This window comes from Erythrolamprus reginae, unplaced genomic scaffold (assembly GCF_031021105.1).
Source record: "Erythrolamprus reginae isolate rEryReg1 unplaced genomic scaffold, rEryReg1.hap1 scaffold_159, whole genome shotgun sequence".
NCBI lineage: Eukaryota > Metazoa > Chordata > Lepidosauria > Squamata > Dipsadidae > Erythrolamprus > Erythrolamprus reginae.
In genome coordinates this window covers 1-70,971 of record NW_027248556.1, presented here as the reverse complement: position 1 = coordinate 70,971, position 70,971 = coordinate 1, and the positions used below count along the sequence as shown (strand labels likewise).

The following is a 70,971-nucleotide window of genomic DNA, read 5'->3' as shown; positions in this document are numbered from 1 at the left end:
AAAAATGAATAGGAGGGAAGAAAGGGGGAGGGAGGGATGAAAGAAGGAAGGAAGGAAGGAAAAGAGAACATATTTTTAAAAGACACATGAAATGTCACTTTTTAGGAATAGTTTTACAACTTATATTGCTGGGGTGGGCAGCTTTTTATAATTGCTTTCCTATCGCTATTGCTATTGCACTGTAGGCCACCCAAAGTCTCTTCGGATGGAGAGTTGGAGAGTTTAGAAACAAAACCAAAGCAAAAAAAAAAAAAAGCTGAAGAAATAATAAAATAAAACACAAAATGAAACAAAATAAAAAATGGCATAGAATAGAAAATAGAAAAATATACTGAAATGAATTAAGTAATAATAAAACAGAGTAGAATAAAATAAAAGAGTAGAATGGAATAAAATATAATAAAGCAAAGAGTAGAGCAGAATAAAATAAAATAAATAGAATAATGTAGAATAAAATAAAATAAATACAATAGAATAGAATAAAATAAAAGAGTAGAATAAAAAAAATAAAATGAATACAGTAAAGAAGAGTAGAGTAGTAGAATAAAAAAGAATAAAATAAGTAGAGTGGAATAAAAAAATAATAATAATAAAATAAACAGAGTAGAATAGATTAGAGTAGAATAAAATAAAATAGATATAAGAGATATAAAATAAAATAAAGTAAATAGGGCATAGTCTGCCAAGACCTTTCCCCATTTTCTGTGTGTGCCAAGGGGGAAAAAAATCCGAAGAGGAACCAGCACAAGGCAGCCACCACTGATGCCACGCAAACGAGCCACGTGGAAGCTGCATCGCCATCTAAGCCGATCCTCCAGGGGGCGCCAAGCAGGAAAGGTGGGGTTTTACCCAGAGGTCCCATCCTGTCCGTGGCTCGGCTGCTTCCACCAGAGATCAACTTACAGCCACTCACTTAGCGGCCATCTGAAGTTACAATGGCGTTGGAAAAAAGTGACCGAGGACCCCTTTGTTTCACACTTGTGACCGTCGTAGTCTCCTTGCGACCACCTGATCAAAATTCGGATGCCTGGCACCCGGCGTACGCTTAACGACGTTCACAGGAGGGGTCAAGTGACCCACTTTCGCGACTGCCTGACACTCCTGGTCTGTGGGGAAGCAGAGCTCCCTTAGCGACCTTGTGTTAAGAGCGGCAGCGATTCACTTAACAACGGTGGTGAGACAAGTCATTAATAAACGTGTTGTGGTTGGCTCTGGGCCAGCTCCTGCAACGGGGAATTTGGATGTTGGCTTAGGAGAGTCCTCAGGTTCCCAGGGACTTGTCTTACTGCCATCAGCTTCTGACAGCGAAGAGTCATTGCCTAGGTCATATGTTTGGGGAGAAGAAGGATCAGATAGAGAGATGGATGCAGACAGCCCATTAGTTAATGACCCCATTAGTGGGTCATTGGACTTGGACTCGGAGGATCGGTGGATGTTATTATTATTATTTAATATTTATTAGATTTGTATGCCGCCCTTCTCTGCAGACTTGGAAAGGTTAGATGCCCGTATGCGCAGGCTCATGGTTAGAAGGGACCAACTGCACAGGTATCGTTGGAGATAAGGGAGAACACCTGTGGCTGAGGCAATTAGGCTAATGGGGCTGCTGATAAATTACCGGCGTTGCAGAGAGTGCGTGTGGGAGTTTATCCATTTGTAAAAGGATACGTCGTGCCTGCTTTGTTTCACAGACTTTTTTGGGATATTTCACAGCTAAGTAAATCTTGCAGACTCACTTGAAGAGGTTTGGCTGTGACGCTCTCACAGCTGCTCTTCTCTGCTCTGTTTGTTTTGGTCTCTCACAGCTTTCAAGGACGGTTATCTGTGTGTGAGCTAATTTGCTCAGTTTAAAGTGCGTGTGGACAGCTTTATTTTGGATAAACTGCGTTTTTGTTTACTTTACAATAGCCTGTGTGATTGAATTTACATTTCTGATTTAATTGGGGCTCGTAACGTGAAGCCCGGCATAACAAAACGGGGCCAAAGTCCAGGGTCCCGCTTAGTGACCAAAATGTGGTGCACGCTTATGGTAAGTTGAGGACTGCCTGAAATTGGATCTGGTCTGACAGGGAAAGGACAATTCGGGGTTTTCCTTCCTTACCGACATCGGCCTCATCGGTCAGCTGCTTCACTCTCACTTCCAGCTGCTTCAGTTTCGTCTCCACGTCGCTCTCTGCAAAACACAGGCGGGAGGGATGAAGATCAGCCCTGCGAGGTAGTCCAGATGGGCCGCACAAGCAGGACTCTCCGAAGGGAGCTCAGAAATCGGGATCGGAGTTGGAAGGGACCTTAGAGGTCTCCTAGTCCAGCCTCGTGCTCAAACGGGAGACCCCAGACCACATCAATCAATCAATCAGAACAGAACTGGAAGGGACCATTGAAGGTCTTCTAGTCCGGCCACCTGCTGAAGCGGGAGATCCTAGACCACATCAATCAATCAATCAATCAATCAATCAGAATAAAGCAAGAAAGGACCCTAGAGATCTTCATCCATCAATCCATCCATCCATCCACCCATAGATAGATAGATAGATAGATAGATAGATAGATAGATAGATAGATAGATAGATAGATAGATAGATAGAAAGAGCTAGAAGGGACCTTTGAGGTCTTCTAGTCAAGCCGCCTGCTGGAGCAGGAGACCTAGACCATATAATCCATCCGTCAATCAATCACTCAATCAATCAATACAAATAGACCTAGAAGGGACCTTAAAGGTCTTCTAGTCCAGCCCTCTACTCAAGTGGGAGACCTGAGACCACATCAATCAATCAATCAATCAATCAATCAGTCAGTCAGAATAGAGTTGGAAGGGACCATTGAAGGTCTTCTTGTCTAGCCCTGTGTTCAAGCAGGAGACCCTAGACCACATCAATCAAACAATCACTCAATCAAAAATCAATCAATCAATCAATCAATCAATCAAAAGAGAGCTGGAAGAGACCTTAGAGGTCTTCTATTCTAGCCCCTCTACTCAAGCAGGAGAAGCTTTACAGTCTCCGATGAGTGACAGTCCCGCCTCTTCTTCTAATCTAATGAAAAGGAGGAGTTGGGGTCTTCCAATATTTGAGGGGCCGCCCCAGAGAAGTGGGGAGAGTCCACCTGTTCCCCAAAGCCCTTGAAGGCAGGACAAGGAGCAACGGATGGAAACTAATCAAGAGAGAAGCAACCTGGAATTGAGGAAAAAATCCCTGACAGGGAGGACAATTCACCAGCGGAACTGCTTGCCACCAGAAGTTGTGGGTTTCTCCATTACTGGAGGGTTTTAAACAAAAGAGACTGGAAGCCACTTGTCTGACATGGTATGGGATCTTCTGCTCTTGGGTGGAAGGGAGGGTTGGACTAGATGATCTACCAGGTCCCTCACAACTCTGTTGACCTGGGAGTCACCTGGGGCAGGTTTACCTTTATCCTGGAGTTTGGCGAACTGCTGCCCAACCGTTTGATTGAGGCTGTTGACACTGTCCTGAGTCTCCTTCAACTCGGAGTTATAGAAGTGTCCTGATAAGAGGAAAAGGGGGCGGGAAATGGAAAAAGAAAATGAATTTAATTTTAATTATAATTAATTTAAAAGTCAATTTAATTTTGTTTAATTTAATTTAAAAGTTAATTTAATTTAAAAGTTAATTTAATTTAAAAGTTAATTTAATTTAAATGTTAATTTAATTTAATTTAAAAGTTAATTTAATTTAATTTAAAAGTTAATTTAATTTAAAAGTTAATTTAATTTAATATAAAAGTTAATTTAATGTAATTTAAAATGTAATTTAATTTAAAATGTAATTTAATTTAATTTAAAATGTAATTTAATTTAATTTAAAATGTAATTTAATTTAATTTAAAATGTAATTTAATTTAATTTAATTTAAAATTCAATTCAATTCTATTTGTAAACTGCTCAACTCCTTTCGGACTAAGGAAGAGAAATGTCTTGATTGGACCCATCGGTGATCACCTGGTGGTGCCCGCTCCCCTGGAACTTTTTGCCATCCCTCCACCTGTCGAACATCCTTTTTTCAGGCGATTAGCGACTCGCTCACCTTTGATGCCAAAAACCAGCACCGAGATGGTAAGGATGAAACTCAAAACCAGCAGGATTAGAACCAGGCGCCGGCTGGGGAAAGTCCGTCGGGCCCACGTGTGGCTTTGGGGCAGCTTCGGAGGAGCTGAGAAAAAGAAGAATGCAAACCCTGATTTCTTTTTCCAAAGTTTAAATAAGGAGGCTGGTTTGTTTTGCTGGACATTGGAAGGAATATCGGAAGGAAAATGGGTAAAAAAGAGGAGTAAAAGAATGGAGGGAAGTGAGGAAGGAAGGAAGAAAGGAGGGAGGGAAGGAGAAAGAAAAAAGAGGAAAAGAAGGGGGAGGGAGGGAGGAGAGAAAGAAAAGGTATGGAGAAAGAAAGGGAGGAGAAAAAAGAAAGTAAAGAAGAAAAAAGAAAGAAAAAGAAAGAAAAACGTAAGTAAGAAAATAGAAAGAAAAAATGAAAGAAGAGGAGGAAGGGAGGAAGGAAGGGAGGGAGGAAGGAAGGAAGCCAAACAGAAGTAGAGCAGGTCAGAGGAAAAACCGGAATGACAGGAGGAGGAGAGAAATAGGAATTAGGGCACCATGTGTGGAGTAATAAGAAAGAGGACAGCACCTGACCTTGTATTAAACTAGTAATTCCAAATGTAGCCTATATAATTATATGTATATATTAACCTATATTGTTGGATAACCATTTGTCTGAAGTGGTGTAGGATTTCCTGCCTAATTAGGGGTTGGACTAGAAGACCTCCAGGGGCCCTTCCAACTCTGTTATTCTATTATATTCTGCTCTCTTCCCTTCCTCCCTCCCTTCCTCCCTCCCTTCCTTCCCTCTTTCCTTCCCTCCTTCCTATTTATTTTTCTTCCTTTCCCTCCTTCCTTCTTTCCATCCTTCTCTGTCTGTCTTTCTTTAAGTTTTCAAAGATGAGACAGGACAGCCAGCTGTCCAGAATGGCACATGGTCCTTTGTGGTAGCCGGGGGTTGGACTAGAAGACCTCCAAGGTCCCTTCCCAACCCTGTTATTATTATCATCACGATAACCTTTTGCTCACTGACTCCTTCGAAGTGACCGAGGCCCTGAAAAAAAAACAAGGCCCAACAACCATTATTTCAGACTTATGACCAGCATCCCCGTCACGTGGTCCAGATTCGGGGATTCGGCAACCAACTCGGATTTATGGTGGTCGTAGCACGCCGGGGGGGGGGGGGGGCTTTTGTGACCCAAATGGCCACGTTGCTCGCTTAACAATGGTGGGGGTTCACTTTAAGCCCTCGTGGCCAAGAAAGATGAAGTGGACGCAGAGCAGAGTTCAATTCATGACGGTCTAGCTCGGCTGGCAGATGTTTGCGGGCTCGGTTGCGGTCATAAGTCGAGGACGGCCCGAAACGGATTCACCTGAGTGACCTAAAGCCGCTACAGAGAATGACAATTTTCTGCGAGAAGGCTTTTTGTAAACGGTTGGGGCAACACCACCAAACCCACAAACCGTGCTATTTCACAACACAGTGGTTGTCGAGTCGCTAGCTGGGGCTGCCCCTCTTTCCTTCCCCTCCCTTGCCTTTCTGAGAATTGGGGAAAGAGGGGGCGAAGAGGGGGATGGAAGAGCCACGTGGGAGTGTGGTCTGGGGGCTTCGTGGGAAAGCCCTGGGCGGGAATCTGGCCACTCTGTCTCCGAAGAAAAGCCCACCTTTGAACTGGGGGGTGTCCTCGTTTTCAGGGTCAAACGTCATGGTCAGGTCCTGGTAGTCTCGGATCATCTTGAGACCCTTCCCAAAACGCCTGGAAGCACAACACAAACGTCACAAAATGACACAAACACATACACACACAGAGTTCCTGGACTATTTCCCCTGCTTTCATCATTCTTCAGGAACTGCTTTCGAGGTAGCACTGATGAGGTTACCTGGATGGGTGATGAAACGTCTTCAAGAAGATAACCAAGCTCAGAGAGCATCAAGGACCCCACAGTTCTTTTCCTCCCCCTCCTCCTCCTCTCCCTCCCCCTCTCCTCCTCCTCCCCCCCCCCCCTTCTAGCACTGATAACATTCCCTAGTTAAGGAGAATCAGAACTGCAGAAAAAACCATGGCTGCCAACCTGTCTTTCATTGAGGACCTGTATCCTGCACGAGTCAAAAAGAGGTCGGGAAAATATTGACTGACCCCTCGCATCCTGGACACAAACTGTTTCAACTCCTACCCTCAAAATGTCGTTACAGAGCCCTGCACACCAAGACAACTAGACACAAGAACAGTTTTTTCCCAAATGCCATCACTCTGCTAAACAAATAATTCCCTCAACAGTCAGACTTTTTAGTAAATCTGCACTTCTTTTTCTACTAGTTTTTCTCATCATTCCTATCATACTTTTCCTCCCACTTAGGACTGTATGACTGTCACTTGTTGCTTGTATCCTACGATTTTTATTAATATTGATTGTTTCTTCATTGCTTATTTGATCCCTATGACAATCATTAAGTTTTGGACCACATGATTCTTGACAAATGCATCTTTTCTTTTATGTCCGCTGAGAGCATATGCACCAAAGACAAATTCCTTGTGTGTCCAATCACACTTAGCCAATAAAATTCTATTCTATTCTATTCTATTCTATTTATTTATTTATTTATTCATTTGTCCAATACACAAATACATAGGAAGAAATATAGACATGTAGTAATATATATAAGGGTAAAGTGAACTTAGAGGAGAGGATATATGAAAGAAAGAAAATATATATGATAAGTGAGAGAAAGGAAAGACAATTGGACAGGGGACGAAAGGCACACCAGTGCACTTATGTACGCCCCTATTCTATTCTATTCTAGTTGGATCATGAAATGTCTGCAGAAATACCACCAAACTCAGAGAAAGGCATGGACCCCACATTCGTTTTCCTCCTCCTCTTCTTCCTCCTCCCTCCAACACTGATGGTGTTCCCTACTAGGGTCATGAAACGTTTGCAAGTCCATCATTTCAACCCCCAGCTCCAAATATTCCCCTTTATTGCTTCTCAACCAGAGGTGGGCTACAGCCCAGATGTGTGGGGGGGGGGGACACACAGTGAGGTAGTGAAAACGGAGCTCCACCCCCGAGCCCCCAATTTGCACTGAAAGATGTTGAAAGAAAATGCATAAACCACGGGCCACAGTGCGTTAGTAAAAACATTGGTAGCCCTTCACTGGTCTCAACCCATGTGGCTCTTCTCTAGGGCTTCCTGAGCTTCCCAAAGTCTTCTCCTGGCCTTTGGGTCAAGGGAGGATGCCAGGATACCGTCTGCAGCCCTTCCTGACAGTAGGAAAAAACCCCTCCCGGTCCCAAAAGGGAGACTTTGAAGAGGAGAATCCGACTATATCCCTGTCTGTCCCGAGGACGTTAACTAAAACTCTAAGTTTTGAGAGGAGATTTTTGCCTTCCACTCCGGTCTTCTCCTTGTCAATTCTCCTTCTCTGTCTCCACCTGACGCTCAGATTTGAAGACACCGTGCCTTGTTGTGCCGAAGGGGAAACCGAGGCAGCTTGTTGGTGCTGGCCAAAACACCAAAAAAAAAAAAGAGAGAGAGAGAGGCCAAGATGGCTTCTTTCCCGGAAGAAAATCGCAGAGGTGACTCTGAAACATTTCACCTTGTTTTGTTTGCCCATTGGTGACATACAGGCGCCGTCCGTTCTACCTGGGTGTTCCCCCCCCCTGCTGCCCGTCCCCTTTGCCCCTCAAACCCCCCACCCCCGAATTCGCTTGCAACCTAAAAACAATCCTCTTGTACATGCTTATCATCCTCTTATCTTGGGGGGTCCTTCTGGGGGGGCTTTCTTTGGTCTTGGGGGTTTTCTTGTTTCATGACACAAACTGTGTAATGTCATCAGTGCGAGGAAGCCCACCCCCCCAAGCTCAGAGAACCACCGAGGCCCCCCACAGTCCTTTTCTTCCTCCCACCCTTCCTCCTCCTCCTCCTCCTCCTCTTTTCAAATCCCTTCCAGCACTGATGGTATTGCATACTTTGGTCATGAAAAGTCTGCAAGAAAAGCCCCAAGCACAAAGACCACCAAGGACCCCACAGTCCTTTTATAGCTCCTCGTCCTCCTCTTCCTCACTTCCTTTTGAACATTAATGATATTCCATAGTTGGGTTATGAAACGCCTGCAGGAAAACCAATTGAGCTCAGAGAGCAAACCATGTTTTAAAAAAAATAATAATAATAAAAAAATCCCATCATCTTTCCTGACTTTGAAGCCGCTGCCTTCTTCTCGCTCGGTCCTGTCGTCTTTCTCTTCTTTCTTTGTTTGTTTCTTTCTTTCTTCCTTCCTTCCTTCCTTCCTTCCTTCCTTTCTTTCTATCTATCTTTCTTTCTTTCTCTCTCTCTCTTTCTTTTTTCTTTCTTTCTCCCCATTTTCAGCTGGAAGACTCCTGACTCAGCTAGTCCAAGACCAAGCCCCCCCCCCCCCAAAAAAAAAAAAACCAAACACCAACCCAGAGATAAATGAATTCAACCTGCAGTGAAAATGAAGCTAGTCCTGGTTGAAGTTGGAAGCAACACAGGCCTTTCCCTTTTCTTTCTTTCTTTCTTAATTTCTTTCTTCCTTCCTTCTTCTTTCTCTCTTTCCCTCTTTCTCCCTTTCTTTCTTTCTCCCCATTTTCAGGGGAAAAACTCCTGACTCAGCTAGTCCAAGACCAACCCCCCCCAATACGCCCCAACCCCCACAAAAAACCACCAACCCAGAGAGAAATGAATCCAACCTGCAGCAGGGATGAAGCTAGTCCTGGTTGAGGTTAGAAGCAACCCAGGCCTCTTTCTTTTTCTTTCTTTCTTTCTTTCTTTCTTTCTCTTTCTCTCTCTTTCACTTTCTTTTTCTTTCTTTCTCCCCATTTCTATGGGGAAGATTCGTGGCCCCCACCCCCCCCAAAACACCAACCCAGAGAGAAATGAATCCAACCTACAGCGAGAATGAATCTAGTCCTGTTTGAAGTTAGAAGCGACCCAGGCCTTTTTCTTTCTTTCTTTCTTTCTTTCTTTCTTTCTTTCTTTCTTTCTTTCTCTTCCTTCCTTCCTCTCTCTCTCTTTCTCTCTTTCTTCCTTTCTTTCTTCCTTCCTTCTTCTTTCTCTCTTTCTCTCTTTCTCCCTTCCTTCCTTCCTTCCTTCCTTCTTCTTTCTCTCTTTCCCTCTTTCTCCCTTTCTTTCTTTCTCCCCATTTTCAGGGGGAAAACTCCTGACTCAGCTAGTCCAAGACCCCCCCCCAATACGCCCCAACCCCCACAAAAAACCACCAACCCAGAGAGAAATGAATCCAACCTGCAGCAGGGATGAAGCTAGTCCTGGTTGAGGTTAGAAGCGACCCAGGCCCCTTTCTTTCTTTCTCTCTCTCTCTCTTTCTTTCTTTCTTTTCTTTCTCTCTCTCGCTCTCTCTCTTTCACTTTCTTTTTTCTTTCTTTTTTTCTTTTTTTCTTCCCATTTTTAGGACTAGCTCAACTAGTCCAAGACCAAGGCCCCCCCCCTGCAAAAAGAAGCCAACCTAGAGAGAAATGAATCCAACCTGCAGCAGGGATGAAGCTAGTCCTGGTTGAGGTTGGAAGCGAACCAGGCCTTTCTCTTTCTTTCTTTCTTTCTTTCTTTCTTTCTTTCTTTCTTTCTTTCTTTTGTTCTTTCTAGCCAACCTTTCACTTTTCCCTCTGTTGATCTTTGCCCTGTCAATATGTTCTCCCTTCCTGTGGGACGTTTCAAAGTTTGTCCGAGTTGGCTAACAGAGAAACAGCACCCAGCTCAGCCTGCGCCTGCCCCCCCTTATATGGGGCTCCACGCTCGGCCCCTCCCTCCCTCGGCTCTGGCGACCTGCTTGCTTTCAAAAAAAGCATTTCCCACAAACAGAGGAACCGAAAATCCTCAACATGTGGCGCAATGGAGACGGAACAGAAAATAATAGAACAGCAGAGTTGGAAGGGACCTTGAAGGTCTTCTAGTCCAACCCCCTGCTTAGCACTTCGAATAGAATAGAATAGAATTTTATTGGCCAAGTGTGACTGGACACACAAGGAATTTGTCTTGGTGCAGATGCTCTCAGCGTACATAAAATAAAATATACATTTGTCAAGAATCATGTGGTACAACACTTAATGATTGTCATATGGGTCAAATAAGCAATGAAGAAGCAATATTAATAAAAATCTTAGGATATAAGCAACAAGTTACAGTCATACAGTCAACATGGGAGTAAATGGGTGATAGGAATGATGGGAAAAACTACTAGAAATAGAAGTGCAGATTTAGTAGAAAGTCTGACAGTGTTGAGGGAATTATTTGTTTAGTAGAGTGATGGCGTTTGGGAAAAGACTGTTCTTGTGTCTAGTTGTCTTGGTGTGCAGTGCTCTGTAGCGACGCTTTGAGGGTAGGAGTTGAAACAGTTTGTGTCCAGGATACGAGGGGTCAGTCAATATTTTCCAAGCCCTCTTTTTGACTCGTGCAGTATACCGGTCCTCAATGAAAGACAGGTTGGCAACAATTGTTTTTTCGGCAGTTCTGATTCTCCTCTGAAGTCTGTGTTAGTCCTGTTGAGTTGCAGCAAGAAACCAGGCAGTAATAGAGGTGCAGATGACAGACTCAGTGATTCCTCTGTAGAACTGGATGAGCAGCTCCTTGGGCAGCTTGAGCTTCCTGAGCTGGCGCAGAAAGAACATTCTTTGTTGTGCTTTTTAAATTATGTTTTTGATGTTAGGTGACCATTTTAGGTCTTGAGATATGATAGAACCTAGAAATTTGAAGGTCTCTACTGTTGATACTACTCTACCGTGTTGTCTAGTATTGTGAGAGGTGGAAGGGTGGAAGGGTTTCTCCTAAAGTCTACCACCATTTCTACGGCTTTGCGTGTGTTCAGTTCTAGATTGTTCTGGTCACATTACAAGGATAGTTGCTCAACTTCTCGTCTGTCCATTATCTTCTTTAAAATTTGCAGTGTTGGAGCATTCACAACTTCTGGTGGCAAGTTGTTCCATGGATTAATTGTTCTAACTGTCAAGAAATTTCTCCTTAGTTCTAAGTTGCTTCTCTCCTTGTTTAGTTTCCACCCATTGCTTCTTGTTCTACCCTCAGGTGCTTTGGAAAATAGCCTGACTCCTTCTTCTTTGTGGCAACCCCTGAGATACTGGAAAGCTGCTATCCTGTCTCCCCTGGTCCTTCTTTTCATTAAACTAGCCATGTCCAGTTCCTGCAACCGTTCTTCATATGTTTTAGCCTCCAGACGCCTAATCCTCTTTGTCGCTCTTCTCTGGACTCTTTCTAGAGTCTCAATGTCCTTTTTGCATAGTGGTGACCAAAACTGAATGCAGGATTCTTACCAAGGCCTTATAAAGTGATATTAACCCTTCACGTGATCTTGATTCTCTCCCTCTGTTAATGCGGCCTAGAACTGTGTTGGCTTTTTTGGCAGCTGCTGCACACGGCTGGCTCCTATTTAAATGGACGTCCACTAGGACTCCAAGACCCCTCTCACAGTTACTACTATTGAGCAAGGTACCACCTATACTCTATCTGGGTGTTTTGTTTTTCTTGCCTAAATGTAGAACCTGACTTTTTTCACCATTGAATTTCATTTTGTTTCATAGCACCCAATGTTCAAGTCTGTCCAGATACTTCTGTATCTTGAGCCTCTATTCTGGAGTGCTGGCTATTCCTGCCAAATTGGTGCAATCTGCAAATTTGATGAGTTCCCCATCTATCCCCTCGTCCAAGTCATTGATGAAGATTGAAGAGTCCTGGGCCTAAAGCAGAGCCTTGGGGGATTCCACTGCGTACATCCCTCCACGTAGATGCAGTTTTGTTGAGCATTACACATTGAGTGTGGTTCATCAGCCAGTTTCAAATCCATCTTGTGGTGTTGCTGTCTAGCCCACATTTTTCTACTTTACCTAGTAGATGTTGTGGTTAGCTCTTGCCCAGCTCCTGCCCCAAGGACTGTGGATGTGGGGGAGACATCCACATGCTGCAGGCCTGCTTTGCCCCCGGTGGAATCTGCTGATGAAGGCTCCTCTGACCAAGAAGACATGAGTGACAGGGAAGAGGAGAGTGGGGCAGACAGCTCAGAAGGAGATCAATTCTCTAGCTCCTCCTTGGATTCAGAACAAGAGTTAATGATACAGCCACGCATGCGGAGAGCGATGCATAGGCAGCAACAACTGAGAGATTATTATCAAAGAAAATGAGGCCACCTGTGGTTGGGTGGGGCTGTGGTCATTAGTGAGGCTGCTATAAAGAGCAGCCTGTGGGTTTGGCCATTGTGGAGGATTATCTGATCGTTGTGTTTCGTGACTGCTTTACTGACTTTGTCCTTTTGTGTGCTGATTTTTCCCCGCTTTGAAACTAAACCAGAGCAAAGTGTGTTTCACTTGGTGAAAGAAGAAGGACTGTGAATTGCCTCACAGCTGCAAGCTAAGTATCACAGAACTGATAAGGGACTTGTACAAATTACCAGTTTGTTTGGAGATCAGTGCTCTTTGCTATACAAAAAGAGGGCTTAGGTTAAGTGAATTTTCCTTAGAGAGAACATTGTTTTGAATTTTCAAATGTGTGTGTGTCTGAAATTGTATCTGTGCATTTTTGGGAGGATTCTACCAGAGAGCTCGACAGAACAGTAGAAGGTTATGGTCTACTTTGTCAAATGCCTTACTGAAGTCCAAGAAGATTAAATCGACAACATTCCTCTGGTCCACCAACTTTGTCAAAGAATGCAATAAGATTATGGCAGGTTTATTCTGTTTTTGGCAAACCCATGTTGGCTTATGGCTGTTACTTTGTTTGCTTCTAGGTGTTCGCCGATTTGTTTCTGGATGATCTTTTCCAGAATCTTCCCTGGTATTGAGGTCAGGCTGATAGGTCTGTAGTTTCCTGGATCTGTTTTTTTCCCCCCTTTCTTGAAGATGGGAACATCAGCTCTTTTCCAGTCCTCTGGCAGTTCCCCAGTGCTCCAGGATCTTTGAAAGATATAGTTTAATGGTTATGTGACTTGGGTCATGTAACGTTTGCAAGAAAACCACCAAGCTCAGAGAGCACCAAGAATCCCATAGTCCTCTTCCTCCCCCTCCTCCCCCTCCCCCTCCTTCTCCTCCTCTTCCTCCTCCTCTCTAGCACTGATGACATTCCCTACTTGGGTCATGAGACATCGGCAACAAACCAACAGCTCAGAAAGGACCAAGTCCTCTTCTTCTTCTTCTTCTTCTTCTTCTTCTTCTTCTTCTTCTTCTTCTTCATCATCATCTTCTTCTTCTTCTCCTTCTCTTCTTCTTCTTCTCCTTCTCTTCTTCTCCTTCTTCTCCTTCTTCTTCGAAACATAGAAACATAGAAGACTGGCAGCAGAAAAAGACCTTATGGTCCATCTAGTCTTCCCTTATACTATTTTCTGTATTTTATCTTAGGATGGATATATGTTTATCCCAGGCATGTTTAAATTCAGTTACTGTGGATTTACCAACCACGTCTGCTGGAAGTTTGTTCCAAGGATCTACTACTCTTTCAGTAAAATAATATTTTCTCATGTTGCTTCTGATCTTTCCCCCAACTGACCTCAGATTGTGCTCCCTTGTTCTTGTGTTCACTTTCCTATTAAACACACTTCCCTCCCGAACCTTATTTAACCCTTTGACATATTTAAATGTTTCGATCATGTTTCCCCTTTCCCTTCTGTCCTCCAGACTTTGTTTGAGTGAGTATGTGTGTATGTTAATAGGCTTTTTAGTTTTTAAAATGTAATTCTTAATTTTAATTTTAATTATTTATATCTCGATATATGCTATAAGTCGCCCTGAGTCCTCGGAGAGGGGCGGCATATAGATTTAATAAATAATAATAACAAATATTTCACTTGGCAACAGATATTTTGGGCTCAATTGTCATAATCCAAGGACTACTCTTTTGTGTAGAATTCTTCTTCTTCTTCTTCTTCTTCTTCTTCTTCTTCTTCTTCTTCTTCTTCTTCTTCTCCTTCTCCTTCTTCTCCTTCTTCTTCTTCCTCCTCCTCTTCTTCTTTTTCCTCCTCCTTCTTCTCTTCTTCTTCTTCCTCCTCCTCCTTCTTCTCTTCTTCTTCCTCCTCCTCCTCCTCCTCCTCCTCCTCTTCTTCCTCCTCCTCCTCTCTTCAAACCCCTCTCCTTTGTAGCACTGATGAAATCACCTAATTGGGTCATGAAACATCTGCAAAACCCCCCACCAAGTTCAGAGACCCCCAAGGACCTGGGGGGGAAAAGAATCTACAGCAGCATTTTTCAGTCTTGGTTAATTTAAGATGGGTGGGTTCCATTTTAGGAGCTCAAGCGACCCCCCCCCCTCCTCCTGAAGCGGGTGCGTGCTTACTTCATGACAAAACGTTTCCGCCTTGTGTGTGGATCCCCTCCAAATTTAGAGAGAATCTTTCCTTCCTGAAACCGAACGCCCTTTGGCCTTTCCTCCAAGTGCTGGAGTCGGAACCATATGACTTGTAACGGGGACGACCATATTTTGCAAAATTTGCTGATGGAAAAAAAAAATAGAGGCTTTCCTGGAACTTGGTCAGCAGATATTGAGTTCAACATCAGAACAATATGTGCCAAGGAACTCCCTCGTGGGTCGATAGAAAGTTCTGAAGGAGAACTTCCCATCTGTGTGGAGATGTCGTGGGTCGAGGGTCCAGGTAGCGTCCGAACTAGATCAGAGTCCGAGTCAAAGTACTCCATCAAAGTTCCAATTTATTTCTGGAGCCCTTCTGGCACCTACACTGGGAAGCTTGAATCTCAGTTGATCAAGTATGATCAAGGAAATGGAGCCCCTTTCCTTATGAAACCAGGTTGCAACGCCTTGGTCTCTTCAGCCTTGAAAGACGGCGTTGAAGGGGGGACTTGATGGAAGGGTATAAAATCCTGCACGGGATAGAAAAGGTGGAGAGAGAAAAATCCTTTTCTCCATCACACAATATTAGGACGAGGGGCCCCTCCCTAAAGCTCATAGGTAAGAAAGTGAGGACAAATCAAGGGAAATATGTCTTCACCCAGACCTTTGAGGACCTCCAAAGTAGACTTCTGAAATTCCCCAGCCAACATGCAACCATTATGCCTTGGTGCGACCCCTCACAGAAACGTTGAATAGAATAGAATAAGAGAGTTGGAAGGGACCTAGGAGGTCTTCTAGTCCAACCCCATGCTTAGGCAGGTGACCCTACACTACTTTAGACAAATGGTTATCCAAAATCTTCTTAAAATCTTTCAATCAACTTCTGGAGGCAACTTTGGTTCCACTGATTAACTGTTCTCACTGTCAGGAAATTTCTCCTTAGTTCTAAGTTACTTGTTTAGTTTCCACCCATTGCTTCTTGTCCTAGCCTCAGGGGCTTTGGAGAATAAGTTGACTCCCTCTTCTTTGTGGCAACCCCTGAGTTATTGGAAGGCTGCTCTCATGTCTCCCCTGGTCCTTCTTTTCATTCAACTAGCCATGCCCAGTTCTGGCAACCGTTCTTCATATGTTTTAGCCTCCAGTCCCCTCATCATCTTTGTTGCTCACATAGATGTAATACCGTTAGACACTACTCGTTGAGTACGGTTTGTCAGCCCATTGCAAATGCCATCTGGCAGCGATGTTTTTATTTTTTATTTATTCATTTGTCCAATACACAAATACATAGGAAGAAAAATAGACATGTGGTAATATATATAAGGGTAAAAGTGAAGTTAGAGGAGAGGATATATGAAAGGAAGCGAATATATATGATAAGTGAAAGAAAGGAAAGACAATTGGACAGGGGACAAAAGGCACACCAGTGCACTTATGTATGCCCCTTACTGGCCTCTTAGGAACCTGGAGAGGTCAATCGTGGATAGTCTAAGGGAGAAATGTTGGGTGTTAGGGGTTGCACTACTGAGTCCGGCAATGAGTTCCATGCTTCGACAACTCCATTGCTAAAGTCATATTTTTTACAGTCAAGTTTGGAGCGGTTAATATTAAGTTTTAATCTGTTGCGTGCTCTTGTGTTGTTGCGGTTGAAGCTGAAGTAGTCATTGACAGGTAGGACGTTGCAGCATAGGATCTTGTGGGCAATACTTAGATCGTGTTTTAGGCGCCGTAGTTCTAGGCTTTCCAGGCCCAGGATTGTTAGTCTATTTTCGTAGGATATTCTGTTTCGAGTGGAGGAGTGAAGGGCTCTTCTGGTGAAATATCCTTGGACATTTTCAAGGGTGTTGATGTCCGAGATGTGGTATGGGTTCCAGACAGATGAGCAGTAGTCTAGGATGGGTCTGGCAAAAGTTTTGTAGGCTCTTGTGAGTAGTGTGAGATTGCCTGAGCAGAAGCTGCGTAGGATCAGGTTAACAACTCTAGAAGCTTTTTTGGCAATATTGTTGCAGTGGGCTTTAGCACTTAGGTCATTCAATATTAGTATTCTAAGGTCTTTTACTGAGTGTGGGTTAGCAGTGAGAGATTATTTATTCAGTTCGTATATGAGGTTTGGATTCTTTTTGCTGATGTGGAGGGTAGAGCATTTGTTGGTTGATATTTGAAGTTGCCAGGTGTTAGACCAGTCTGAGACAAAGTCCAGGTCTTTTTGGAGAGTGAGTGTGTTATCAATGGTGTTGAAAAGTTTCACATCGTCAGCAAAAAGAACACAGTTGCTTTCGCTATGGTCACAGAGGTCATTGATGTAGAGAATGAAGAGAGTAGGACCTAGTACGCTTCCCTGGGGAACGCTGCTTATGACAGGGATGGGGGTGGAGATGGCACTACCAATTTTGACAATTTGTTGCCTGTTTGACAGGAATGCAGTAATCCAGTTGTGGAGGAGTCCTGAGATGCCATAGGATTTGAGTTTTAGGAGTAGTTTGTCGTGGACCACTGAGTCGAAGGCTTTGCAAAAGTCTATATAAATTGCATCAATGGAGTTTCCTTTGTTGGTCCTAGGTTTTTTCTTGCATTCCAAGAAGTAGGTTGTGGTCTACTCTGTCAAACGCCTTACAGATGTCCAAGCAAATTCTGTCCACCACATTTCGCTAGCTCTATATGCCCAAAATGAACCTATAACATTTAAGATTCATTTAATGGCACTGTTCATTGAAAAAGGGCCTGAAAATGGTGACTTGTGACCATTCCTCACAGTAATGACTCTTTGCAGTGTGCCTGCCTGGTCACGTGATCAAAACTTGGACACTCGCGATCCCTTTCTGACATGGAAAAAGCCAGTCTCCCTTAACAACTCACTGACCAACCACAGGGATTCACTTCACGACAGTGGCCAGACATGTTGCAAAATGGGGCAAACTTCCTTTCACAACTGTCTTGCTTAGCAACCAATATTTCGGGCTCAGTTTGTGGTCGCAATTCGAGGACCACCCATATTGGAGTCCCACACTCACAACTCTGAAGACGAGGTGGCGGCTGATAAGAACTTCCATTCCACGAAAACACCACCCATTTTCGAAACAATTCTTATAAATATACATTTATTTATATTTCTAATAATGCTCCTGCTGGAGGTTTCACTTCCTCCTAACCTTCCTGAAATTTTTGCTCTGCAGGGTTCTCCTCTGAACATTTTTCTCTGGGACTCTTTTTTAAAAAAAAAATATTATTATTTTTTGCTTGTGTATAACTTTCGTCTTAACAACAGTATGTTTTTGGAGCAAGTTCACCGCGGAGCGATTAAAAGGAAGTGCAGTCCTTAAAATTAAAAATGTGTTTTAGAGTTGTAAGGTCCTCTCCTTTTTTTTGAGTTCATCCAGTTCAGTTCTCCCAGTCGAGGCAGAAATCACCCACCTCTTCGGGACTTGTCCGATTCCTGCAAAGAAGGCAATAATAAAAAAAAATGACGGTTTTCGAGATCGCAGCAAGGTAAACGACACCCTCCTCTGCCTAGCACCCCAAGAGAAGGATTCCCCCCTACTTTGGGGCTTTCCCAAGTCAAGGTTATTCTTCTAAAATTCGTCTTTTTCCAACTTGGCAACTTGAAATTGCAGTTGTTGGTGGTGCGGTGGTTAGAATGCAGAATTGTAGGCTAACTTTGCCTGCTGCCAGCAGTTCGATCTTGACCGGCTCAAGGTTGACACAGCAGCTTTCCGTTCTTCCTTCTGAGGTCGGTAAAATGAGAAAAAATACGGCATATACCGTATTTTTTGGAGTATAAGATGCACCTTAGTTTTGGGGGGAGGAAAATAGGGAAAAGAATCTGCTTACCAGATATTCATCTGGCTAACATCCTCGTCTGGTCAGCTCCAGGACATTATTTTCTCCCCTGGTTAGGGTTTTAAAAAAACTTTATTTGAAGAGAGTACTAATGAATAATTTAATAATAATAATAATAATAATAATAATAATAATAATTTATTAGATTTGTATGCCGCCCCTCTGCAAGGACTCAGAGCCACTCACAACAAAGAGCTGAAACAAACAAGGAAAGAGCTTGCAAGCCAGTAAGAGCTGCAAACATTGCTAGCACCTAGTTAGGGCTGGAAAGAAACATTCAGAGCAAGTTAGACCAGTGGGGAAAAAACTGCAAAGACTTAGGGCTTGGAAAACATTCTTCCCAGAGAGTAACAATGAAAGAGCTTGCAAGCCAGTAAGAAAGCCAGAAGGAAACTTATTCGGAACAAGTTAGAGCAATGAAAAAAACCCTGCAAAGACTTAGGACTTGGAAAACATTCTTCGAAGGGAGTAACAATGAAAGAGCCTGCAAGCCAGTAAGAGTTGGGAAGATCGTTAGCATCTAGTCATAGTTGGGGAAAAATATATATATCCAGAGTATGAGATGCACCCAAATTATCAGCCTCTTTTAAGGAGTAAAAAGTTGTGTCTTATTCTCCAAAAACTACTTTAACTCTAAGGGATGAGGCTATTGAAGGGGGGTGGACTTCAACTCCCAGAATCCCCCAGCCAGCGTTGCTTTTGTTAACCTCTCCCTCCTCTGTTGTGAGTGCTCCTTGTCCACCTCTGGTCATGTCAGATTCTAAGGAGGATGAGCCAGGGGCGTTCCAGCTGATGCAGAGAGCGAGAGTGATGGAGAAATAGATCTGCATGAGCCCAAGGAACCACCAGAGGGCGCTGATATGTCAATGGGGGAGTGGTCCCAGTCAGATGGTGATGAAGGAGACATTACAGTGGATGAGCCACTATAAGATGCTAGATTCAGGAGGTTACAAAGCAGACAACAGCACCCGTATGGTAAAAGGAAGTGGTAATTTGTAGCTTTATTTTATTTTATTTATTGTTAGAGTTGAAAGGGACCATGCAGGTCATGAAGTCCAACCCCCTGCCTGAGCCGAAATCCTAAAGCACCCCAGCCAAGTGGCAGTCCAATCTCCTCTTGAAAGTGTCCAGAGTTGGAGAGTTCACAACCTCCGCAGGCAGGTTGTTCCACTGGTTGATCGCTCTGACCGTCAGGAAGTTCTTCCTTACTTCTAGGTTGAATCTCTCCTTGGTCAGCTTCCAGCCATTGTTCCTCGTGGTGCTCTGGAGACTAGAGTGGCCCCCTCCTCTCTGTGGCAACCCCTTGTATACCTGTATACAGCTATCATGTCCCTTCTGCCCCTCCTTTTCTCTAGGCCATCCATGCCCAGTTCCTGCAATCTCTCTTCGTAAGTCTTGGTTTTAACTCTAGGGAGTTTGCTGACCACTGCCAGCAGGTATAAAAGAAAAGGATTTTGGGAAATTCTGGGTGGAGTTTCGACGTTGATTTCATGGACGCTGTGCTAGATCTGGGGTTCTAGAAAAAGCCATCCTAAAGACTTGATTTCTGCTTCGCAAAAGTCCTCTACTAGAAACCGCCTGCCTGTCAGAATAGGGCGAGCTGTATTTTATACTCCGTGACTCGTTTCCTGTCTTATCTTGCTGGAATGCCAGTAGCTCTGAAGGTGGCGCCTTTCCCAGAAGCTTATCTGATAAAACTTCGCAGCAGAGAATAAATGTTCCCTGAATGTTTAAAACTGCTTTCTGCTCGTAAATGATGCTTTTTCAAGTGAAGAGTGTAATTCAAAGCTTAAATCGTGGGTTTTAGCTTTCAGTCTGAAAAGCCCGGGATAGACCATCCTCTTTACAAACACTTCCTTCCAGCATTGATGATGTTACCTAGTTGGATCATAAAACACCTGCAAGAAACCCCCCCCCCTCAGCTCAGAGAGCACCAAGAATGTCTCCTCCTCCTCTTCCTCTTCCTCCTCCTCTTCACACCCTTCCCTTCATAAAACCTCTGCAAGGAAACCCCACAATTCAACTCCTGAACTCCAGAGAATCTCTTGAAACCTTCTCTCTTCCTCATTACCTTCTTAGCCTAAGGCCAAGACCTTGACCATGTAGCAGAATGGTCAAACAACTGGCAACTTCAAATCTCAACCAACAAATGCTCTGTCTTACACATTGGCAAAAAGAATCACATTAAGAGAGAGGAGAAGAGGAGATTAAGAGGAGAGGAGAGGAGAGAAGAGCAGATTAACAGGAGAGGAGAGGAGATTAAGAGGAGAGGAGAACCCCCCTCAGCTCAGAGACCACCAAGAATGTCTCCTCCTCCTCAATTTCTCTTCCTCCTCCTCTTCACACCCTTCCCTTCAGCCCTGATGATGTTACCTTGTTGGGTCATAAAACCTCTGCAAGGAGAGGAGAGAAGGTTAAGAGGAGAGGAGTAGAGACGAGAGAAGAGAAGATTACGAGAGAGAAGAGGAGAGGAGATGAGGTTAAGAGGAGAGAGAAGAGGAGATGAGAGAAGACTAAGAGGAGAGGAGAGATGGGGAGAAAAGAGGAGAATAGAGAAGAGAAGATTAACAGGAGATGAGAGGAGAGGAGAAGAGAAGAGAAGAGAGAAGCAACCTGGAATTAAGGAGAGACTTCCCAACAGTGAGGACAGTGGACCAGTAGAACTGCTTGCCACAAGATTTTTATAACCTTTCACTGCTGGTTGGCAAGTGAACCAATGTAGTTGTTTCCTGAATCCTATGGTTATTAAGTGAATCAAACTACCGTTTTTCACTTTGCTGGTCGTAAACCGACTGGGGTGATCACTACTAGTGACCATATGACCCTCAGGGATGATACTTACTGGTCGCTAAGCCTCCCAATTTTGATCACGTGATCACAGAGACACCAGTGGTCAGGGTGAGGCCTGGTTAAAAACCACGTTTTCCAGCATTGTCCTATCTATCTTTCTATCTATCTATAAGTTGTATCTATCTATCTATCTATCTTTCTATCTATCTATCTATGTATCAGTTGTATCTATCTATCTATCTTTCTATCTATCTATCTATCTATCTATCAGTTGTATCTATCTATCTATCTTTCTATCTATCTATCTATCTATCTTTCTATCTATCTATCTATCTATCAGTTGTATCTATCTATCTATCTATCTATCTTTCTATCTATCTATCTTTCTATCTATCTATCAGTTGTATCTATCTATCTATCTTTCTATCTATCTATCTTTCTATCTATCTATCAGTTGTATCTATCTATCTATCTTTCTATCTATCTATCTATCTATCTATCTATCTATCAGTTGTATCTATCTATCTATCTATCAGTTGTATCTATCTATCTATCTTCCTATCTATCTATCTACCTATCTATCTATCAGTTGTATCTATCTATCTATCTATCTATCAGTTGTATCTATCTATCTATCTTTCTATCTATCTATCTATCTATCTATCTATCTTTCAGTTGTATCTATCTATCTATCTATCTTTCTCTCTTTCTATCTATCTGTTGTATCTATCTATCTATCTTTCTATCTATCTATCTATCTATCTATCTATCAGTTGTATCTATCTATCTATCTTTCTATCTATTTATCTATCAGTTGTATCTATCTTTCTATCTATCTATCTATCTATCTATCTATCTATCTATCACTTGTATCTATCTATCTGTCTATCTATCTTTCTATCTATCTATCTATCTATCTATCTATCTATCTATCTATCTATCAGTTGTATCTATCTATCTATCAGTTGTATCTATCTATTTTTCTATCTATCTATCTATCTATCTATCTATCTATCTATCTATCTATCAGTTGTATCTATCTATCTATCTATCTATCTATCTATCTATCTATCTATCTATCTATCTATCTATCTATCTATCTATCTATTAGATTTGTATGCCGCCCCTCTCCGTAGACTCGGCGCGGCTAGCAACAATAATAAGAAACAACATAAAAACAAATCTAATATTTAAATTACTAAAAGCCCTTATTAAAAACCAATCACCAAATAGTCACTAAAGGAACGGCCGTAAATCGAGGACAATCTGGACTAACCACCCACCTTTACAGTTTGCTGATATTAAGTTTCTTTTTCTCCCTTAGGGGAAGCTGCGGTTTTTTGGGGGGAAAAAAAGGGAATTTTTTTGACCGCAGAATTCTTTTGAGATTTCAGCCCTAATGAAAAGTGGCATCTAATTTGTAAGAATTACATATGGGATTAATTGCTTTTGATTTGCCCACTGCTCAACTCCAACAGCATCAAGAATGACAAAACCAGAGGTACAAATATTGGAGGGCGGGGAGACGTTGATGAGTTAATTAAGCATAAATTAATAAATTATTTGGATGAGACACACCCCCTCCCCAGAACCCAACATTGGGAGGCTGTTAGGAAGTTGAAACCATGTGGACATCAACTCCTTGGAGTGATTGGACAGTTCTGGAAACCGGAAAGAGGGGGAGGGAGGGAGGTCATGACTTAGAACCCCTCCCTTGAAGAGGCTCACCCCCCCCTTGAGGGGTCATGAGTTCGGGGAGGGGGGCAGAATGGCTGCTGAAAGGAGATGCTGGCCACCTCCCTCCCTCCTTCCCTCCCTCCATTTGTTCCTTTCTTTTCTTTCTTTTTCCCTTCCTCTCTCCCTTCTTCCCTCTTTCCCTACCTCCTTCCCTCCATTTCTTTCTTTCTTTCCATCCTTCCTTCCTTCTGTCCCTTCCTTCTTTCCTTCCTTGCTTCTTTCCTTCTTTCCATCCTTCCTTCCTTCTGTCCCTTCCTTCTTTCCTTCCTTCCTTGCTTCTTTCTTTCTTTCCATCCTTCCTTCCTTCTGTCCCTTCTTTCTTACTTTCTTTCCTTCTTTCTTTCCTCAATTCTGGGAACTGAAGTCCACGACTCTTAAAAGAAAGAAAAGAAATGAACAAAAGGAAAAAGAGAGAGGTGGCCAGCATCTCCTTTCAGCAGCCATTCTGCCCTCCCCCAGCTGAACTCCTGACCCCAAAAGGTGGGGTGAGCCCTCTGCAAGGGAGGGGCTCTGAGTCACTGCTTCCGGTTTCCAGAGCTATCCAATCACTTCCTCTTTCAAATACAGTTTGGTGGCTTTGGAGTCCAAAACAACCAAGGAATTCTGGGAGTTGAAGTCCACCTGTCTTAAAGAGATAATGTTTGGAGAGTGTTTCCCAGTGTTTCCCAACCTTGGCCACTTGAAGATATCTGGACTTCAACTCCCAGAATTCCCCAGCCAGCGAATGCATTTGCTGGCTGGGGAATTCTGGGAGTTGAAATCCAGATATCTTCAAGTGGCCAAGGTTGGGAAACACTGCTATAGACAATATATATTGTGTGTCCGAGGGGGCGGGAAGGGAGGAAGGGGATTTTAATTTAAATTTTGCATTCTTTTGAACACTTCAGACTCATTTTCCCAAGCCCCCCAAAATATTTGTTGATGTGAGTCTTTCAGACTTCTCATCCCAAATTAAGACTGATTCAGTCATCTTATTATATCAATCTTAATATCCTTCCTTCCTTCCTCCCTTTCTTTCTTTACGCATAGCATAGCATAGCACAGCACAGCATAGCATAGCATGGCATGGCATAGCGTAGCTGGCTAGAGAATTCTGGGATTTGAAGTCCACAAGTCTTACAGTTGCCAAGTTTGGGAACCACTGCTCTAGAGTTTCAATTTTTTTTTTGCAGTGTGGTGACCAAAACTGGATGCAATACTCTAGGTGTGATGTAAGTAAGGCTTTCTAGAGTGAAATTAGTACCTCCCTAGTCCTAGATTGTATCCCTGTGTTAATGCAACTCAGGATTGTATTGGCCTTTTTGGCTGCTGCTGCCCATTGCTGGCTTTTATTGAGTTGGTTGTCCACCAAGACTCTGAGATCCCTCTCGCACTCGCTGCTATTGATTGTGGTTTTGTTCAGTTTGCATGTATGTCTTTGGTTTTTCTTACCTAGGCGTAGGATTTTACTTTTCTCTGCATTGAATTTCATTTCATTTTATGTCAAGACAAAGTCCTTGTGTGTCCAATCACACCTGGCCAATAAAATTCTATTCTATTCTATTGTTTGGGCCCTGTGTTCAAGTCCGTCAAGATCCATCTGGTTCCTGAGCCTGTCCTCTATACTATTGGCTATTCCCACCACCTTGGTGTTTTCTGCAAATCTGGTTAAACCCCCTTCTTTAACCCAACAGGACCGACACAGACTTCAGAGGAGAATCAGAACTGCAGAAAAAACAATTGCTTCCAACCTGCCTTCCATTGAGGACCTGGATACTGCACGAGTCAGAAAGAGGGCAGTGGAAATATCTATTGACCCCTCGCATCCTGGACACAAACTGTTTCAACTCCTACCCTCAAAACATCGCTACAGAGCACTGCACACCAAGACAACTAGACACAAGGACAGTTTTTTCCCATCGCCATCACTCTGCCAAACAAATAATTCCCTCCACACTGTCAAAGTATTACTAAGTCTGCACTTCTATTTCTACTCGTTTTTTCTCATCATTTCTATCACCCATCTCCTCCCACTTAGGACTGTAACGTGTATCCTTAAGATTTTTATTAGTAATATTGTTTCCTTATTGCTTATTTGTACCCTATGACAATCATTAAGTGTTGTGCCTCATGATTCTAGACAAATGTATCTTTTCTTTTATGTACAATGAGAGCATCTGCACCAAGGACAAATTTCTTGTGTGTCCAATCACACTTGGCCAATAAAGAATTCTATTCTATTCTATTCCCTCATCTAGGTCATTTATGAATATATTAAAAGAGTCCTGGGCCTAGGACGGAACCTGGTGGTACCTGACTGCTTACTTCTCTCCATGTAGACTTTGATCCATTGAGGACTACTCGTTGAGTAGAGGTGCAGGTGACTGAAATGGTTAGCCAAGAACAAAACAGCCTTTCAACTAGAAAAATACCTGACAATGGGTCTGACCCAATACCATAGAACAGCACTCACTAGAGCAAGATTTGAGCAGTTAGATTCTATGGTCAAATATGGACGGTTCCACCAAGCACCATATTTTGAGAGAACATGCATTTGGGGTGCACCAGAAATAGTTGCACATGTGCTACTCAATTGTAAACTATACTCCTCAGTAAGACCTCAGTATTTACAGCCCCTACTTGACAAAATCATACACTGGGACTGTAATAAACAATTATCATATTTTCTTCAGGGTACAAATATATATGTAGTTTCTGGAACCGCTAAGTTTATAGTCAGGGCTGTTCAGATGACAATACGTTTTATAGAACATATTGGGGTGGCATGCAAAGGAGATGAACTCACTTAAGAATATTTTATATCAGTATCTTAGATTTATTTAATATAATCCTTTGCACGAGTTATATTCTCATGTTTTACTACTCAATTTTAGCATATTATACTGCATTTTAACTTATTATATATTCAAATTCCCTCTATTTTAGCCAATTTTATTGTATTTTAACCAATCACAGTTTTATGACGACCGATGTGGTCCTTTTCCTCGCTTTGATAAGGTCGATTGACTAATCAAATAAAGTTGATATTGATTGATTGAGTACAGTTGGTCAGCCAGTTGTTAATCTATCCGGTGGTGTAGCTGTCTATAATGCTAAATCACACTGCCAGACAACGCCGGTGGGTTTTCATTAATTTTTAATTATTCATTGCCGAAGGCGATAATATTTCTATGCAAAATACTCTCTTATATCTCCCCACCCCCAGCCCAGCCCAGCCCCCCAACCCCCTGCCGATCCTCGGTTGCGCCCCCCAACCACCCGTGAAATCACCCCGGGGGCTAGTTCTTTTTGATTTTTTATTTTATTTAAACCTCTCTTTTTTTTTTTTTTTGGCATTTACGCAAAAGGGGGAACAAACCCATTTTTGTGTGCCCTGGCCGACTTCTTCCACTCCCATATCCCCATCGTTGTGGGGTGGGTGGGTGGGTGTGTATGGGGGGTGGCCGCGTAGGGCGATGGGTGGGGGGCACAGGGCTCCCGTCCCTGGGTTGAAAGCCCTTGACATGTGTCACTCCATCTCTGGAGTGAATGCTGAGCATAAGGGGAGGGAGGAAAGGTTGAGAACCCCCCTCCCTCTGTTAGTTCCCCCAAAATCAGGCCCAGCCTCTGGGGCTGGAAGCAGCCAAGTTCGCAGGATGGGGGGGGGCACCTTTGGAAACCGGGGTAATAAATAAATCTTTTTCTCTCTCTCTATACATATATATCTATATATTCCCTCCCTCCCCCTTTTCCCCAGGCCAGTGGTATCTCCCAGCCTGGCATCGGCCACTGGGGGGGGGGGCACCCAGACCCCATCTACACCACCCCAAGCTGCCTCTTGGTTGTGCTCAGAAAAAAAAAAATCCCGCCCATCTGCCTCCCTCTTTCTCCCCCCCCCCTCACCCTTTAACCATGTTAAAGCACATAAAAGAAACCAACATTTGAAATTAAAAAAAAGAGGGGGAGTGGTCTAGCATGTGGCGGGGGGGCAGCGGGGGTGTCAGCAGGGTGGAGGGGGCTTTTTTAAAAAACCCTCCCCAGAAGCCTCTCTTCATCGGATTGATCTCCTGCCTCCAATATATATATATATCTATTTTCCTAACGCTGAGGACTAGTAACTTGATTTCATTTTTCAGCATCGTTTTGCATCAAAACAGCCAGGGGGAGGGCGGCTAGATAACCACAGAATGTGCCAACTGTTAAGCTGGGGGGGTGGGGGCTTCTCCTTCTGAAAACTTTCCTGTTTTGTTTTTTTAAAAGCTGCAATTCACAATTTCACTGCCCATCCCGACACAAACTTCGGACTTGTGAATTTTGCGTCTTGAATTTGAGGGTCTTGCTGCAGGGGACGTTCAAAGCGGTTTGGGTAGGAGGGGGACAGGCATAATTTCTCTAACCCACCTTCTTTCTCTCCCCCCCCCCCCTCCTTCCAATTTCTCTTGCTTTTTTTTTTGCTTTTATGTACAAAAAAAGAAAAAAATTAAGAATAATCCATTCCTCTTGGAAATGAGAAATTTTCCAATGGAAAATCGAAAGCAATTCTCAGAAGTAGATTATTTTTCCCCCCTGTTAAAAACTGTTTCTCCTTTATATATTTGTTTTTTGTTTTGTTTTGTTTTTTCATAACATCACACACAGCCGCACCAAAGAAGACTTGATATGACCGCAAAAAAGAATCACAGGACATAGAAAAAAAATTATTTTTGTTGTTGTTGCTGTTGATCTTTCTCTCTCTCTCTCTCTCTCTTTCTCCTCTTCCCTTCCCTTGAAAGAAAAAATATATATAAATTGCTGCAATATAATAAAATTTCTTTTTTTTCCTTTTTGTCCATTCTTGAAGCTGCAGAGGACTGCTCATGTACTACTCCAAAGCAAATCAAAAAGTAAGAAGAGTCAAAAAAGGAAAAATAAAATGCGAGTGGAAAAAAATAAAAGTAATTTTTATATATGTGTGACCGTTTCGTCGCATCTATTACGAAAAAAATTCCTAAGTTGTTTGGCTGTTCTGTACAAGCACAATTTCTTCCCCAAGTCTTGATTTGAATCAACATTCCTCAACATCTGCAACTTTTAAGACGATGGGCCTCAACTCCCAGAATTGCCTGGCACGAATGCACTCTTTTCGAGATGTACACTCTTATAATCCCTTCCTCTGCAATCTCTCCATTCTTGGAGATAGGAGAATAAAAGAGGCTGGGGAATTCTGGGAGTTGAAGTCCACCCATCTTAAAAGTTGCCGAGGTTGAGAAATGTTACTTTAATTAAAGTAAATTGTTTTCACCCAAAATCCTGAAGGGAAAGAAGGAAAGATAATTTTTCTTCCTTTCTGGGGCGTGTATATAAAAAAACCAATACTTTAAAAAGCGAAATGGAGGGTGTTTCGAACCCTTTGCAGAGGGTATATGTGTGTGTTCTCCCAATTGTTTCCATCCTGTACACTAATGAAAACTGCAAAAGTCCAAAGTTTTGTCAATTTTTCCTTCCATCGACACCCTGGGAACTCTGCCTCCGATTCACACAGAAGATGGAAACAGATCGGATTCTTCTGCTTGTAGGAGAAAAAAATAAATAAAATGAAAAATCCCCTCCTTCCTTCCTTCCTTCCTTCCTTCTCTTTTCAATTCCTTCTCCCTCAAATCCTTCTTTTCTCCCTTCAATCCCTCCATTCCTCCCTCCCTCCTTCCCTCTTTCCTTCCTTCCCTTCCCAAATCCTGACCCGCTTCCTGCTTGCCGAATAAAAGAGATCAGAACCGAAGGACCATCCCTCCTTTTCCCCCCTCCTCCCCACCCTGTATAGGACCGCATGCAAGAGCTAGCTGTTGGGGGACTGGGTTGGGGGGGGGAAGGCAGGAGGTCAGAAGCCCCCTCAGTTGCGCTGCGGGGAGGGGGGGGTAAAACAAACGAGGGCATCGCCACGCGAGTTGGACAAGAAGAAGAAGAAAAGCACACCGTCGGTTTTCCCCCACCCTTTCCCCGTCCGAGTCTTAAAGAAGAAACGCAAAGTAAGGGCGTATCTCGAGGCGTCGGCCCGTCACCCCACCCCCCCAAAAAAGAGTGACCCACGGCTAAGTCCCGGGGGTGGGTGGGCAAGAGGCAGGGGCGCTCCTCCGCTCCAGAGGCAGCTCCGGCGATGCGGTTGCAGAGTTGACGATTGGTTGGTCGGTTAGGTGGAATTCGGGATCCCTTTTGGTTTTTCCCCCGTGGGGGAAATTTAGTTCAGCGCTCTAAAGTCTCTCGCGAGCCGGAATCCAGATATAAGGACCCGAGAGTTCCTCCACGATTCTCTTGATCTTGTGGTAAACCTCTTCGAAGCTCTCTCCTTCTACGATGGCTGGAGGGGAGAGAAGCGCAGACCGTAAAATCACCTGCCTGCAACGCCCTTCCTGCCAACGACTACTCAAGCTTCAACCACAGCAACGCACGAGCACACAACAGATAAAAAACTTTAACTGCTCCAAACTCGCCGACTTTAGCAAAGCCTGAAACTCAATACCGGACTCTGTAATATCATCACAAAACCCCCAAAACTTCAGCCTTAGACTATCCACTGTTGACCTCTCCCGATTCCTTTTTAAAAAAAAATATACTTTATTTATAAATATAAGGGAAAAGGAAAAGGGAAGTAGGGGGGTAGGAAGGGATGAACAGAAAAAAAAAGGAAAGATAAAAGGGGGGATGGAGAAGGGAAATACAAAATCAAGGGGTTCAGGTAAGTGATAAGATTGTACATTGTAGATTATGAATCATAATACATATATTTCTTAATATCATTATTGTGTTTCTTAAACAATGTAAGTAAACAGTAAATAAACTGTATCCTTAGTGTTATCAAAAATTATCTTAAATTTTAATAATAAATCTTACCTCTCGTTTCAATAGTCTATCAATTCCTAATATTCATATGTATCTGTATATATTAGGTAATAGCAAATAAATGAGAATACTGTATTTTATGAATGTAAAAAGTAAAGAGGAAAAGGTACCAGATTTGTAAGAAAAAAAAATTGGTAAAGGGGGGGAGGAAACAAGAATAATGATTTCCCTGTTTTCCAGGTTTGCTGAATACCCTGATAAGTGGTGTCCGGCCCCCCGGTCCTAATGTTTGTTTCTTTTTACTAGTATCGTGCATATAAATACAATTATATCTTTGTACACCACCAAGACGTGCTTGACAAAACAAAACAAATTAAATAAATAAATAAGAGAGGCAGAGCACCATGGGACGAGACAGGAGGGCAGGTGGGGGTTCCACTTAACGCCCTCCGGGATTGTTACGGGTGCGCGCAAGCCCGTCAGTGTGAGATTTTGCTTCTGTGCACGCGCGGCAAGTGAAATCTCGCGCAAGGGTGCTCTCGCGCACGAGATTTCGTCAATTTTCAGCAACTTCTTTGCCTCCACGCAGGCACAGAAGCAAAACAATGCCGAAAATTGGCAAAATATCGCATGCAGGGTAAGTGCATGTGGACTAGAAACTTGGTACGACAGATCTTTTAAAAATAATAATAATAATAATAATAATAGTAATAGTGATGATGATGATGATGATGATAATAATAATAATAATAATAATAATAATAATTCAATTATTCAAATCCAGCATAGTGATCTCATTTGCTGTGTTGTACTGACATAATAATAATAATAATAATAATAATAATAATAATAATAATAATGATAATAATAAAGCTGTGGATTCGAACCTACCTGAAAAGCATTCCGTAAATTCCTGCTCCAGTTTCGTAGCTCTGTCGAAGGCCTTTCGTGCCTGCTCCTCCGTTATCCGCTTGTTAATTTCTCTGCAGGGCGGGTCAAAAAACGGACGTTCGGCACACGAACAAGCTCCCAAGGCCCCACAGGCTGCCTCGTTTGTTTCAACCCTCAGCACATGGGCAGAGAGCCCCGCTGGGATTCCTCCTCCTCCTAACGTGCTGAACCTGCTCAGCGTCCAAGAGAAACTGCCTGCAGCAGTGATGGCGAGCCTTTTTTGGTCCGTGTGCCAAAAGTGTGTGTGGCTGCTAGCACGTGCACACCTGCCCACACCCATTCCCTCCCCCCTATGCAAGCACACCCCCTCCCTGTACTGCCCCTGCACAAGCACACAATCCCCCCATCCGTGTGCATGCGCACAGGTCTCACTGAAGCCTGGGATGGTGAAAAAAACTGGATAAACGGGCAAACCAGAAGTTGGAAAAATGCACTTCCGGCATGCCCATTGTACTGTTTTTTGAAGCTTCCTGAAGGCTCCGGAGTGCAAAAAGCAGCACAACGACAAACCGGAAGTCAGTTTTTCCAAACTTACGTTTTGCCTGTTGGTGGTTTTTTTACACTGGGGCTTCAGGAAACTTCCTTGAAGCTTCTCAGAAGGTAAAAAAATCAGCACAATGACAAACCAGAAGTCTGTTTTTCCAAACTTCCGGTTTGCCTGTTGGGCTGTTTTTTGCACTCTGAGGCTTCAGGAAGCTTCCTTGAAGCCTCCGGAGGGCGAAAGGGCCTTCCCCAAGGCCAAAAACTAGCTGACTGGCATATACATGTGTGCTGGAGCCTAGGGCAGCACCTCACGTGCCCTCTGATGTGGCCCCACATGACACCTGTGGCATATGTTCTCCATCACGGGCCTAGAGGGATAGACTCCTCTCGATTATGGAAGCTCCAGGTGGTTGAGGATGATGGGAAGGGTGGTCTCACCCATTTACGGTTAGGGAAGGGAACTGCCAATGAAGGGAGTTTCTATCCCTGAGCTGATGGTCACTTGGACCGTTCTCTTTAATGGAGAAAGGACGCGAGTTTCTTCACTGATCGAGACCAAGGAGGCACAATCTGAGGTTAGTTGGGGGAAAGGTTAGAAGTAACGTGAGAATATATTATTTTAGTGAAAGAGGAGTAGATGTTTGGAACAAATTTCCAGCAGACATGGTTGGTCAATCCATGGGAACTGAATTTAAACATGCCTGGGATAAACACATAGCCATCCTAAGATAAAATATAGGAAATAATACAAGGGCAGACTAGATGGACCATGAGTTCTTTTTCTGCCGTCAATCTTCTATGTTTCTACCTAGCCTGCACATCCCTGACTGCCCCTAAACATGGAAGCTCCATCTCCCCAAACTCCTTCTAGCCAAGGGTGGAGCAAACTGCTGGCTTTCCTGGATCTTGTGTTGGGGAGTTCCACAGCACGATCCGCCTCCATCGACGAAAATTCCTTCCAGCCAAGAGTGGAGCCAGGGCAAACTCCTGGCTATCCTGGTCTTGTGGCAGGGAGTTCCACGTCTCTCTTCCGCCCATCAGACCCCCCTCCACACAAGATTGGGGAAGAAGGACAAGGCTCTCCCGCTAGCCCCTAAACCCCCCACCCGCCCCACGTGGGACCCCCTCTACTCACAAAACATTCTCGAGGGAGCGTGGTCGGATGAAAATGGCGATGGGGTGAAGCTGAGCGGCTTGAAGCCTCCGGACGGCATTGGCGGAAACGTCCAAAATGCAGTGCTTGCCCTGGAAGAGGTGGGGAAGAGGACGATGGGTTCAGGAATCCCACCCACCCCAAGAGAGCACATACGGGATGGTTTGCGTTGGTCTATATACGGAGATGCCTCTCGTTTGTCGCCTATGTAGCAACTCCCATTCTCAGCCAGTTGGGGTGGTTGGGAACGGAGTCCCCCCTCCCAAATGATGGATTACGATTGGAGGGGGGAATGACCCTGAAAAGCCTCCCTCAATTTTGGACTCTCTCCTTCTCTCTCTGTCCCTCTCTCTCTCTCTCTCCAGCTCCCTTTTTCTCCATTTCTCACTCATTCTAGTTCCCTCTCTCTCTGTCTTCCCTCTTTCCACCTCTCTTTTTCTCTCCCTCTTTCTCTTTCTCCTTCTCTCTCCCTCTCTTTTTCTTTCTCCTTCTCCATCTTTCTCTCTCTCTCCCTCTCTTCCCTTTTTCTCTTTCTAACTCCTCTCTTTTTCTCTCCCTTTCTCTACCTCTCTATTTTTCTCTTTCTCTCTCCTTCTCTCTTTCTCTCCAACTCTCATTCTCTCTCTCCTTCCCATTCACTCTCTTTCTCTCACTCTCTACACCTCTCTTTTTCTCCCTTTCATTCTCATTCTCTCTGTCCTCTCTTTTTCTCTCTCTTTCTATCCCTCTCTTTTTCTTTCCCTATCTCCCTCTCTCTCTCTCCATCTTTCTCTCTGCCTCCTTCTTTGTCTCTTTCCCACCTTTTTCTCTCTCCTTCTCTCTCACTCCCCTCTCATTTTTTCTCTCCCTCTCTCCCTCTCTCCCTCTACTTCTCTATTTTTCTCTTGCTTTCTCTCTCCCCATCTCTTTCTATCCTCTCTCTCCTTCCCACCCTCTTCCACCTCTTTCTCTTTCTACTTCCTTCTCTCTTGCCATCTTTCTCTCCCTTTCTCTCTCATTCTCCCTCCTCTTTCTCCTTCCCACTTTCTGTCCCTCTCTTTCTTCCTCTTTTTCTTTTTCTATATCCTTCTGTCTTCCCCATCTTTCTCTCCTTCTTTCTCTCCCTTTCTCTCATTCTCTCCCTCCCTCCCTCTGTCCCTCTCTCTCCATCTCTCTTTTTCTCTCTTCTCTCTTTCTCTCCCCCTCTCTATCTGTTTTTCTCTCTCTATCTGTTTCTTTCTCTCCATCTCTCATTCTCTCTCTCCTTCCCACCCTCTGTCCCTCTCTTTCCACCTCCTTTTTCTCTTTCTACCTCATTTTCTCTCCATCTTTCTCCCCCTTTCCCTCTCATTTCCCTCCCTCCCTCTGTCCCCATCTCTTTTTTTCTCTTTTCTCTCTGTTTCTCTCCCAATTTCTCTTTCTCTCCCTCCCTCTTTTCCCCTCCCTCTCTCCTTCTCGCACCACCTGCAGATGATTCCGCTTGCTCGTCTCCACGTCCTGCCACTTACCTGCTCAGCCACCTCCCGTACGGATTGGACGCTGGTCCCATAAAGGTGACTGTTGTACTGTCCAGCCTCAATGAATTTGTGGCTTTGAATGTCCTTCTCCATCTTCTCCCGTGAAGCCACAAAGTGGTAATCCCGGCCATCCACCTCGTATTCCCGTTTCGGCCGCGTTGTGTCTGCCAGGGAGATTTTACGTAACTCCCTTCCAGCAGAGGTCGGAGGAAACCTTTTTCCGTAGGAGTACCCCTGCGCTCCCACACCCTCCCACCAAATCCATCTCCCCAGATCCGGCAATCCAAACCCCATAACACCCCTCAGCAGCGGAAGTGGGGACCCTTCTGTTGTGGACTCACGTGGGACGCAAGATCCAAATTTGTCTGGAAATTCAGAGAGGAGGTCATCGTTGACTCGGTCCTTGGTGGGCCCCAAAATAATGATCGGGCGGGCATAATGAACTGGAACGAAAGGCGGAGAAGTTTAAAAAGGGGGAAGGGGTGTCATGATGGGAAAGCGACAGGAGGAGAGGGACGCGAAAACCCAAGGAAGGACCTCGAAACCTGAAACCACTGAGACAGACGGTGTGCAAATTTAGATATGAATGTTGTACAAATGTCCGGATGTTGTGCAAATGTAGATAGGGTACGAATGTCGTGAAAATGTCTGAATGTTGTGTAGATAGGATACGAATGTTGTACAAATGTCCGAATGTTGTGCAAATGTAGATAGGGTACAAATGTCATGAAAATGTCTGAATGTTGTGTAGATAGGATACGAATGTTGTACAAATGTCTGAATGTTGTGCAAATGTAGATAGGGTACGAATGTCGTGAAAATGTCTGAATGTTGTGTAGATAGGATACGAATGTTGTACAAATGTCCGAATGTTGTGCAAATGTAGATAGGGTACAAATGTCATGAAAATGTCTGAATGTTGTGTAGATAGGATACGAATGTTGTACAAATGTCTGAATGTTGTGCAAATGTAGATTGGGTACGAATGTCGTGAAAATGTCTGAATGTTGTGTAGATAGGATACGAATGTTGTACAAATGTCCGAATGTTGTGCAAATGTAGATAGGGTACAAATGTCATGAAAATGTCTGAATGTTGTGTAGATAGGATACGAATGTTGTACAAATGTCCGAATGTTGTGCAAATGTAGATAGGGTACAAATGTCATGAAAATGTCTGAATGTTGTGTAGATAGGATACGAATGTTGTACAAATGTCTGAATGTTGTGCAAATGTAGATAGGGTACGAATGTCGTGAAAATGTCTGAATGTTGTGTAGATAGGATACGAATGTTGTACAAATGTCCGAATGTCGTGAAAATGTTCGAATGTCATGCAAATGTAGATAGGGTTCGAATGTTGTATAAATGTTCGAATATCGTGCAAATGTGGATAGAGTATGACCACTTTTGTAGACTTAACGACTGCAGCTATATCCCTGTGGTCATATGATCAAAATTAGACGGCTGGCCACTGACTCGTTTATGACAGGGAGGGTCACTTTTTTGCAACCTCCCGATGAGCAAACTCAGTGGAGGGACGCCAGGTTCACTTAACAACTATATGACTCAGTTAACGACTGGGCCAAGAAAGGTTGGAAGACGGAAAAGGATTTTGTGTGTGTGTGTGTTTCCCTCACCTTCCATTTGCACAACGGTTTCGTAGCTCAACACGGCGTCTTCTCGACCTGCAGAAGAAATGTAGGGAACGCAGTCAAATTATCTTCTTTGGAAGGATTCTGCCTGGGTGCTGCGCCTTGCACCAGCAGGAAGAGAGGAGGAGGAGGAGGAGGTGGAGGAGAGAGGGAGGAAGAGAAGAGGAGGAGGAGGAAGATAGGAGGAAGCATAGAAACAGAAACATAGAAGACTGAGGGCAGAAAAAGATCTCATGGTCCATCTAGTCTGCCCTTATACTAGGATCTTAGGATGGATCTATGTTTCTCCCAGGCATGTTTAAATTCAGTTACTGTGGATTTACCAAACATGTCTCCTGGAAGTTTGTTCCAAGGATCTACTACTCTTTTGATTTTTCCCCAAACTAACTTCAGATTGTGTCCCCTTGTTCTTGTGTTCACTTTCCTATTAAAAACACTTCTTTCCTGAACCTTATTTAACCCTTTAACGTATTTAAATGTTTCGATCATGTCCCCCCTTTCCCTTCTGTCCTCCAGACTATACAGATTGAGTTCATGAAGTCTTTCCTGATACGTTTTATGCTTAAGACCTTCCACCATTCTTGTAGCCCATCTTTGGACCCTTTCAATTTTATCCATCTCTTTTTGTAGGTGAGGTCTCCAGAACAGTATTATTCCAAATGGGGTCTCACCAGCGCTCTATATAGCGGGATCACAATCTCCCTCTTCCTGCTTGTTATACCTCTAGCTATGCAGCCAAGCATCCTACTTGCTTTTCCTACCGCCCGACCACACTGCTCACCCATTTTGAGACTGTCAGAAATCACCACCCCTAAATCCTTCTCTTCTGAAGTTTTTGCTAACGCAGAACTGCCAATACAATACTCAGATTTTCCCCAAGTGCATTATTTTACATTTGGAAACATTAAACTGCAGTTTCCATTGCTTAGACCATTTATCTAGTAAAGCTAAATCATTTACCATATTACAGACGCCTCCAGGAATATCAACCCTATTGCACACTTTAGAGTCATCGGCAAATAGGCAAACCTTCCTTACCAAACCTTCCCCTATGTCACTCACAAAGATATTAAAAGGAATAGGACCCAGAACAGACCCTTGTGGCACACCGCTTGTAACCTGACTCTGCTCAGAATACTCACCATTAACAATAACTCTCTGATGTCTACGCTTCAGCCAGCTGCAAATCCACTGAACTATCCAGGGATTAAGTCCAATCTTCACTAATTTATCTATCAGCTCTTTATGTGGAACCATATCAAAGGCTTTGCTGAAGTCCAGATAGGCAATATTCATGGCACCACCTTCATCCAACATCTTTGTGACTTAGTCAAAGAAATCAATGAGATTAGTTTGACATGATTTGCCTTCAGTAAAGCCATTCTGGTTTGGGTCCAATAAGTTATTGTTTTTTAGTTGCTGATTTATCCTCTTTTTGAGTAGAGTCTCCATCATTTTAACTATAACTCATGTCAAGCTAACTGGCCTGTAGTTACCAGCTTCTTCTCTACTGCCCTTCTTGTGGATAGGCACAACACTGGCCATTCTCCAATCCTCAGGAACATCTCCTGTTAACAGGGATTGGTTAAACAAATCAGTCAGGGGGGTAGCAATGACAAAACTGAGTTCTTTAAGAACTCTGGGGTGGATGCCATCTGGACCCATTGCCTTATTTATCTTTAATCATTGAAGTTCTTCTAAGACATCAGCTTCTAAGATCAATGGAGCTGAATCCGTACAGCTGGAAGCAATGCTATATCCCTCTATAGTATTATATTGTAAGGTGTCTTTTGAAAACTGAACAGAAGCAGCTGTTGAAATGGTCAGCGATCTCCTTATTCTCATCAATGCATGTATTATTCCCGGTACTAAGCTTTGTGATGCTGCAGTTTTTCTTCTTCCTATCACTAATATATCTGAAGAAGGTTTTATCCCCCTTCTTTACAGATGTGGCAATTTCTTCCTCTTTTGAGGCTTTAGCAGCATATATTATCTGTTTCGCCTCCTTCTGTCTCATTTTATACACCTCTCTATCAGCTATACTTCCAGACTCTTTATACCTCCTATAGGCAGCCTTTTTTTCATTGACTATAGCTCTTACATCATTGCTAAAGAGGAGGAGGAGGAAAAAGAGGAGGAAGAGAGGAGGAGGAGGAGAGGCGAAAGAGAAGTGGAGAGGGAGAAAGATGAAGAGGAAGAAGTGGAGGAGGAAGAGAGGACGGGAGGAAGAGGAGGAGGAAAGGAAAAGAGGAGGAAGAGGAGAAGAGGAGGGAAGAAAGAGAGGAGGAGGAGGAGTGAGAGGAGGAGGAGGAGGAAGAGGGGAGGAGAGGGAGAAGAAGCAGGAAGAGGCAGAGAAGTTGGAGGAGGAAGAGGAGGAAGAGGAGGAAGAGGAGGAGGGGAGGAGAAGGAAAGAGAGGAGGAGGAAGAAGAGGAGGAGGAGGAGGAAGAGGGGAGGAGAGGGAGAAGAAGCAGGAAGAGAAGGGGAGAAGAGGAGGAGAAGTGAGAGGAGGAGGAAGAAAAGGAGGAGTGGAAGAAGGGGGAGGACCAGGGACAGCGGGGAGAAACAGAGTACAAGCAGGGAAGGGGATAGATGGAACGGGGGGGAAGCTCAGAGACCAACACCCACCTTGAGAGCCTGATCCAGGGCCCCGATCCTGGAGGAGGAAGGAAGGAAGAGAAAAATAAGGAAGAGAAAGAGGAGCATAGAGAAAGAGAGAGGAACGGACGTGTGGAGGCACCTCTGTTTCTATGACGGAGCTGGGTGGTGGTGGTGGGTCCATGTTTGTGGTCACTGGAGGGACATTCCTCCTTAAAACATGCGTGGGAATCTTCTTCCCCATCCTCCACATGTGGACAAAGGCCACCACTCTGTCCGGGAGGATCCACAGGTCCGTAGGATCCCGCTTGGATGTGCTTGCTCCTTGGACACTGAAGTGTCATGCCGGTACGGGTGTGCTGCGCATCCCAGCATGTTTTTGCTTCTGCGCATATACAGGGAGCTAAATCTCTGAAGGAGACGCGCACACACACAACATTTTGGTGTGGGGTTTTTTTGCTTCCGCGCATGCACAAAAGCAAAAAAAAATATCACTGGAATGTCACACATGCACAGAAATGTCAGAGCAAGATTTTTTTTTCCATGCTGCAGAAGAACGTCTTTTAGGCCAATTCAGAGCAGATCCCTCTACACACACACACACCACACAAAAAGCACAGACATTGTAGCCATATAGGAGCTCGGTTCCCCGGCCTCATCCCCTTGGTGGACTTCCACTCCCAGAATTCCCCAGTCGGCAACCCAGCAAACCGATGATGGGTGTTATAGGGGGCCCTTGATTTATGGTGACAGCTGGGACCAGGATCTCCACATTGCTTAGTGACAATAATCCTTGAAGCCCCATCTGAGGTTCTTAACTGAATCACGGGGGGTCGTTAGGCAAGAACCTCCTTTAACCAATGTCTGCATTGGTTGCCAATCAATTTCCGGTCACAATTCAAAGTGTTGGTTATGACCTATAAAGCCCTTCATGGCATCGGGCCAGAATATCTCCGGGACCGTCTTCTGCCGCACGAATCCCAGCCACCGGTTAGGTCCCACAGAGTGGGTCTTCTCCGGGTCCTGTCAACTAAACAATGTCGTCTGGCGGGACCCAGGGGAAGAGCCTTCTGTGTGGCGGCCCTGACTCTCTGGAACCAACTCCCCCCAGATATCAGAGTTGCCCCCACCCTCCTTGCCTTTCGCAAGCTCCTTAAAACCCACCTCTGTCGTCAGGCATGGGGAAATTGAGATATTCCCTTCCCCCTAGGCTTACAAAATTTATGCATGGTATGTTTGTATGTATGTATGATTTGTTTCTTAAATTGGGGTTTTTAAACTACTTTTAATATTAGATTTGTTTATATTGTTTTTTACTGTTGTTAGCCGCCCCGAGTCTACGGAGAGGGCCGGCATACAAATCTAATTAATAAATGAATGAATGAATGAATGAACGAATGAACAAACAAACAAACAAACAAACAAATAATAAACAAACAAATAATAAACAAACAAACAAACAAACCTCCTGTCAGCTTTGCTAGGTTGGAAGGAAGGAAGGAATACAACATTTCCTACTGTCTTCCCCAGTGTTTTGCAACCAGGCAGCAGGGAAGTAAGTGGCTGATGCACAGGAGTGTGTGAGTGGCAGGGGAGATGTGACAAGGATACACAAGGTGTCAAAGGAAGTGAGGGAGGCAGGGGGGCAGAGGGAGGGTCTTGTGAAGGTGTAAGGATATGGTGAAACTTGGGAAGGGTGCATGGGTAGTGGAGAGGTGCAGCAACGCTCAGGGAGAGTGCATGAGTGTGCAAGAGAGGCGTGATGAGGCCCAGGGAAGGTGTGTTAGGGTGTACAAGAAGTTAAGGCATTTGCAAACATTGAGGGTTGGGTGGGGAAAAACTAACGTGAATGATTTGCAACATTTCCTACTGTCTTCCCCAGTGATTTTGTGGGGAAGCCTGCAGGAAGAATCTCCCCAATGGCAATCGTGGAATTATGGGGGGGGGGGGGGGCTGCAACCGGTTGTAAGTGCAATACAGCTGCCGAGTGCCCAGATCGTAATCATGGGACTTCCTAACGTAACTCCAAAAGGTCCCTGGACAAACGGTCATAACTCAAGAACCGCCTGGAATCAGATCGGGTTTGGCCAGATTCCAAGGCTTGTCCATAATTCCAAATTGTCTCTCAGTCTTCCACTCTTGGCAAACACCCCCTCCTCAGAATTACATTGGGGTCCTGAACACCGTCCTTTTGGAGGCCTGGGATGGCTCACCTTTGCTTTTAACCGCGTCCACTCTCGTCGCTCGACCCTGCGGAAAGAAAAGGAATATCAGCTGGGGAGCCCCCAAGGCCTTCCTTCTCCGACCCCCAACAATTGCTAAAGCCTCGATACCGTCTCTGACAGCCCCACCATTAAAAACCATCCCCAAACATCATGAGACCCCCCCCCCAAATCGCACTGCTAAGAACTGAGCATTGGATGAGGCTGCGCACCCACCTTACAAAATCTAGCGCAGAGATTTGAAGCATATCGATTCAGAGCGGTTGCAAACCGCCAAAAATCTTTGCAGGGGATTTCAACGGCCGCCTGCAAGACATTTGCGCGACCAAGCAAGGCCACTAAAACAGGTTCCAAGCCCGGATAATTTGGCCACAGTTGAACCCGAACTTTAATGCGCGGGGGCTGCAGCGTGTATCGCTGTGTCTCCTGACACCCTGCTTTTCAGAGTCATAGTAGATACATAGTACAAAGATACATAGTAGATCCATAGTAGATCCAATAGCAAGTTCCTACCGATACAGTCAATGCCATCGTACCGCCCAGTGAAAATGGAGCTGAGTGCGTGGAAGCAAAAATATCACACACGTGCACAAATACCCTCATGTGATTTTGTTTCCTGAGCATGAGAGTGAGAGACCCAAACCCAAAATCTCGCTCGGACAAATGTGCACAAATGCCAGAGAGCTGGAACTGCATGCACAGTCCATTGATAGCAGTGGGAGCAGCAACACCCCCCTGCTGCCCTCCTCCTCCTCCTCCGAGACCCCTCTCCCTTACCGCCTCTTGCTGGGGATGAAGCCCAGTTCATCGCTGTCGCCATCTGGATGGACGCGCCGCGCCTGCCACCATTCCTCGTCGGACGCGTCGATGACGTGAAGGACGTCGCCGAAGTGAAAACTCAGCGCTTGGCTCAAGAAGCCGCAATCCTTGGTCTTGTCGTAGTCAAAGAGGGCCCTGTTCAATAGGGGGGTGGGCGGGGGTGCAACAGGCGAAAATGTCAGGAATAGTTTGGGGTTTTTTAAAAATTTATTTTAGCTTAGTTTGGTTTGTACAGTAGTTTAGTTTATGATATTTAATTTAATTTTGTTGTTTTTATTATTGTTTTTATTCCATTGTATTTCTTTCTTTTTAAACATTTTTACAAATAGCACAAGTCAGTGAACAAAACTAACAGACTTTCTTCCTTCTTGCTCCTCCTCCACCAAAACAGCGCTGTGAGTTGGTTGGGCTCAGAGTGAGAGACCTAAACTTCTTGTCTAAAGTGGGACTAGAACTCACCGTCTCCTGATGATTGGCTCAAGGTAACCCACCTGTCTTTCATGCCTAAGGAAGAACTAGAACTCCCCGCTTCCTGGTGTCTATCCGGGTGCCTTCACCCCTAGACCAAACTGGCTTTCAAAAACAAATGATATTTGTTTTAAAAGAACATTGTCAATGTATTTATTCCATTGATATGCCAGCCGCCTCACCATGAAACGACTTTTAAGGTGCGGGGAGACTTCGAGGTAGACCCTAACTCAGTCCGTGATATTTTGGCCTTGTCTGTGGGCAGAGTTTTGCAAATGCGGGAATAGCCCCACCAATTAGCCACAGTTCACAAGTATATTTAATTGAGGCTTCCATGAAAAAACACTGCAGCAGACTTTCTTGTAAAAAAAGTATACTTTACTTATCTCCTTAGCAAAATGTTTCCCTAAATAAACTCTTTAACTACTATAACAAACCACCCACAATACTATCATTCAACTACCATTACATCCACCACTGCAGCCACCCACAAACCACTAACCACTAACCACACCCATGCAAGGGTGTTATTTCTTTTATATAGGTTACAGCCAGTCAGGTTGCAGTACAGATAGTAAACCCATGATTACATACTGATTATGGCTTACATCAGCCTTTCTTATGCCAACAGACGAATTTTTTTTAAAAAAAAAATCATAAAAACATTTGCTTAGCGACAAAATTTCTGTCCTCGCCCATATTGTGGTCATAACTCAAGGACTATCTGTAAACCGGATATTTTCTCTAGCCATTCCTTTCCCTTTATCTCAGCAAGTTCCAAACAATCTTGGCCAACTTCAAAAACTAACCAGGATGAAAGGATGAAACACCACCAGGAAAGCTCATGGGCTATTAAAAAAAATAACAGTCACACCATCCTGGTGGTTTTTTTTTCTTTTTTGGACAGCCCTGGACTCAGAGATGGAGGTCCAAAGAGCTGGAGGCTCACCGGATGTAGAAGCCCCTTTTGGGGTTACTCCGAAGTGATGCGGTTCCTGAACCCAAACTGCTGTTCATCAACTGTTCCCGGAGATCATGGATCTTGGCTTCAAAGCGGCTGTATTCTAGAATGGGGAAGAGATTTAAGAAGAAGGACTTCAACTCCCAGAATTCAACCGTGGGAACTTTTAAGAGGTGAAGATTTCAATTCCCAGAATTCAATTGTGGGAAATTTTAAGAGGTGAGGATTTCAACTCCCAGAATTCAACCGTGGGAGCTTTTAAGAGGTGAGGATTTCAACTCCCAGAATTCAATTGTGGGAAATTTTAAGAGGTGAGGATTTCAATTCCCAGAATTCAACCGTGGGAGCTTTTAAGAGGTGAGGATTTCAACTCCCAGAATTCAATTGTGGGAACTTTTAAGAGGTGAGGATTTCAACTCCCAGAATTCAACCGTGGGAACTTTTAAGAGGTGAGGATTTCAACTCCCAGAATTCAATCGTGGGAATTTTTAAGAGGTGAGGATTTCAACTCCCAGAATTCAACCGTGGGAACTTTTAAGAGGTGAGGATTTCAACTCCCAGAATTCAATCGTGGGAATTTTTAAGAGGTGAGGATTTCAACTCCCAGAATTCAACCGTGGGAACTTTTAAGAGGTGAGGATTTCAACTCCCAGAATTCAACCGTGGGAACTTTTAAGAGGTGAGGATTTCAACTCCCAGAATTCAACCGTGGGAATTTTTAAGAGGTGAGGATTTTAACTCCCAGAATTCAATTGTGGGAAATTTTAAGAGGTGAGGATTTCAACTCCCAGAATTCAATTGTGGGAAATTTTAAGAGGTGAGGATTTCAACTCCCAGAATTCAACCGTGGGAACTCTTAAGAGGTGAGGATTTCAACTCCCAGAATTCAATTGTGGGAAATTTTAAGAGGTGAAGACTTCAACTCCCAGAATTCCCCAGTGAGCAGGTGGGTCTATCTCCTTCCCCCAAAATCTTACCATCTGGCTTATACTGGGCAATAATGGTGACCGTCTGTCCGGCGTTTTTCAGAGCGATGGCAGCTTGTTCGTGAGTAGCGTTCCTGAGATCCACGCCGTTGACCTGTTGGGAGAGGTTAGTAACCAATCAGAACAGAGCTTTGAAAGGACTTTGGAGCAGGATTCACTATTCCAGACAGGCGGCTGTCGAGTCCCTTTTTAACAATATCCAGTGATGGAGCACCCACAATTGTGGGGGCAATAGGCTGGCTCTGTTACAAAGTGCTATTGCTAACATGTTGTAAGCCACCCTGAGTCTGAGGAGAAGGGCGGCATAAAAATTGAATGAATGAATTGAATGAACTTCTGGTGGCAAGGAGTTCCACTGGTTAATCTTTTTTTGTAACGTGAGGCAGAATATTCCAGGTGTGGCCTTATTAAGGCTTTATGAAGTGGTACTAATCCTTCATTTGATTTTGATTCTACACCTGTCTTTATACAACCAAGAATTGTATTTGTTTTTTTGGCTGTTGCCGGACACTGCTGGTTATGATAAGCACCATTATGAATAGAAATATAAATGTAAATGTAATAAATATAAATCAGTACAATAAGCAGTATGATAAATATAATAACTATGTATATTATAATAAGCAATATAATAAGGACCATAATATAGAGTCCCTAGGAAATTGGATGGCATACAATCTTAAATAAATAAATAAATAAAACAAGTAAATAAATAAATGGCAATATATTATCTTCAGTGTAATAAGCAGAATAATAAATATTATTTATTATTTAGATTTCTGTGCTAAATAATAGAAATTATATTATAATATTATATTATAATAAACATATATTTTTAATACAATAAGCAGTATAATAAATATAATAATTATCTATAGTATAAAAAGGAGTGTAATAAATAGCAGTATATTATCTATAGCATAATAAGTAATATAACCTGTTAAATTTATTTATTTATTTATTTATCTATTTATTTTTGGATGTATATGATTCCCCTCTCCGGCATATACATATATTGTAATAAATATTATAATATAACAAGCAATGTAAGGAGTATAATCAGCAGCATAATAACTACAATAATAAATACATAAATCACCAGGGTGATTCGACACAAAAATATGTAACCCTTCCCTGGTGCAGAGCTGAAGGGATTGGATACTGTAGCCTAGAGAATAATTCTCTGCCTTACAAGGCAAAGGTTGCAGGTTCAAGTCCCAGTGGGTATGGCTAGCTGATGAAGCCAAAATAAGGCCGAAATAGATCTATCTTGGTCTCCCTTAATTTTCAAATTCAGCAAAAAAATCATATATATGTGTGTGTGTGTATATATATATATATATATATATATATATATATATATATATATATATATATTAGAATAGAACGGAATAACAAAATTGGAAGGGACCTTGGGGGTCTTCTAGTTCAACCCCCAGCTCAGGCAACACACGCTACACCACTTCAGACAAATGGTGGTCCAAGATCTTCCTAAAAACGTCCAGCATTCACAACTTCTGGTGGAAGGTAGTTCCACTGGTTTGTCTTCACTGTCAGGAAATTTCTCCTTAGATCTAGGTTGCTTTTCCTCTTGCTTACTATAAAAAGCCCTGTAATCATCCCCACACGCAGCCTAACGCCCATTATACTGCATATCAGCATCCCCCCACCCCCGGTCCGTCCCTTGGGATGGGGGAGGGTCTTACTGAGAGGATCTGGTCCCCTTTCCGAAGCTCTCCGCTGAGGTCAGCTGGTCCTCCGGCCAGGATAAAGGAGATGAAAATGCCCTCGCCGTCTTCACCGCCCACAATGTTGAACCCCAGCCCTGTCGAGCCACGGTGGATGACGATGCGTCGCGGTTCCCTGGAGGGAGAGGAAAGAGGAGGGTGTGAAGCGGAGGGTGTGCCCCGGGCAGTCATCCAATCCAGGGGTAGACAAAGTTGTCTCTTCTATGACATGTGGACTTCGACTCCCAGAATTCCTGAGTTAGCATGGCTGGCTCAGGAATTCTGGGAGTTGAATCCACAAGTCATAGAAGAGCCAACTTGGCCTACCCCTGATCTAGTCCAATCCACTCCCAACCCTGGCCGGAATTGAAGTCCACCTATCTTCAAGCGGCCACATGTGAAACGGCTTCAACTTCTTCTGGTTGTCTAATCCGATTCCTTCCTTCATAACTCGGTCAGATCATTAAATTCAAAGTGTTGGTTATGACCTACAAAGCCCTACCAGATTACTTTTTGGACCGTCTTCTGCCTCATGTATCCCAGTGTCCGGTCAGGTCCCACAGAATTGGCCTTCTCCAGGTCCCACCAGCCAGACAATGTGGCCTGACAGGGCCTAAAGGAAGAGCCTTCTCTGTGGTGACCCCAGCCCTCTGGAATGAACTCCCTCTGGAGATATGCACCACCATCTCCCTCCTGGCCTTTTGCAAAGCTTTGAAGACCCAACTCTCCCAGTGGACATGGGGACCTTGAGTTACGAGGTTGTCCCCAGCCGACATGAATGGCTATATTGAGTGAACGTGGATGATTGTGGAAGAGCTTTTTATATTTTTGCTAATTTTGCATATGTTTTAAACAATTAGATTTCTCGTGTATATTGTTGTATTTACAATGTGGTACGCCGCCCAGAGTCGTTTCAAAAACGGCGGCGTAGAAATCAAACAAACAAATAGATAGGTAAGTAGGTAGATACTCGGATCTCTGCTTGGTCTCCTTTTCCAGACTAAACAATTGGGGTGGCTGATAATACAAAAAAACGTAACACTCTCTTGGGTATTTAATTTAATTTTATACTACTTCTATGCCACCCAACCCCGTAGGACACAGGGAGGCTTACAACAATACAAAAACCAATACAATAGTACAATAATAAAAAGAAGTCGAACAGTAACAGTAAATAAAAACCCATTATGACCCTAACAAACCCATTATTGCTGTGGTTGGCTCTGGGCCAGCTCCTGCCCCAAGGACTGTGGGGGAGGATGTGGGGGAGTCCTCCCATTGTCAGAGGCCAGTTTTACTGCCAACTGTTTCTGATAGTGAAGCGTCTGAAGCAGATAGTGAAAGTGAGGTGGGATCCTCAGAGGGGGTAATGGCAGTCGGCAGACAACCCATTAGGTAGTCGCCCCATGAGAGATTCATCATCGTTATCCTCACTGGATTCAGAAGGAGAGACATTCAATGATGTGCGCAAGCGCAGGGCAATGTCACGGAAAGAGCAGCTGCGTAAATACTACAGGAAATAAGGTAGTTCCCCTGTGACTGGGTATAATTAGACTAATTGGGGCTGCTGTTAAATAGTCAGTGTTCTGGCCTCTGGGTGTGGAAGTTTATCTGTTAGGTAAAGGAGGACATGTATTTGGTGAAGGACGTGCAGAGGTTGTTGGGGATTGTGAACTATTATTGCATGTTCATCCCAGGTTTTGCCGATCTGACCACGCCTCTCACCTGCTTGTTGCAGAAACACGTGCCATTTCAATGGGGTGAGAGGGAGCAGAAGGCCTTTGTGGCTCTCAAGGACACTTTCATGAAAGAACCCCTGCTGCAGCATCTGATGTTGCTGTCAGTGCTGTGCTTCTACAGACCCATCCAGAAGGTGGTGCCCTGTTTCCGTGTGTCTACCACTCCCCAAAGCTCATGTCCTCGGAGCAGAACTATACGATTTGGGAGAAATAATTGTTGGCGGTCAAGTCTGCGTTTGAAACGTGAAGACATCATCTCAAGGAAGCTCAGCACCAGGTGGAGGTCCATACAGACCATAGGAATCTGGAGTTTCTGCAAACACCCCAAAAGTTGAACCAACGACAGATACATTGGTTGTTCTTCCTTGCGAGGTTCAACTTTCAGATCCAGTACACGCCGAGCTTCCCAAAACCCAGAGCGGACACTTTATCTCGGAAACCTGAGCATCCCAAAGAACTGGCCCCGTTACAAACGATCCTGCCCACGGAAGCTTTGGCTGCTACCCATGACCCCATTGATTTGCGGAGGCGTATTCGTGAGATGCAGCCGGGAAATGGTTTTATGGCACAGTGGGTACAGGAGATGGTGCCCAATTCTCCCTGGACATTTGTGGATGGAATGCTCCGGTACTGGGGGCAGTTGTATGTACTAGCAGGGCTGCTTTGCAGATTAATCATGTCCCAATGTCACAACAATCCCACGGTGGGTCATTTTGGCTTGTTAAAAATGTTGGACTTAGTGTCCCGAACATTTTGGTGGCTGCAGCTCCAGGATGATGTTCACTCTTATGTTAACACGTGTGAACGTTGTCGTGCGGCCAAGTCTGCTACATGGGCCCCCGCCAGGATTGTTGCAGCCAATGCCAACGTCCATGAAGCCGTGGGGAGCTGTGTCCACAGATTTTGTAACACACTTGCCAATGTCTTCGAGGTTCACCACGGTGATGGTGGTGGTGGACATGCTGACTAAAATGGCACATTTCATCCCATGTCGCTGGGTGCCCACAGCTCAGGTCACGGCCCAGTTATTTTTACAGAACGTTTTCGGGCTCCATGGGCTTCCAGATCGGGTGGTGTCAGACCAGGGGACCCAATTCACGGCACGGTTCTGGAGGGAACTAATGTCCACGTTACAGGTGCAAGTTTGTCTTGCTTTGACACAGCACCCTCAGACTGATGGTAGCATCGAGAGGGTCATTGGCATTCTTGAGCAATACCTACAGTGCTTTGTGTCGGACCGGCAGTCCGACTGGTCACGTTGTCTCCCGGTGGTTCGAATTTGCTTTTAATAACTTCCGGCATAACACCATACAACTCACGCCTTTCTATGCCAATTACGGGTTCCATCCTCGGTTTTTCCAATTAACCCTGTTAGATTCCCCGGTCCCAGAAGCGGAGGACTTTCTCTTGGAACTTCACGTGGTTCATGAAATGGTGAAGCGATATCTGATCAAGACCAAGGAGGACTACAAGCGGGTTGCTGACCGGTCCCGGTGAGATGTTCCCCCGTTGGCCGTTGGGGATAAGGTGTGGTTGTCCATGAAACACATCACCTCGGAGTTATCCTGTCACAAATTGGATCCACAATTCATGGGCCCTTTCCTGATCGAGCAAGTCATCAATCCAGTGGTGTATCGTCTCACCTTGCCTGCCAATCTGCACGTCCACCCCATCTTTCATCGTTCCCTCTTGGTCCCTGTTAGTCCCGACTGCCCACTCTATCCTAATGTACCCATCCTGCCTGCACCCTGTGTTCGGGATCGCATGCCCGATGTCATGATCCATGCCATCTGGGACTCCCGTTGGGTGGACAATTGCTTTCAGTACTTAGTGCAATGGATGGAGGGCGAGCCAGACGATTGCTCGTGGCTGGAGGCTGCATTTATACCGTCAGGCATGGGGGAGTTGAGACACCTTTCCCCCAGGCTTTTTTATACTTTATGTTTGGTATGAATGAGCTGTTTGGTTTTTTAAATAATGATAGGATTTTATATGTTTTTTAATATTAGATTTGTTCCACTGCTATATTGTTTTCATTACTGTTGTGAGCCACCCCGAGTCTTCGGAGAAGGGCGGCATACAAATCTAATAAATAATAATAATAATAATAATAATAATAATAATAATAATAATAATTGGTAGATGCTCCCACCCTCATTCAAGCATTTCATGTGCAAGTTCCGCAGAAGCCCCGTCCCTTGTGCTGGAGTCAGGGGAGGGGCCTTCTGGGGGGGATGGTGTTGTGGTTGGCTCTGGGCCAGCTCCTGCCCGAAGGACTGTGGGGGTGGATGTGGGTGAATCCTCCCAGTGCCAGAGGCCAGTTTTACTGCCGACTGCTTCTGACAGTGAAGCGTCTGTAGCAGATAGTGAAAGTGAGGTGGGATCCTCAGAGGGGGTCATGGCAGGCAGCCCATTAGGTAGTTGCCCCATGAGTGATTCATCATCGTTATCATCACTGGATTCAGAAGCAGAGACATTCATTGATGTGGGCAGATGCAGGGCAATGTCTAGGAAAGAGCAGCTGTGTAAATACTACAGGAAATAAGGTAGTTCCCCTGTGGCTGGGTGTAATTAGACTAATTGGGGCTGCTGTTAAATTGTTAGCGTTCTGGCCTCTGGGTATGGAAGGAGGACATGTATTTGGTATCAGGATTCTACAAGGACCCTCTTTGAACTGTTTCCAGGACTTTTGAACTAATCCATAGTCAAGTTTGTGACTTTGCGAACTCTTGAAGGAAAGTGGCTGTGACGTCTTCCCAGCTGCTTGTTATCTGCTTTGTGTTTGTTTATTGTTCTTCATGGCACTCAAGGCTGTTGCTTTGAAGGTGAGCACTTTGCCTGGCTAAAAGTGTGTGTGGCTCCTCTTTTACTTTCGATAAAAAACAGTGTTATTGACTTACAACCGTGTGTGTCTGAATTCCTACCTTTGAACTTAATTGAGGGCTCGTGCCGAGAAGCCCCGGCAGAACAATTATAATACTCAAAAGGCCAATCTTAACAAATCTTCCCAGGCCTGTCGATAAAGCCAGGTTTTAACAGCTTTTCGAAAAGCCAGTGGAGTGGGAGTTATGTGAACATCGGGGAGGAGTTGGTTCCACGGAGCTGGGGCGGCAACAGAGAAGGCCCTCCCCTGTGGTCCTGTCATCCTACATTGTTTAGTCGACGGGACCTGGAGAAGGCCGATTCTGTGCCATCTCATAGGCCTCTCTGGGAGGTATGTGGCAGGAGACAGTCCCATTAATAGTCAGGCCCCTAAGCCATGTAGGGCTTTATAGGGGATAACCAACACCTTGAATTGTGCCCGGAGACTAATAGGAAGCCAGTGCAGCATGTGGAGTGTTGGTGTTATATGGGTATACCGAGGTACACCCATAACAGTTCGCACGGCTACATTCTGGACTACTTGCAGTTTCTGAACACTCTTCAAGGGTAGCCCCATGTAGAGCGCATTGCAGTAGTCAAGACGGGAGGTGATGAGGGCCTGAGTGACTGTGTGCAAGGCTTCCTGGTCCAAATAGGGCCGTAAGTGGTGCACCAGGAAAACCTGGGCAAAAATCCCCCTGGCCACAGCTGAAAGATGGTGTGCAAGTTGTAGCTGTGGGTTCAGGAGGACGCCCAAGTTACGAACCCTATCTGAGGGGGTCAGAACCTCCTCCCCCACCAGAGCAATGGATGGATAGATGGAACAGTCCTTCAGAGAGAATGTCCAGAACCACTTGGTCTTGTCTGGGTTGAGCTTGAGCCTGTTGGCTTCCATCCATACTTTAAAGCTTTTCTTTCTCTTTGCAGGAGATACTTTTTTTCTTGTGGGGAGGCTGCCTGTCAGGCCCCAGCTAGAATGCTTGCAGGTTTTGGCCTGCCACCCAAATCCTTTCCATCATCCGCTGCAGGGTCCAGGGCCCTTGGCATCTTGGTAGCCCCCTCTGGACCAGGGGATCTCCAACCTTGGCAACTTGAAGACTTGTGGACTTCAACTCCCAGAATTCCTCAGCCCAGTTTTTCTGACTGAGGAATTCTGGGAGTAGAAGTCCACAAGTTGAAGTCTACAAAGTCTTCAAAATTGCCAAGGTTGGAGACCCCTTTCTCTGGACTCAATTCCAAATTGAACCTGTCTTTTTGTAAGGTGGGTCACCAAACCATGATCAATTCCAAAGAAGACACACTCCAGACCCGCAATACCCTCTATAGTCCTTGACTTGCGACCATTCCTTTTAGCGACCATTGGAAGGTCATGACAAGCACTGGAAAAAACCCGCTTTCACCCTTAGAACCGTTGCAGCATCACACAATCAAAATTCTGACACTTGGCAACTGACTCATATTTATGACGGTTGGAGTGTCCTGGGGTCGTTCCCATTGACTTGACTTGTCCGAAGGTCACAAACTGGGGTCATCCTGGGGTTACACAGTCGATGGGGAAGCCAGATTTGCTCAATGACCATCTTACTCAGCAGTGATTCACTTAACAACCTTGACGAATAAGGCCATAAAATGTGGGCAAAGCTCATTTAACAGCTGTCTCACTTAACAACATAGTTTCCTCAACGTGCTTGGTGCTGAATCCACAACTGTGTTCAGCACCAAGGACAGTGGATGGGTCTGCCATGTGACAGGTGCGGGGGAGGCCACACCCCCAAAGAGGAGGAGCCAGCACTTACCTGGGAATATCTTCCTCCCCCATCAGTTCTTTTGGGATGGGGGAGTACCTCCGAGGAGAGGTGGGGGTCATGGCTTGTGGGTAGTCGGAACCCAGGTAACTCTGACCAATTTCATTGTCGAGGTGATGGGAATAAGCTAATAATAATGATTAAAAAGGAGGAGGGAAGAAGAAGAGGAAGAGGAAGAGGAGGAAGAAGAAGAAGAAGGAGATTAGATGAATTCATATGTCATTCAATGTCCAAAGGAATATGCCCAAAAGCAAAAGTCAAGGAAACACAATTTTTTTAAAAAAAGGGAGTTGGATTCTACTGAGACAAAGGCCTTTAGTTCAGAATTTGCAAAGGTCTAATAAATGCATTTCCCCAATCATGAAGAATACAGGTCTTTCTCTCATATCCAGAGGTAATCATAATCATCATATCATCAAAATAATCATCATAATTACCATAATCGCAATCATAACAACAACATGTTAGTGATATTAGTTACATTGTTTGTACAGTTGGTGTTTCATTTTCTTTTTCAATGTTATTTTTAAATGCAAATAAATGTAATAAAAATTATTTTTAATAACAACAACAACAACAACCCGAGATGTTTAGTTGAGTCTCTTCTGGAGCAGCGAAGGTAGTTCTCAATGCCATAGTTGACTAGAGGTACCTCTGTTATGTCCACCCCACCCCTAAGCAAGAGACCCTACACCATTTCGGACAAATGGTAGTCCGGTCTCTTCTTGAAAGGATAAAGTTCCCACAAGTTCCGAAGGCAACTTCTGTTGATTTTTCTCATTGTCAGAAAATTCCTCCTTATTTCTAGGTTGAATTTCTCCTTGTTTAGTTTCCACCCATTGCTTCTTGTTCTACCCTCAGGTGCTTTGGAGAATAGCCAGACTCCCTCTTCTTTGGGGCAACCTCTGAGATATTGGAAGGCTGCTATCATGTATCCCCTGGTCCTTCTCCTCATTAAACTAGCCATGCCCAGTTCCTGCAACCGTTCTTCATATGTTTTAGTCTCCAGTCCCCTAATCCTCTTGGTGGCTCTTCTCTGCACTTTTCCTAGAGTCTCAACATCTTTTTTGCATCGTGAGACCAAACCTGGATGCAGAACTAAGGCTATTTCTTTTTTTCTTTCTTTCTTTCCTTCCTTCCTTCTTTCCTTCTTTCTTTCTTTCCTTCCTTCTTTCTTTCTTTTTCTTTCTTTCTTTCTTTCTTTCTTTCTTTCTTTCTTTCAACTTCTGTGCTGCCCAATCCCGAAGGACTCAGAGCGGCTCGCAACAATATAAAATTACAAATACAAAGTGTGCATTATAGAGTGGTGTTAGTACCTCCCTAGTCCTGGATTGTATCCCTCTGTTCATGCAATTTAGGATTGCATTGGCTTTTTTGGCAACTGCTGCACACTGTTGGCTCATATTCAAATGGTTGTCGAATTAAGACTCTACGATCCCATTCACAGTGACCACTATTAAGCCTGGTAAATTATTAAGCTACTAGCTATACCCGGCCATGCTTTGCTGTGGCCCAGTCCAGTGAAGTGGAAAAGAAAGAAATGAGAAAGTCCATGTTTAAATTTTTCAACCCCCTGCTCAATTTACTCAGAATACGAGAGTTTGAAGAGACCTTGGAGGTTTTCTAGTCCAACCCCCTGCTTGATTTTATCATACAGTTTGAGGGGATTCACATTAGAGAGCAGGGGGGCATTTGTACATCTCTCTCCCTCCCTGTCAGTCCGTCCCCCGGTTTAAGAGACTGGCCCGATCCATCTGCCAAAATACAATAAGACCGGCCTACCTCGCAGGGTTCTTGGTTCCACCCAATCATGGGTGGCAAACCCCACGGTTTGCAGCCAAACCTGGTTTCATGTGGCAGTTGATCAGCACAGTAGTTGATAGCAGCCAATCAAAATGCACCTGCTATGTTTGTCACCAGTCTCCATGCAAAGCAACTACCTATCTTTTCATCAGCCCATCAAAACACGCCTCCTGTTTTTTACCAGGGAATTCTATGTTTTTGGGCAGTTCTTACCTGTGTGATATCTATATAATATATGTATATCATAAGGGCTGTGTTCAAATGGAATGCTGAGTCAAAATTTCAAAGCAATCGGCTAAGTACTTTTCGAGATTAGCCCCGCCTAACAAAGATACATTTACATTTTTTATAAATATAGATTAAGTCACTCACAGGAAGTGAGGTCAGGAGGGGCGTAAGAGTCGTTCAAGTCAAGGGTGGTGGGCTTGGCCACCTTCAGGTAGACAACATCAAAGGTGTTCTTCAGAGCTGCCACGGCATCTTCGTGCATAACGTCCTCCAGACTGACGTTGTTTACCTGTAGGGAAGGGATGAAAGGGTGGTTGATGGACCGGCTCACCTGCGGCGTTGGGTGAAGCCACACAGCATCCCACCCAGTTCATTTTCATCCTAGCTAGTTGCAAATGGAGTACAGTGGTACCTCTACCTAAGAACACCTCTACTACTACTACTATTATTTATTATTATTATTATTATTATTATTATTATTATTATTATTATTATTATTATTATTATTATTATTTAGACTTGTGTGCCGCTCTCCTCTGAAGACTCAGGGTGGCATACTTACAAACTTTTCTAGATAAGAACCGGGTGTTCAATATTTTTTTGCCTATTCTCAAGAACCATTTTCCACTTACAAACCTGAGCCTCCAAAACTGTAACCGGTAGAGAGAAGCCTCTGTGGGGCCTCTCTAGGAATCTCCTGGAAGGAAACAAGTCCGGAAAAGGCAGGGAGCAGCCTCCGTGGGGCCTCTCTAGGAATCTCCTGGGAGGAAATGGCCAGAAAAGGCGGGGAGAAGCTCCGTGGGGTCTCTCTAGAAATCTCCTGGGAGGAAACAGGGCCTTCACCCTCCCTGTGGTTTCCCCAATTGCACACATTATTTGCTTTTACATTGATTCCTATGGAAAGAATTGCTTCTTCTTACAAACTTTTCTACTTAAGAATCTGGTCATGGAACAAATTAAGTTCATAAGTACATGTACCACTGTATCTGCTTGGCTCTGTATACCTCTACTGTGGCAACTTAAAGAGGTGTCAGCTCCAACTCCCAGAATTCCCAGCCAGCATAGGAAATTACACATCTGAGGTGAAGGGAGATCTAATCCCACACTCACTGAAGGATTCCCTCTTGTGGAAAGTTGTGGAGTTTCCCCCCATCTATGCCCACAAGAAGAAGGAGCCAGTCACATCGCACATCATGACTTCAATGAAGCAGTTCATGAGTTGAGTTGGGTTGAGCTGAGTAAGGTTAAATTAGGTTGAGTTGAACTGAGTAGAATTGGGATGGGTAAAAGTTAATGTCAGGCTGAAGCCATCATTTTGAGTTGGAGACTATGGCCTGCCACAAGGAGAATAGTACTGTGGGAATTGGGGAGGGCTGGTTGCATGAGAGGGAAAAATACTAGCCGCAACAAATTATTTCCAGAGATTGAAGGTCATCTTTTGTTCAGCACCAGCTGGAAGTACAGGGGAGGATTGAGAGAACTGCAATGGTCCATGTGATGAACTTGTTGGTGTGGAGACAAGGGATGAACCTTATGAGCCGGGGTGGCGCAGCAGGTAGAGTGCTGTACTGCAGGCCACTGAAGCTGACTTGTAGATCTGAAGGTAAGCGGTTCAAATCTCATCACCAGCTCAAGGTTGACTCAGCCATCCATCCTTCCGAGGGGGGTCAAATGAGGACCCGGATTGTGGGGGCAATAGGCTGGCGGCTCTGTTTAAAAGTGCTATTGCTAACATGTTGTAAGCCGCCCTGAGTCTAAGGAGAAGGGCGCCATGAAAATTAAATGAATGAATGAATGAATGAATGAATAAATAAATAAATAAATAAATAACCTGGGTTGAGAACTGTAGAAAAAGTTAGCATCGGGTTGACTACAGTTAGTAACCAACACAGCTCTGTTAATAAATTGGAACTTGGAAGAAGGCCAAGATTTGGACCCTGATTTATTTCTCAGATATTAATTGGAATGCTGGCAGCTAAATTAGGTTGACTGAAATTTATTTATTGTTAGAGTTGAAGGGGACCATGCAGGCCATCAAGTCCAACCCCCTGCCTGAGCAGGAATCCTAAAGCACCCCAGCCAAGTGGCCGTCCAATCTCCTCTTGAAAGTGTCCAGAGTTGGGGAGTTCACCACCTCCGCAGGCAGGTTGTTCCAATGGTTAATCTCTCTGACCATCAGGAAGTTCTTCCTTACTTCTAGGTTGAATCTCTCCTTGGTCAGCTTCCAGACGTTGTTCCTCGTCCGGCCCTCTGGTGCTCTGGAGAACAGAGTGGCCCCCTCCTCTCTGTGGCAACCCCTCATATACCTGTATACAGCTGTCATGTCCCCTCTGCCCCTCCTTTTCTCTAGGCTATCCATGCCCAGTTCCCACAGTCTCTCTTCGTAAGTCTTGGTTTCAAGTCCCCTAATTATTTTGGTTGCTCTTTTCTGCACCTTCTCCAGAGTTTCAATGTCTCTTTTGAAGTGTGGTGACCAGAACTGGATGCAATACTGAGTTGGGTTGATCTAAGGTTACATTAAACTGAGTTAAAGAGTTGTGTTGAGTTGAGTTGGCTTTAACTTCAATTGAGTTGGGATGAGTTAAGTTGGGTTAGGCAAGGTAAGGTTAAATTGGGTTGAGGTGAATTGTTCGGTTGGGTGAGGTTTCAGTTAGGTTGAGAAGAGTGAAAGCGTTGGGATTGGTTGAGTTTAGATTTAACTTCAATTGAATTGAGATTATTTGAGTTGGGTTTGGTAAGGTTAAATTAGATTGACTTGAACTGAGTTGAATAGGGTTGAGTAAAAGTTGAATTAGGTTGAATTAAATTGAGTTGGGCTAAGTAAGGTTGCATTAAGCTGAATTGAGTAGTTAGGTCGAATTGAACTGGATGGGTTGGGTTAAGTTAACTTGAATTTAGTCACGTTGAGTAGAGTTGAACTAAACTGAACTGAAGGTATCTGAAGCAGTATGACTAATTTGGCTAGCTCTCTCTTCTGTCCACCATTTTAATCTCCTCTGGAATTATCTGGTTTGGGCTATGTCTAGATTTAACTTTGGGGGAAATTAAGTATTTGTAAGACAACTCACACCACCCTGGCCACCACTGCCCGACCCAGTCACTTACCGCTAGGATTTTGTCCCCGATCTGCAGCCGCCCGTCTTTGTGGGCTGCCCCACCCTCAATGATTTTGGTAACATAGATACTGTTGTCCCCAGGAATGTGTTGGTTGCCAACACCACCCGCAATGCTGAAGCCCAGCCCTGTGGAGGAAGACCAGAGAAAGAAGTTTGTGAGGTGGTGAGAGACAGAGAACGGTAGAGAGTGGGTGAAAAAACATCTGGAGGGAACATTTTTTTAGGGCTGAATTCCTTTCCCCACAATTTTAAGGTGGTCCCATGCAATCAGAAGGACGACCAGACATAAATTGTCTTCTAAGGAAGACAACCTTGGCAACCTGAAGATGTTTGAATTACAACCCCCACAATTCCCTAGTACTAATACATTCTTTTTGCCATGAATATCCATTGTGGCCTGCATTCTCTCTTGTAACCCCTTTCTCTTCAATCTCTCTGTTTTAGGCAAAAGGAGAAAAGGCATGAGAAGCATTGATATAGCCTAATACATTCCTTTTGCCATGCATATCCATTGTGGCCTGCATACTCTCTTGTAATTCCTTTCTCTTCATTCTCTCCGCTTTAGGCGATAGGAGAAGCATTGATTTAGTCTAATACCTTCCCTTTGCCATGCATATCCATTGTGACCTGCATACTCTCCTGTAACCCCTTTCTCTTCGATCTTTCCGTTCTAGGCGATAGGAAAAAATGCACGAGAAACATTAATTTATTGTAATACGTTCCCTTTGCCATACATATCCATTGTGACCTGCACACTCTCTTGTAATCCCTTTCTCTTCAATCTCTCCACTTTAGGGGATAGGGAAAAAAGCATATACATCCAATTAAATAAATAAACAAAATAAATAAGAAACATTGATTTAGCATAATATGTTCCCTTTGCCATGCATATCCATTGTGGCCTGCATACTGTATTGTAATCTCTTTCTCTTCAATCTCTCTGTTTCAGGCGATAGGAGAAAAGGCATGAAAAGCATTAATTTAGTCTACTACATTCCGTTTTCCATGCATATCCATTGTGGCCTGCATACTCTCTTGTAATCCCTTTCTCTTCAATCTCTCCACTTTAGGCGATAGGAGAAGCATTGTTTAGCCTAATACCTTCCCTTCGCCATGCATATCCATTGTGACCTGCATACTCTCCTGTAATCCCTTTCTCTTCGATCTCTCCGTTCTAGGCGATAGGAGAAAAGGCATGAGAAACATTAATTTAGTGAATACGTTCCCTTTGCCATGCATATCCATTGTGACCTGCATACTCTCTTGTAATCCCTTTCTCTTCAATCTCTCCACTTTAAGGGATAGGAGAAAGACTTGAGAAAAATTGATTTAGCATAATATGTTCCTTTTGCAATGAATGTCCACTGTGGCCTGCATACTCTCCTTTAATCCCTTTCTCTTCAATCTCTCAGTTCTAGGCGATAGGAGAAAAGGCATGAGAAACATTTATTTAATGTAATACGTTCCCTTTGCCATACATATTCATTGTGACCTGCACACTCTCCTGTAATCCCTTTCTCTTCAATCTCTCCATTCTAGGCGATAGGAGAAAAGGCATGAGAAACATTGATTTAGTATAATACGTTCCCTTTGCCATACATATCCATTGTGACCTTCATACTCTCTTGTAATCCCTTTCTCTTCAATCTGTCCATTCTAGGTGATAGGAGAAAAGGCATGTGAAACATTGATTTAGAGTAATACATTCCCTTTGCCATGCATATCCATTGTGGCCTGCATAGTCTCTTGTCATCGCTTTCTCTTCAATCTCTCAGCCTTAGGCGATAGGAGAAAAGACATGGGAAACATTGATTTAGCGTAATACATATCCATTGTGGCCTGCATACTGTCTTGTAATCCCTTTCTCTTCAATCTCTCTGTTCTAGGCGATAGGAGAAAAGACATGAGAAACATTGATTTAGAACAATACATTCCCTTTGCCATACATATCCATTGTGGGCTGCATACTCTCTTGTCATCCCTTTCTCTTCAATCTCTCCACTTTAGGGGATTAGGAGAAAAGGCATGAGATATGTGCGATTTAGCATAAGGTGCCTTCACCCAATTGGGAGCTGGGGTTCATCGAAGCAACAGAGCCCCTAAAGAGAAGGAATGTGAGGTCCCTGGGAAGTCGAGTGGGGGCCAGAGGGGGAGGGCTCACCTTTGGGACCTTTGATCAGCTTAATCTCGATCACCTTCTCTGCCAGAGGTTTCCTGCGCATGACGTAAAGCCGCACGATGGAGCCGGCCTCCTTCAGCGCCTCCACTGCAGTGCTGTGGGTCACTTCCCGTACGTCCACATCGTTCACAAAGAGGATGCTGTCATTGACTCTGTCCGGAGGGGGGGGGAGAAAAAAAAATCAACCCCCATCCCCCCAAAAATCAGGTTACATGGTCCTCATTTAGCAACCGTTTGGAAGAAGTGACGTGGACGTTTTTCACAATTACCGCCATTGCACAATAGCTGTGATCACGTGATCCACATTCATTGTCTCGCTTAACAATGGAAATTCGGGACTCAGCTGTGGTTGTTAAATCGAGGACTACCTGTAAATAAATTTTTAAAGGGGTGTGTGTGTGTGTAGGTGGACCATTGCTATTTTAGCCCACCGTCTCCCAGAAAAATCAGATGCAAGCTTACAGATGGTCCTCAACTTATAAACATTCGTTTAGTGACCGTTCAAAGTTACAACGTTAGGGGGGGGGCGAAAGCGACTTATGACCACTTTCCCCCAGTTACGAACATTGTAGTGTCCCCATGGTCATAGGATCAAAATGGGGCAAAATTCACTCAATGTCTCGCTTAGCGACATAACCTTTGTGTTCGATTGGGGTCATAGGTTGAGAACCACCTGCATGGGGCGTCTGTCTTGTTTTCAAGCCTAAAAACATGACACCTAAAAGGTGACAACTTTAGCCTGTCTCGAGGGGGAACACGCTCAACAGGATTAGAGGGGTGGGAGACCACCAGGAGAGCCAGGTTCCAGGCCGATCTGAAAAGTGAACCAAGCAAGAAGCCGAGGAGTGAACTCTGCAGGGGGGCCAGGAGGATTCCCCCCCCGCCCCCCCCTTGACGCTCACCGTAATCTGCCATCTTGAGCAGCTGCCCCTCCTGGGATGATTTTGGTGATGAAGATACTGGGGTCATCCCCAACATGAGGATTGTCGGTGCCTCCAGCGATGCTGAAGCCCAGTCCGGAGTTGCCCTGCGAGAAAGTAAAGTCTCAATGCAAATGCCCTCACCGTCTTAGTGGACCTTAAGGCCTGTGGACTTCAATTCCCAGAATTCCCTAGCCAACATGGTGCACCCTAAGGTCTGTGGACATCAGCTCCCAGAATTCCCCAGTCAGCATGGTGGACCTTAAGACCTGTGGACTTCAACTCCCAGAATTCCCCAGCCAACATGGTGGACCTTAAGACCTGCGGACATCAACTCCCAGAATTCCCCATCCAGCATGGTGGACCTTAAGACCTGTGGACTTCAACTCCAAGAATTCCCCAGCCAACATGGTGGACCTTAAGACCTGTGGACTTCAAATCCCAGAATTCCCCAGCCCTCATACTGGACCTTAAGACCTGTGGACTTCAACTCCCAGAATTCCCCAGTCAGAAAGGCATCCTTAAGACTTCAACTCCCAGAATTCCCCAACCAACATGGTGGACATTAAGACCTGTGGACTTCAAATCCCAGAATTCCCCAGCCCTCATGGTGGACCTTAAGACCTGTGGACCTCAGCTCCCAGAATTCCCCAGTCAGAAAGGCATCCTTAAGACTTTAACTCCCAGAATTCCCCAGCCCTCATGGTGGACCTTAAGACCTGTGTACTGCAAATCCCAGAATTCCCCAGCCAGTTGCATTAACACTTCACATGATATTTATCCCTATTTGCTTACTCTCTTCTAATCCCTTCCTCTGCAGCCTCTCTCCTCTGGGAGGGGGGGACGACCCCACGCATCCTGGGAGTTGAAGTCCCCAAATCTTGCACACGTTTGCAAAGGTTGAGAAACAGTGGCCCTCGTCCCCCTTCGTCTTAACACAGACACACAAACACACACAAAACCTACCCTCTCTAAAGTGATCTCTTCATATTCCATCTCGCCTTCGGTTCCATTTACCTGGCGGGGGAGGGGAGGAAAGGTGCAGAGTTAGAGAGGTTGGCGGAAGTAGGTCACTTGACTGATCCAAGAGGGGGGAAAAACTCTTTCGGAAGAACCTTTGGGTCAATAGGGGGAAGTGTCGGTCGAGGGGGCATGCAAGGACTGGAGGGGGGGCTGGCCGGAGGTCCCGGGGGGTGGGGAGGCCGCGACGAAGTGGACCTCGGCGGGAACTCACATAAGCTGGTGCTTCTAAAGTGTCGGTGTTGACAATGACGGGTGGAGAATTGGCCTGGAGACAACAGACAGAGACAGAGAAAAAGAGAGGAGGGGGCAAAATTTATTATACGGCTGCCCGGCCATCGAGGTTGCCACGTCGCCTAAATCTCTTTGGCAGGCTTGGTCTTGCAAGAGCCAGGAAGACCCCCAACCCCAGGGGGCTTTCCCCCACCCACCTACCCCTTGTGCATGCACCTCAAGACCCTTCTCCGGGCCTTTCCTACCCCCCACCCCTCAAAATCTCCAATCTCCCTTCCGAAGCCAGAAACGCCACACAATGAAAAACCCCTATTGAAAAGGAAAACAATAAATCAATAAATAATACAATCCGACCAATAGTGCAATAGGTTGGTCTCCAAAGGTGGGGGCCCTGAATATTGGGGTTGGGGTCTCCGATTGAGGGAAGCGAGGAAAATGGGGGCAAAGGGAAGGACGGGAGCGACGGGCCCAGGGAACTCCGAGCCTGTTGCTCGCAATACCGATTCGGCACACCGAGAGACGCTGTACCACCCGATAGCAGTGTGTGTGTGTGTGATGCGCCAATCTGTTTGGCCTGCAATCTCAAGTGGGCTGAAGTCCCGCTTTCGGCTCCCCACCCACCCACTCACCTCTCCCCCCCCCCCCAACGCACACATTCTTTCATTTTGCACACTTATTCTTCGGTGGCCACTGACAACAGTCGTCACGGCAACGCCATGACAACAGCATCCCTCTCTCTGGGGATGCAGATGAAGGGGACCAGCATTGGGTAGGAGGGGCTCACACCGGCCTCTCCCTCCCTCCCTCCTGAATTATGTGTTTGGGGGGGGCTATTTTATTTGAAAGTGGGGAGGGAGCCCCCCCTCCCTATCCCCCCCCAAGCCAAAATGACCCTCCCACCTGAAGAATGGAGGATGTTGACCCTGCTTTCAAAACCCCAACCTTTTTGGGGAGGAGGGTTTGGACTACAACACCCATCAGCCCCCCCCCCAGACAGATGGGCATTGGAGTCCAATGTCCTGCAGGCAAAGGAGTATCGCAGTGGTTTAATTAATTTATTGAGAAGCACTTGAAATCCTCAAGGGTGCTTCTGGACGATTGCCACAAACCGTGGCTTCTGTGTCATTGGCAGCGACGTTCAACCAAGCCATAATGTCATCAAGGCTTGTTGTACCCAGTGTGGTTATTCTAGGGAAGGAATTGACAGGGTTGGAATCACGGCCTAAGTTCGTCATTCAAGGCCAAGCCAAAGGAAAAAAAAGAACAATTAAGGTTAGCGGCGAAGAATTATAAAGAAATTTCAAATATTAAATTCAATATTTCCAGACACCGTCAAAGCTTTTTAGGTAAAGTTATTGGGATAACTATGGATTCCGCGAGGAGAAGGCCATCCCATAAATTGAATAAAACAAATAAATAAAACTAATAATTCCCCCACCCATTAATTTTCCATCCGCAAGTCCAGATATCTCATCATTTATTCCCAATTGCTTTTCATCAAACCTTACAGCACCCAGGTTGGCAATAGTTCAGTCTAATGGCTAAGGTACCACGCTAGAAACCAGGAGACGGTGAGTTCTAGTTCTGCTTCGGGCATAAAAGCCATCTGGCTGACTTTGGCCCAGTCACTAGGAGACTGGGAGTTCTAGTCCCACCTTAAGCATGAAAACCATCTGGGTGACTTTGGGCCAATCATTAGAAGACTGGGAGTTCTAGTACCGCCTTAGGCATCTGGATGACTGGCTCAATCACTAGGAGACTGGGAGTTCCGTCTTAGGCATGAAATCTATCTGGGTTACTTTAGGTCAATCACCAGGAGACTGTGAGTTCTAGTCCTGATTTAGGCATTAATTCCATCTGGCTGATTTTGGGCCAATCACTAGGAGACTGGATGTTCTAGCTCTGCTTTAGGTATGAAAGCCATCTGGGTGATTTCGAGCCAGCCTCTCTCTTTCTCTCTCTCTCAGGGCAACCCACCTCACAGGGTGGTTGTTGAGGGGGGGGAATAAGAGGATTAAAGAGCATTACGTATATACGTTTCTTTGAAAAGTCTAAAAATAAATCAATGTACAGTAATTATTTTTAAAAACAGACTTTCTCCTTTTTAACAACTGTGAAAATCACAAGCTTCCTCCCTTCGGCCCCACAATATTTGGGGGAGACTTGCTCAGCCCTATTCTCTCCCCCCCCCCCCATTACAAGGATTGCTGTTCCCAGGATTCCCAGCCATCGTGGCGCCAAGAATTCTGGGGCTTGGAGTCCCTGCCTGAAAAGTGAAAGACTGAAAAAATAAAATTAAGAAAGGAACAGAAACCCCCTCCCACACATATCTCCCCGAGTTTCCCTTCCTTCTGCTCATTCCCACCCTTTTCTTTCCCGTTATTACAGACAGTTCCATCAGGGGGACCTCAGAGGTCATCTAGCCGAGCCCTGAGGTCAGCATAGGATCCAGCACAGTAGTGTTTCCCCCAATTTCCCCCTTTATATTCCCCAATGGATAATAGCCAGTTTCAACTCCTGCCTGGAATAGACATTGAGAAGATAACCGGTAAGCTACCTCACCTTCTGGGTGAGGACAACATCACCCATTATCCACCTTTTGGGCTAAAAGGGCCATGGATCCGTGGGTCTGTGGAGGTTTTGAGACTTTCAAGAGGAGATTGGACTGCAGGGGGATGGACTAGATGACCTACAAGACCCCTTCCAACTCTAATAATCTAAATCAAGGGCCGTGATTCACTTCATGGCTGCAGCAAGAGGGATGAACAACAGAATAAAGAGAGTTGGAAGGGACCCTGTAGGTCATCTAGCCCAACCCCTGTCTTGCTTAGGGAGAGAAACTTTGGGTTCAATGGTGGTCGTAAGGTGAGGACTAGCCGTATTGTTTGTGAAGCTGCATGTTCCAAAGGGGGCTCTGTGTTGATGGTGTTGCATTGTGGAGCACTCAACAACCTTGCGTTAGCCAAGAAAAATGCAGCACTTCTGGAAAGGAGACCACATGGAGACTCCTCCTCCTGTTTCTTTCCAGGCCGACCATGTAAACAGACCTCACGCAGGACTAGCCACACCCTACATCCCAGTAGTCAATTCGCCCAAAATCCCTCTAATTAGGCCTAAAAAACCCCAACCCTTGGCCAAGTATACTTTTCACAGTTTATTGCTATTCCTTCCCAGGCTGACCATGCAAGCAGACCTGTTGACCCATTGCGTTGGTGCATGGACTCCTCCTTGATTGGGGGGCGGGGGGGTTGGACTAGATGACCTATAAGGCCCCTTCCCAACTCTAGTTAAGCTAGATCTGGATCTGAAGCCCCTTTGAAGGCCTCCTTCAAAGACTTGGATTGTAGACCCTTCCCCTCTAAACCTTCCGCCATCCCCCGACCCCTTTTAAACTGGACCCCAAGGTCCAACCCAGGCACCCCAAAGAAGAGATGGGACAGAGAATCAACTGCCCCACGCCCCAGAAGCAGCAATGACTACAGTTCCCATCATTCCCTGCTACCTCCACCGAGCCCTTGAGGAAATCGCTTTGGGAGATCCATTGCAGATCTCCCCCTCCTTGGTCTTAACTGCCACAGTCCCCCCTCTGCACCCAACCCAAACCTAGAGCGATCCTTTGTCACCCCACCCCACCCAGTCCACTTCTGCCTCCCCCCCTCCTCACAAAGCCTGGACCCTTCGCATTCTACCCCCCTTCTCTTGTTTGAGAAACAGAAGGGAGGGCAGCCCCCAAACTGAAAAGAAAGGCAAAGCAGCTCCAGACCGAATCAGCGAGAGGGATGGAAGACCACCCGGAAATGCCAAGGAAAGGGGGGCGGGGCTAGCATGGGAATATATTTTTTAAAAAATAAGGAATCCAGAAACTATGCGAGCTAATAATAATGATAATGATGATGATGATGAAATGAATAAAATGTAATAAAATAAAATAAAAAACAAAACAAAGTATCTCAGCCGGCATTTGAAAGCATTAAACATAGACAAAAATCATGATCTGTCAGTTGTAAAAGGCCACTGTACTTGGATCTGCGCGCATCGTACGAAAATACATCACGCAGCCCTAGGTGCTTGGGAAGCGCCCGACTGGTGATGAAATACGAAATCCAGCATAGTGATCTTGTTTGCTGTGTTGTATTGACATAATAATAATAATAATAATAATAATGATGATGATGATGATAATAATAATAATAATAAAACAGATGAAACAATCGATCACAAACTCAGCTGCTGCAAAAAGATCGCACAGACTGACTACAAGCATAGACACGATGCTGTGGACACAGATGATCCTCTGGAACATGTACCAGAACTACCATTTTCCAGTGGCAAAGAACTGGTGGGATCATAAGCCTGAAAAAGTGGTCGAAAATGAGCAAGCAAAACTACTGTGGGACTTCCGACTTCAGACTGACCGAATTCTGAAGCATGACACACCAGACATCCTGATTGTGGAGAAAAAGAAAGTATGGATCATCGACACCGTAATCCCAGGAGACAGCAGAATTGAGGAGAAGCAGCTAGAGAAATGAGTGAAATATGAAGATCTAAAAACCGAGCTGCAACGACTCTGGCATAAGCCCGTGAAAGTGGTCCCAGTGGTCCTTGGCACGCTGGGCGCAGGCCAAAGGATCTCAGCGGACATTTGAAAACCATCGGAATTGACAAAATCTCCACCTGTCAATTGCAAAAGGCCGCTTTACTGTGATCCGCACACATAATTCGCCGCTACATCACGCAGTCCTAGGTGCTTGGGAAGAATTTGACTGGTGATGAAATACGAAATCCAGCATAGCAATCTCGTTTGCTGTGTTGTATTGACATAATAATAATAATAATAATAATAATAATAATAATAATAATAATAACAACAACAATAACAATAATACGATGGTGCCCCCAGGTTTTCAAACCTCTAACGTGGCCCCCTGGCACCATCTTGGGGATGGAGGCAGGAGGGAGGGGCGCGGGGGCAGACCCCTACTCGGCATGGAAGCCACATGCAGGCACAGCTCCCCCTCACCCTCCGGGGGTCTCTCCTCTCCCCCATTAAAGAACCGTGCCGTGGGCTGATGCCAGGCTGGCATCTGTGAGTGGGTGCAAGTGTTGTGTGTAGGAGACGTTTTGTAGAAAGCACGCAAGCAGCGGTGTGTGTGTGTGTGTGTGCGGGGGGGCAGAGGGGGGAGTTGGGCAAAGGATTATCTGGTGGGGGGCGGTTTTGGGGAAGGGGGAGCCGGGTGCGAGAGAGAAAGAGAGAGAGGGAGAGAGAGAGAGAGAAGGATTTTGACATCTGTCAAGGGGATACAGACCGAGAGAGGGGAGGAATTGGGGTGGGGTGGGAGGGGGAAGGGTCCCACATGGAGGGGGGATTCTGTTGAACCAGCTGCACTCTGCACATGCTGCCTCTCTCTCTGGGCTCTTTTGGGAAACGAGAAAGTTGCAAGACTCATCCATTTGTTCCCGTCGTTTGATCGACGCTACACAAGCCACCACAACATTGTCCCAAAAGAGGGGCGGGGCCCTCCCGAGACAACCCCCAACGCTATCAACAGGGTCCCTAAGTCAATAGAGGCAGTCCTGAACTTACAACGGCTCATTTAGTGTCCAGAAATTACAACGGCGATGGATCAAGCAACTTTTGACCATTTTTCACTCTTATGACCATCAAAGTCCATGGAGTGTGTGTGGGGGGGGGGGGGGGTTGATTCACTTAACAGCCACAGGATATTCACTCACGAGGAGATGGGCTGCCGTTCGTCCAAAACAGTGTCGGACGTCCTGCTTGAGCAGGAGGGTTGGACTAGATGACCTGAAAGGTCCCTTCCAACTCTAGCAATCCCAATTCACCTTGAATTTGAATGCATGATTCACTTCAGGGCTGCGGCAAGAGAGACGATACAACGGGGCAGAATAAAGAACAACAGAATGAAGGGGCCCTGTAGGTCATCTAGTCCAACCCCTGTCTCGCGTAGGGACAGAAACCTTAGGTTCAATGGTGGTTGTAAGGCGAGGACTAGCTGCACTGTTCGTGAAGTCGCGTGCTCCAAAGGTGACTCTGCCTTGACGGTGTTGCGTTGTGGGGTACTCAACAATGTTGTGTTAGCCAAGAAAAAGTAGACCACACGGAGACAATGACTCCTATTCCTTCCCGGGTTGACCATGCAAGCAGACCTCACACAGGACTAGCCGCACTCTGTCCCAATAGTTAATTTGCCCTAAACCCCTCTAATGAGCCGCCCCGAGTCTGTGGAGAGGGGCGGCATACAAATCTAAATAATAAATAAATAAAATAAAATTAGCCTCCCCCCAAAAAAACCCCAACCAATCCTTTCCCGAGTATAATTTTTGCAGTTTAAATGGATTTAAATGATAGCCATATGCATATTTTTGAGGCATATGATACATTGCATTGCAAATCCTGAAGAAATATTCAAAGATAGGGAAAAAAACAAACAAACCCTGGAATATTACTCTTATTTTTTATTTTCTTTTAAAAGAAAAATGGAGTAACTTTAAAATAAAATTATTTCCCTTTGGACATTTAAAAAAATATACAATAATAATAATAACAACAGAGTTAGAAGGGACCTTGGAGGTCTTCTAGTCCAAACCCCCTGCTTAGGCAGCAGACCCTACACCACTTCAGACAGACGGTTATCCAACATCTGCTTAAAACTTCCAGTGTTGGGGCATTCACAACTTATGGAGGCAAGCTGGATTAATTGTTCTGACTGTCAGGAAATTCCTCCTTATTTCTAAGTTGCTTCTCTCCCTGTTTAGTTTCCACCCATTGCTTCTTGTTCGACCCTCAGGTGCTTTGGAGAATAGCTTGACTCCCTCTTCTTTGTGGCACCTCCTGAGGTGTTGGAACACCTTTTGCTAAAACGTAGCCTTGAGATGCTAGATTTCTACTTGCAAGCACTACCAACTGTTGAGACCGCACATATCCAAAATCACAAGTGAAAAATTTTTTTTTGGGGGGGGGGGGGCAATGAGCCCATTTAAAATGCTGAATTCTCTAACGAAGCCCTTAACCCTCTTAGCCTAACAGGTCAAGGCAACCCTCCCATCTCTGTTTAATGCTGGCTGGAACCTGGAGCCGAACCCATTGAAATCTGGGCTTGTGGAATTTGGCGCCCCGAAATTATTTCTCGAGTTGCAAATGTGATTCCTTCGCCCCACAATCTTGATCTTTACTTTGACCCTGAGAAAGTCCGAAAACTGGCCAGGCGGGTCATCCCATTGGGATGGCAAAGGAAAGAGTGCACTCTGCATATGGTCAGAGGCACAATTATATTTTCCATGACACACAGAGAAGGCTGAGGGGCTCAGGATCGGGGAGGGGGAGTGTGGTGTGGGTGGGAGGGCAGTAAGAGGGACATGTGCTGGGGGGGGGGGCAGGAATGGCTACTCAATGTCCTCCATCTTGTCCCCCAGTATTGGTTATGGGGGGCAGAGCCTAGATTCAAGTATTGTTTTCTGTTGGATTTGTCTGGTGTCAATCCCAGCTTATCTGGAGCATGGAGAACGGATCCTGAAATGAATCTCTCTCTCTCTCTTCCTCTCTCTCCCTTCTTCTTATTTATTTATTTATTCATTAGAGTTGAAAGGGACCTTGCAGGTCATCAAGTCCAACCCCCTGCTTAAGCAGAAACCCTACATCACCCCAGCCAAATGACAGTCCAATCTCCTCTTGAAAGTGTCCAGAGTTGGGGAGTTCACAATCTCCGCTGGCAGGCCGTTCCACTGGTTGATCGCTCTGACCGTCAGGAAGTTCCTCCTTATCTCCAGGTTGAATCTCTCCCTGGTCATCTTCCATCCGTTGTTCCTCGTCCGACCCTCTGGTGCCCTGGAGAATAGAGTGATCCCCTCCTCTGTGTGACATCCCCTCGTATACCTGTGGACTGCTATCATGTCCGCTCTGGCCCTCCTTTTCTCTAGGCTATCCATGCCCAGTTCCCTCAGTCTCTCTTCGTAAGTCTTGGTTTCAAGTCCCTTAATCATCTTGGTTGCTCTTTTTTGCACCTTCTCCAGAGTTTCAATGTCTCTTTTGAAGTGTGGGTGACCAGGACTGAATACAGTACTCCAGGTGTAGTCGGACCAGGGCGTAGTAGAGTGGTATTAAGACTTCCGTGGTCTTGGAGTGTCTTCCCCTGTTGATGCAGCTTAGGATGGTGTTGGCTTTTTAAGCCGCTGCTGCACATTGTTGGCTCATGTTTAGCTGGTTATCCACCAAGACTCTGAGACCCCTTTTAACAGTCACTATTGCTAAGTGGGGGTTCCTCCCAGGCTGTATGTGTGTCTAGTTTTTTTTTTCCACCTAGGTGAAGGACTTTGCTCTTCTCTACATTGAACATCATTTGTTAGTTTGGGCCCCAAAGCGTTAATCTATCTAGGTCTTGTATTTTGTTCTTATTTTCCCCTTCCTCTCTCTCTCCTCTCTCTCTTTTCTCTTCTTCTTCTTCTCCCACCTCCTCCTCTTCTCCTCATCTCTTTCTCTCTCCCTCCTCCTCCTCCTTCTTCCTCTTCTTCTTCCTCTTCCTCCTCCTCCTCCTCTTCTCAACTCTTTCTCTCTCCCTTCTTCTTCTTTTTTCTTTTTTTCTTCTTCTTTTTTCCTCCTCCTCCTCCTCCTCTTTTTTCCTCTTCTTCTTCTTCTCCTCTCCATCACTTCCTCTCTCCCTCTTCTTCCTCCTCCTCCTCCCTCTTCTTCTCCTTCCCTCCTCCTCCTCTTCTTCTCCTTCCTCCTCCTCCTCTTCTTCTTCTCCTTCTTCCTCCTCCTCTTCTTCTTCTCCTTCTTCCTCCTCCTCTTCTTCTTCTCTCTCACTTCTTCTTCTTCCTCCTCCTCCTCCACCACTTCTTCTTCCTCCTCCTCTTCTTCTTCCTCCTCTTCTTCTTCCTTCTCTTCTTCTTGTTCTTCTTCTTCCTCCTCCTCTTCTACTTCTTCCTTTTTCCTCCTCCTCCTCCTTCTTTCTCCTCCTCTTCTTCTTCCTCTTCCTCCTCCTCTTCTTCCTCCTCTTTTTCTTGTTTTTTCTTCTTCCTCCTTCTCTTCTTCTTCCTCCTCCTCCTCTTCTTTTTCCTTCCTCCTCCTCCTCCTTCTTCCTCTTCCTCCTCTTCTTCTTCTTCCTCCTTTCTCCTTCCTTCTCTTCTTCTTGTTCTTGTTCTTCCTCCTCCACTTCTTCTTCCTTCCCTTTCTTCTTCCTCTTCCTCTCTCTTCTTCTCCTTTCCTTTTTCATCCTTCTCTCTCCTCCTCCTCCTTCTTTTCCCTCCTTCCTCTTCTTCTTCCTCTTCCTCCTTCCTCCTCTCCTCCTCTCTTCCTCCTCTTTTTTCTTGTTTTTCTTCCTTCCTCCTCCTCCTTCTTTCTTCCTCCCTTCCTTCCTCCTCCTCCTCCTCTTCTCCCATCACTTCTTCTGTCCCTCTCCCTTCTTCCTCCTCTTCTTCCTTCTCTTCTTCTTGTTCTTGTTCTTCCTCCCTCCACTTCTTCTTCCTTCCCTTTCTTCTTCCTCCTCTTCTTCTCCTTCCTTTTCATCCTTCTCCTCCTCCTCCTCCTTCTTTTCTCCTCCTCTTCGTCTTCCTCTTCCCCCTCCTCCTCTTCTTCCTCCCTCTTTTTCCTTGTTTTTCTTCTTCCTCCCTCCTCTTCTTTTTCCTTCCTCCTCCTCCCCTCTTCTCCCCATCACTTCTTCTGTCCCTCTCCTTCTTCCTCCTCTTCTTCCTTCTCTTCTTCTTGTTCTTGTTCTTCCTCCTCCACTTCTTCTTCCTTCCCTTTCTTCTTCCTCCTCCTCCTCTTCCTTCCTCCTCCTCCTCTTCCTTCCCTCTTCCTCTTCCTCCTCTTCTTCCTCCTGCTCCTCCTCCTCTTCTTCTCCCCATCTCTTCCTCTCCCTCTTCTCCCTCACTCTCTACCTCCGCCCTCCTCTCTTTCTCTCCCTCCCCTCTTTTCTTCTCCTTCTCTTCCCTCCCTCTTTCCTCCCCCCCCCCCTCCCTCTCTGGGGATGGAACCCATTTTTGGCCCAGGCCTTGTGCAGGCGCAACCCCACTTT

General features: G+C 44.9%; 2 protein-coding genes across 4 annotated transcripts in view; both read right to left on the bottom strand.

Annotated features, from left to right (window-relative positions):
• Positions 1 to 9,776, bottom strand: part of LOC139155955 (asialoglycoprotein receptor 1-like) — a 19,467-nt gene extending 9,691 nt beyond the window's left edge. Inside the window, exons 1-5 of one of the 3 annotated variants that reach the window (XM_070731339.1) lie at positions 9,552 to 9,776; positions 5,714 to 5,805; positions 4,041 to 4,166; positions 3,406 to 3,501; positions 2,102 to 2,173 (exon numbers count right to left, since the gene is read on the bottom strand). In XM_070731339.1, coding sequence (XP_070587440.1) covers positions 2,102 to 2,173; positions 3,406 to 3,501; positions 4,041 to 4,166; positions 5,714 to 5,783 — 364 coding nt within the window. In that variant the 5' untranslated portion in view covers positions 5,784 to 5,805; positions 9,552 to 9,776. Of the gene's footprint in view, positions 1 to 2,101; positions 2,174 to 3,405; positions 3,502 to 4,040; positions 4,167 to 5,713; positions 5,806 to 8,757; positions 8,818 to 9,310; positions 9,373 to 9,551 lie in introns of those variants that run through there. The other 2 variants (XM_070731341.1, XM_070731340.1) reach the window with 2 other exon arrangements.
• Positions 9,777 to 28,721: 18,945 nt separating this feature from the next.
• Positions 28,722 to 56,625, bottom strand: LOC139155958 (disks large homolog 4-like). The gene is made up of 15 exons (XM_070731344.1): positions 56,574 to 56,625; positions 53,613 to 53,757; positions 51,429 to 51,564; positions 45,011 to 45,167; positions 43,296 to 43,398; positions 42,307 to 42,421; positions 40,848 to 41,024; positions 40,062 to 40,098; positions 37,879 to 37,906; positions 35,238 to 35,285; positions 33,940 to 34,041; positions 33,590 to 33,762; positions 32,085 to 32,194; positions 30,407 to 30,498; positions 28,722 to 29,033 (listed from the first exon to the last, which is right to left on the bottom strand). Exons 2-15 carry the CDS (start codon positions 53,728 to 53,730, stop codon positions 28,927 to 28,929), a joined length of 1,503 nt encoding a protein of 500 aa, XP_070587445.1. The 5' UTR covers positions 53,731 to 53,757; positions 56,574 to 56,625; the 3' UTR covers positions 28,722 to 28,926.
• Positions 56,626 to 70,971: the final 14,346 nt, after the last annotated feature.

Bases quoted from the DNA above. Each gene is read 5' to 3' on its own strand.
- LOC139155958 (XM_070731344.1), bottom strand. From the start codon at position 53,730: ATGCACGAAGATGCCGTGGCAGCTCTGAAGAACACCTTTGATGTTGTC. The intron at 34,042-35,237 runs GTGAGGGAAACA...CTTTCGTTCCAG, and splicing joins AACCGTTGTGCAAATGGAAG to TTCATTATGCCCGCCCGATC. The intron at 29,034-30,406 runs GTAGGTTCGAAT...TCTCCCCTCCAG, and splicing joins ATTTACGGAATGCTTTTCAG to CCATCGTAGAAGGAGAGAGC.